Here is a 72,089-nt window from a genome sequence, read left to right on the forward strand (position 1 = left end):
GCTATTCTCCTCCATCTTTTGGCTATAGAACTTGTTAGATACTTCATATCCCTCAACTCGGGTATTTGCTTGAAATATTAACTTCAACTTGTTATGAACATCTCATATGGTCCATGACGTTTGAAACGTCTTTGAAGTCCCGATTCTAAGCCGTTAAGCATGGTGCACTAAACTATCAAGTAGTCATAATATTGACCTAGCCAAATGTTCATAACGTCTGCATCTGCTCTTGCAATAGGTCTGTCACCTAGCGACGCATCAAGGACATAATTCTTCTGTGCAGCAATGAGGATAAACCTCAGATCACGAACCCAGTCCGTATCATTGCTACTATCATCTTTCAACTTAGTTTTCTCTAGGAACACATATAAAACATAGGGAAGCAATAACGCGAGCTATTGATGTACAACATTATTTGCAAAATACTATCAGGACTAAGTTCATGATAAATTAAAGTTCAATTAATCATATTACTTAAGAACTCCCACTTAGATAGACCTCCCTCTAATCATCTAAGTGATCACGTGATCCAAATCAACTAAACCATGTCCGATCATCACGTTATTGAGTAGTTTCAATGGTGAACATCACTATGTTGATCATATATACTATATGATTCACGCTCGACCTTTCGGTCTCCAGTGTTCCAAGGCCATATCTGCATATGCTAGGCTTGTCAAGTTTAACCCGAGTATTCTGCGTGTGCAAAACTGGCTTGCACCCTTTGTAGATGAACGTAGAGCTTATCACACTCGATCATCACGTGGTGTCTCGGCATGACGAACTTTTGCAATGGTGCATACTCAGGGAGAACACTTTTACCTTGAAATTTAGTGAGAGATCATGTTATAATGCTACTGTCAATCAAAGCAAAATAAGATGCATAAAGAATAAACATCACATGCAATCAATATAAGTGATATGATATGGCCATCATCATCTTGTGCTTGTGATCTCCATCTCCGAAGCACCGTCATGATCACCATCATCACCGGCGCGACACCTTGATCTCCATCGTAGCATCGTTGTCGTCTCGCCAACTATTGCTTCTACGATAATCGCTGTCGTTTCATGATAAAGTAAAGCAATTACAGGGCGATTGCATTGCATACAATAAAGCGACAACCATATGGCTCCTGCCAGTTGCCGATAAATCTATTACAAAACATGATCATCTCATACAATAAACTTAAGCATCATGTCTTGACCATATCACATCACAACATCCCTGCAAAGACAAGTTAGACATCCTCTACTTTGCTGTTGCAAGTTTTACATGTCTGCTACGGGCTGATCAAGAAGCGTTCTTACCTACACATCAAAACCACAACGATAGTTCGTCAAGTTAGTGTTGTTTTAACCTTCTCAAGGACCGGGCGTAGTCACACTCGGTTCAACTAAAGTTGGAGAAACTGACACCCGCCAGCCACCTGTGTGCAAAGCACATCGGTAGAACCAGTCTCGCGTAAGCATACGCGTAATGTCGGTCCGGGCCGCTTCATCCAACAATACCGCCAAACCATAGTATGACATGCTGGTAAGCAGTATGACTTGTATCGCCCACAACTCACTTGTGTTCTACTCGTGCATATAACATCTACTCATAAACCTGGCTCGGATGCCACTGTTTGGGAACGTAGTAATTTCAAAAATTTCCTGCGCACATGCAAGATCATGGTGATGCATAGCAACGAGAGGGGAGAGTGTCGTCCACGTACCCACGTAGACCGTAAGCGGAAGCATTAGCACAACAACATGGTTGATGTAGTCGTACGTGTTCACAATCCGACGGATCCAATTACCGAACGTACGGCACCTCCGAGTTCAGCACACATTCAACTCGATGACGTCCCGCGAACTCCGATCCAGCAGAGCTTCACGGGAGAGTTCCGTCAGCACGACGGCGTGATGACGGTGATGATGTTGCTACCGATGCAGGGCTTCTCCTAAGCACCACTACAATATGACCGAGGTGGAATATGGTGGAGGGGGGCACCGCACACAGCTGGGAGAGATCAACAGATCAACTTGTGTCTAGAGGTGGCCCCTACCCCCGTATATAAAGGAGTGGAGGAGGGGGAGGGCCGGCCCTCCTATGGCGCGCCTTGGAGGAGTCCTACTCCCACCGGGAGTAGGATTCCCCCCTTCCAAGTAGTAGGAGTAGGAGTCAAGGAAAGGGAAAAGGGAAGAGAAGGAAGGAGGGGGCGCAGCCCCTCCCCCTAGTCCAATTCGGACTAGGCCTTGGTGGGGCGTGCAACCTCTCCTCTCTCTTTCCGTTAAATCCCAATAAGGCCCTTATACTCCCCGGCGAATTCCCGTAACTCTCTGGTACTCCGATAAATACCCGAATCACTCGGAACCTTTCCGATGTTCGAATATAGTCGTCCAATATATCAATCTTTATGTCTCAACCATTTAGAGACTCCTCATCATGTCCCTGATCTCATCCGCGACTCGAAACTACCTTTGGTACATTAAAACACATAACTCATAATATAAATCGTCACCGAACGTTAAGCGTGTGGACCCTACGGGTTCGAGAACTATGTAGACATGACCGAGACACATCTCCGGTCAATAACCAATAGCGGAACCTGGATGCTCATATTGGCTCCCACATATTCTACGAAGATCTTTATCAGTCAAACCGCATAACAACATACGTTGTTCCCTTTGTCATCGGTATGTTACTTGCCCGAGATTCGATCGTCGGTATCTCAATACCTAGTTCAATCTCGTTACCGGCAAGTCTCTTTACTCGTTATGTAAGGCATCATCCCGTAACTAACTCATTAGTCACATTGCTTGCAAGGCTTATAGTGATGTGCATTACCGACAGGGCCCAGAGATACCTCTCTGACAATTGGAGTGACAAATCCTAATCTCGAAATACGCCAACTCAACAAGTACCTTCGGAGACACCTGTAGAAAACCTTTATAATCACCCAGTTACGTAGTGACGTTTGATAGCACACAAAGTGTTCCTCCGGTAAACGGGAGTTACATAATCTCATAGTCATAGGAGCATGTATAAGTCATGAATAAAGCAATAGTAACATACTAAACTATCAAGTGCTAAGCTAACGGAATGGGTCAAGTCAATCACATCATTCTCCTAATGATGTGATCCGGTTATTCAAATGACAACTCATGTCTATGGTTAGGAAACTTAACCATCTTTAATTAACGCGCTAGTCAAGTAGAGGCATACTAGTGACACTATGTTTGTCTATGTATTCACACATGTATTATGTTTCCGGTTAATACAATTCTAGCATAAATAATAAACATTTATCATGAAATAAGGAAATAAATAATAACTTTATTATTGCATCTAGGGCATATTTCTTCAATCTCCCACTTGCACTAGAGTCAATAATCTAGTTCACATAACCATGTGATTTAACAGTAATATTCAGATCTGCATGTGATTAACACCCGTAGTTCACATCGTCATGTGACCAACGCCCAAAAGGTTTACTAGAGTCAATAATCTGGTTCACATCGATATGTGATTAACACCCAAAGAGTACTAAGGTGTGATCATGTTTTGCTTGTGAGAGAAGTTTAGTCAACGGGTCTGTCACATTCAGAGTCGTATGTATTTTGCAAATATTCTATGTCTGCAATGCTCTGCACGGAGCTACTTTAGCTAATTGCTCCCACTTCAAATATGTATCCAGATTGAGACTTAGAGTCATCTGGATTGGTGTAAAAGCTTGCACCACTGTAACTCTTTACAATGAACTCTTTTATCACCTCCATAATCGAGAAACATTTTCTTAGTCCTTTCTCAGGATATTCTTGACCGCTATCCAGTGATCTACTCCTAGATCAAAATTGTACTCCTTGCCAAATTCAGAGCAAGGCATACAATAGGTCTGGTACATAGCATAGCATACTTTATAGAACCTATGACTATGGCATAGGGGATGACTTTCATTCTCTTTCTATTTTCTGCCGTGGTCGGACTTTGAGTCTTACTCAACTTCACACCTTACAACACAGGCAAGAACTCCTTCTTTGACTGTTCCATTTTGAACTACTTCAAAATCTTATCAAGGTATGTACTCATTGAAAAATCTTATCAACTGTCTTGATCTATCTCTATAGATCTTGATGCTCAATGTGTAAGTAGCTTTACCGAGGTCTTTCTTTGAAAAACTCCTTTCAAACACTCCTTTATGCTTTCCAGAAAATTCTACATTATTTCTGATCAACAATATGTTATTCACATATACTTATCAGAAAGGTTGTAGTGCTCCCACTCACTTTCCTGTAAATATAGGCTTCACCGCAAGTCTGTATAAAACTATATGCTTTGATCAACTCATCAAAGCGTATATTCCAACTCCGAGATGCTTGCACCAGTCCATGGATGGATCACTAGAGCTTGCACACTTTGTTAGCACCTTTAGGATTGACAAAACCTTCAGGTTGCATCATATACAGCTCTTCATTAATAAATCCATTAAGGAATGCAGTTTTTGACATCCATTTACCAAATTTCATAAAATGTGGCAATTCCTAACATGATTATGACAGACTTAAGCATCGCTACGAGTGAGAAAATCTCATCGTATTCAACACCTTGAACTTGTCGAAAAACTTTTTGAGAAAAGTCGAGCTTTGTAGATAATAACACTAATATCAGTGTCTGTCTTCCTCTTGAAGACCCATTTATACAATATGGCTTGCCGATCATCGGGAAACTCCACCAAAGTCCACACTTTGTTCTCATACATGGATCACATCTCAGATTTCACGGCCTCAAGCTATTTCGCGGAATCTGGGCTCATCATCGCTTCCTCATAGTTCGTAGGTTCATCATGGTCTAGTAACATGACTTCCAGAATAGGATTACCGTACCACGAGCATCAACACTCATTGGACCGCATACATCGGTATGTATTATTTCCATCAAGTCAGTAGCTCGTTCCATTGTTCCGGAGAACAGAGTTTTAGTCATCTTGCCCAAAAGGCACGGTTTGCAAGCATCAAATGATTCATAATCAAGTGATTCCAAAAGTCCATCTTTATGGACTTTCTTCATGCGCTTTACACCGATATGACCCAAACGGCAGTGCCACAAATATGTTGCACTATCATTATCAACTTTGCATCTTTTGGCATCAATATTATGAATATGTGTATCACCATGATCAAGATTCAATAAACCATCAACATTGGGTGTATGACCATAGAAGGTTTTATTCATGTAAACAGAATAACAATTTATTCTCTATCTTAGATGAATAATCGTATCGCAATAAACATGATCTAATCATATTTATGCTCAACGCAAGCACCAAATAACAATTATTTAGGTTCAGCACTAATCTCGAAAATATAGGGAGTGTGCGATGATGATCATATCAATCTTGGAACCACTTCCAACACACATCATCACTTCACCCTCAACTAGTCTCTATTTATTCTGTAACTCTTATTTCGAGTTACTAATCTTAGCAACCGAACAAGTATCAAATACCCAGGGGTTACTATAAACACTAGTAAGGTACACGTCAATAACCTGTATATCAAATATACCCTTGTTCACTTTGCCATCCTTCTTATCTACCAAATATGCAGGGCATTTCCACTTCCAGTGACCATTTCCTTTGCAGTAGAAGCACTTAGTTTCAGGCTTTGGTCCAGCTTTGGGCTTCTTCGTGGAAGTGAAAACTTGCTTGCCATTCTACTTGAAGTTCCCTTTCTTTCCCTTTGCCCTTTTCTTGAAACTAGTGATCTTGTCAATCATCAACACTTGATGCTCTTTATTGATTTCTACCTTCGTTGATTTCAGCATCACGAAGAGCTCGGGAATCATTTTCGGCATCCCTTGCATACTATAGTTCATCATGAAGTTCCATGATGTTCAAAACGTCTTTGAAGTCCCGATTCTAAGCCGTTAAGCATGGTGCACTAAACTATCAAGTAGTCATCATATTGAGCTAGCCAAACATTCATAACGTCTGCATCTGCTCTTGCAATAGGTCTGTCACCTAGCGATGCATCAAGGACATAATTCTTCTGTGCAGCAATGAGGATAAACCTCAGATCACGGACCCAGTCCGTATCATTGCTACTATCATCTTTCAACTTAGTTTTCTCTAGGAACACATATAAAACATAGGGAAGCAATAACGCGAGCTATTGATCTACAACATTATTTGCAAAATACTATCAGGACTAAGTTCATGATAAATTAAAGTTCAATTAATCATATTACTTAAGAACTCCCACTTAGATAGACATCCATCTAATCATCTAAGTGATCACGTGATCCAAATCAACTAAACCATGTCCGATCATCACGTGAGATGGAGTAGTTTTCAATGGTTAACATCACTATGTTGATCATATATACTATATGATTCACGCTCGACCTTTCGGTCTCTAGTGTTCCAAGGCCATACCTGCATATGCTAGGCTCATCAAGTTTAACCCGAGTATTCTGCGTGTGCAAAACTGGCTTGCACCCGTTGTAGATGAACGTAGAGCTTATCACACTCGATCATCACATGGTGTCTTGGCACGACAAACTTTGGCAACGGTGCATACTTAGGGAGAACACTTTTACCTTGAAATTTAGTGAGAGATCATGTTATAATGCTACTGTCAGTCAAAGCAAATAAGATGCATAAAGAATAAACATCACATGCAATCAATATAAGTGATATGATATGGCCATCATCATCTTGTGCTTGTGATCTCCATCTCCAAAGCACCGTCATGATCACCATCGTCACCGGCGCGACACCTTGATCTCCATCGTAGCATCATTGTCGTCTCGCCAACTATTGCTTCTACGACTATCGCTACCGTTTAGTGATAAAGTAAAGCAATTACAGGGCGATTGCATTGCATACAATAAAGCGACAACCATATAGCTCCTGCCAGTTGCCGATAAATCTGTTACAAAACATGATCATCTCATACAAGAAAATTTAGCATCATGTCTGACCATATCACATCACAACATGCCCTGCAAAAACAAGTTAGACGTCCTCTACTTTGTTGTTGCAAGTTTTACGTGGCTGCTACGGGCTGAGCAAGAAGCGTTCTTACCTACACATCAAAACCACAACGATAGTTCGTCAAGTTAGTGCTATTTTAACCTTCTCAAGGACCGGGCGTAGTCACACTCGGTTCAACTAAAGTTGGAGAAACTGACACCCGCCAGCCACTTGTGTGCAAAGCATGTCGATAGAACCAGTCTCGTGTAAGCATACATATAATGTCGGTCCGGGCCGCTTCATCCAACAATACCGCCGAACCAAAGTATGACATGCTGGTAAGCAGTATGACTTGTATCGCCCACCACTCACTTGTGTTCTACTCGTGCATATAACATCTACGCATAAACCTGGCTCGGATGCCACTGTTTGGGAACGTAGTAATTTCAAAAATTTCTTGCGCACATGCAAGATCATGGTGATGCATAGCAATGAGAGGGGAGAGTGTCGTCCACGTACCCTCGTAGACCGTAAGCGGAAGCGTTAGCACAACAACGCGGTTGTTGTAGTCGTACGTTGATGTCTACTACACAACCTTCTTCTTATAGACGTTGTTGGGCCTGCAAATGCACAGGTTTGTAGGACAGTAGCAAATTTACCTCAAGTGAATGACCTAAAGTTTATCAATCCGTGGGAGGCGTAGGATGAAGATGGTCTCTCTCAAGCAACCCTACAACCAAATAACAAAGAGTATCTTGTGTCCCCAACACACCCAATACAATGGTAAATTGTATAGGTGCACTAGTTCGGCGAAGAGATGGTGATACAAGTGCAATATGGATGGTAGATAAAGGTTTTTGTAATCTGAAATTCTAAAAACAGCAAAGTAACTAATGATAAAAGTGAGCACAAACGGTATTTCAATGATAGGAAACAAGGCGTAGAGTTCATACTTTCACTAGTGCAAGTTCTCTCAACAATAATAACATAGATAGATCATATAACAATCCCTCAACATGCAACAAAGAGTCACTCCAGAGCCACTAATAGCGGAGAACAAACAAAGAGATTATGGTAGGGTACGAAACCACCTCAAACTTATCCTTTCTGTTCTATCTATTCAAGAGTTCGTAGCAAAATAACATGAAGCTATTCTTTCCGCTCAATCCATCATAGAGTTCATACTAGAATAACACCTTAAGACACAAATCAACCAAAACCCTAATGTCACCTAGATACTCCATTGTCACCTCAAGTATCCGTGGGCATGATTATACGATATGCATCACACAATCTCAGATTCATCTATTCAACCAACACAAAGTACTTCAAAGAGTCCCCCAAAGTTTCTACCAGAGAGTCAAGACGAAATCGTGTGCCAACCCCTATGCATAGGTTCATGGGCGGAACCCACAAGTTGATCACCAAAACATACATCAAGTGGCACATGATATCCCATTGTCACCACAGATAATCACGACAAGACATACATCAAGTGTTCTCAAATCATTAAAGACTCAATCCGATAAGATAACTTCAAGAGGAAAACTCAATTCATCACAAGAGAGTAGAGGGGGAGAAACATCATAAGATCCAACTATAATAGCAAAGCTCGCGATACATCAAGATCGTGCCATAGAGAGAACACGAGAGAGAGAGAGAGATCAAACACATAGCTACTAGTACATACCCTCAGCCCCGAGGGTGAACTACTCCCTCCTCGTCATGGATAGCGCCGGGATGATGAAGATGGCCACCGGTGAGGGACAATTGCATTTTTGCCCCTAGTTGGTTCCTACCCACGGGTTTTGCCCTTACTTTTCGAGCTTGCTCAGTTTTGCCCTTACTTTTTCCGTCGAGGTCCCTCGAATGCCCTTTGACTGTTTGACCAAAACTTTGAAAATTCATAACTAATTCATATGAACTCAGAAAAATGCAAATAAGATATCAAAATGTCCAGATAAACATTACCTTGATGTGCATATCATTTGCATTCAGGAGAAAAGCACCCTTTAAACTACCTGAGGTAATTAATGTTATTAACATTATTAAAATTAAAAAGGTATAAACAATATTTTTTTTCATGAATAAAAATTACATGCAAATGTAGGTGATGTTTTCTGAACATCCTAATATCTTATATGCATTTTTCAGAGTTTGTATCAATTTGTTATGAAGTTTCCAAATAATGATCAAACTCGTTAGAACATTCATAACAAGATGATATGAACTCGGAAAAATGCAAATAAGATATCTCGATGTTCAGAAAACATCACCTACATTTGCATGTAATTTTTATTCATGAAAAAAATACAGTTTATACCTTTTTATTTTTAATAATGTTAATAGCATTAATTACCTCAGGTAGTTTAAAGGGTGTTTTTCTCCTGAATGCAAATGATATGCACATAAAGGTAGTGTTTATCTGAACATTTTGATATCTTATTTGCATTTTTCTGAGTTCATATGAATTAGTTATGAACTTTCAAAGTTTTGGTCAAACGGTCAAAGGGCATTCAAGGGACCACGACGGAAAAAGTAAGGGCAAAACTGAGCAAGCTCGAAAAGTAAGGGCAAAACCCGTGGATAGGAACCAACTAGGGGTAAAACTTTAATTGTCCCCCACCGGTGATGGGTTCCCCCCTCCGACAGGGTGCCGGAACGGGCACCCAAGAGGTTTTTGGTGCCTACAGAGGCTTGCAGCGGCGGAACTCCCGATCTATCTTGATATTCGATGTTTTTAGGGTACGTAGGCTTATATAGGTGAATAAGTCGGTCGGGGGAGCATCGAGGGGCCCACAGAGGGTAGGGCGCGCCCCCTATCTCGTGGCCTCCTCGAGGATCTTCTGACATGAACTCCAAGTCTCCCGGATCATATTCTTCCTAAAAATCACGCTCCCGAAGGTTTCATTCCGTTTGGACTCCATTTGATATTCTTTTCCTCGAAATACTGAAACAGGCAATAAAACAGCAATATCGGTTGAGCATCCGGTTAATAGGTTAGTCCCAAAAGTAATATAAAAGTGTATAATAAAGCCCATAATCATTCAAAACAGATAATAAAATAGCATGAATGCTTCATAAATTATAGATACGTTGGAGACGTATCAGCATCCCCAAGCTTAATTCCTACTCGTCCTCGAGTAGGTAAATGATAAAATAAAGAATTTATGAAGTGTGAATGCTAGATTGTGCACAAGTTTGATCAATGATAATTTCAATCACCTTTTCTAGCATGATTATATGCCATAACAGTACTTCATCTCATAAAACTTCTCAAGATCAAGTAACAAGCTATTCACATGTTAAAGCATAGACCATAAAATTTCTTGAAAACTAGCAAACTTCATTCTTAGTCATCAAACAATTGCAATTCATCTTATTTTCAGGAATAGAAAATTCCACATACTCAACTATCATATAGTCTTCTACAATTGCTAACACTCACGCAATACTAATGGTTATGGATTTTTAATTGGACACTGAGAAAGGTAGGGGCTTATAGTGTTGCCTCCCAACATATTCACCTTTGGGTGATGTCAACAATAATAGTTCATGCTAACTTACATCCAATTGGATATATATATCAGGATCACCCCAACACAAAGTGCTTGCCAAAGGATAAAATGAAAAAGGGTAAGGTGAAGATCACCTTGACTCTTGCATAAAGTAAAAGACATAAGGTAAAAGATAGGCCCTTTGCAGAGGGAAGCAGAGGTTGTCATGCGCTTTAAGGGTTGGATACACAAAATCTTAACGCGAAAGAACGTCACTTTAGATTGCCACTTGTATATGGACCTTTATTATGCAGTTCGTCGTTTTTATTGCTTCCATAACAAGATCGTACAAAGTTTATTTTCTCCGCACTAATAAGTCATGCATGTTTAGAGAGCAATTTTTATTGCTTGCACCGATGACAACTTAATTGAAGGATCTTACTCAATCCATAGGTAGGTATGGTGGACTCTCATGGCAAAAACTGGGTTTAAGGATATTAGGAAGCACAAGTAGTATCTCTACTTGGTGCAAGGAATTTTGGCTAGCATGAGGGGGAAAGGCAAGCTCAACATGTTTGAATGATCCATGACAATATACTTTAACTGAGATGTGAGAAAACATAACCCATTACGTTGTATTCCTTGTCCAACATCAACTCTTTAGCATGCCATACTTAATGAGTGCTCACAATTATAAAAGATGTCTAGGATAGTATATTTATATGTGAAATCTCTCTTCCTTCAATATTCTTTCATGAATTGTTCAAATGACCAATACAATGCTTGCTAACCTTCAATAAATTTACAACCTATACTTCTTAGATGTGAAGTCATTACTCCCCATGGAATAAGCAAGTGAGACATATATAATTTCAGATTTATGACATTCAAATCATTCAACCATTTACTCTTAGGATATAAGTGAAGCACACGAGTAAATGACAAACTACTCCAACAAGATATAAGTGAAGATCAATGAGTAGCTAAATAATTACATAACTATGTGAAGACTCTCTCTCATTTAAGAATTTCATATCTTGGTATTGTATTCAAACAGCAAGCAAAACAAAATAAAAATACATTGCAAGGACAGCACAACTCATGTGAAGAAGCAAAAACTTAGGCTCAACCGATACTAACCGAGAGTTGTTGAAGAAGAAAGGTGGGATGCCTACCGGGGCATCCCCAAGCTTAGATGCTTGAGACTTCTTGAAATATTATCTTGGGGTGCCTTGGGCATCCCCAAGCTTGAACTTTTGTGTCTCCTTAATTCCTCTCATATCATGGTTTCTCTTTTTATCAAAAGCTTCATCCACAACAAACTCAACAAGAACTCGTGAGATAGGTTAGTATAAACCAATGCAAAACCTTATCATTTTCTACTGTAGAAAATCACAAAAATTATTATTCAACATTGCATACTAAATTTCTCTGCATATTTAATACTCCTATCCTCAAATAGAATCATTAAACAAGCAAACATATGCAAACAATGCAAACATAACAGCAATCTGCCAAAACAGTACAGTCTGTAAAGAATGCAAGATTCATCATACTTCCCTAACTCCAAAAATTATGAGAAAAATACTATGATATATAAGATTTATCAGATATCATTATGCAAAAAGTTTCAACATTATATCATGCTCTGAGTTTTCTAGGGAATTTTTGCAACAGATGTAAACTTTCTGTTTTCAAACAGCAACATGTATACTAGCAAAATAAGCATGGTAAAGGCTATCCTTGACATTTTTATTGAAAATAAAGAGGCAAACATTATTCTAAATAAAAGCAAGCAAATACTAACAAAATAAAATGACGCTCCAAGCAAAACACATATCATGTGGCGAATAAAAATATAGCTCCAAGTAAAGTTACCGGTGAACGAAGACGAAAGAGGGGATGCCTTCAGGGGCATCCCCAAGCTTAGGCTCTTGGTTGTACTTGACTATTACCTTGGGGTGCCTTGTGCATCCCCAATATTAGGCTCTTGCCACTCCTTATTCCATAGTCCATCGAATCTTTACCCGAAACTTGAAAACTTCAACCACACAAAACTTAACACAAAACTCGTAAGCTCCGTTAGTATAAGAAAATAAAACCACAACTTAAGTACTATAATGAACTCATTCTAAATTCATATTGGTGTAATATCTACTGTATTCTAACTTCTCTATGGTTCATACCCTCCGATACTACTCATAGATTCATCAAAACAAGCAAACAACACAATGAAAACAGAATCTATCAAAAACAGAACAGTCTGTAGTAATCTGTATCAAACGTATACTTCTGGGACTCAAACAATTCTGAAATAAATTTCTGGACCTGAGGAATTTGTCTATTAATCATCTTAAAAAATAATCAACCTAACATCACTCTCCAGTAAAAAATGGCAGCTATTCTAGTGAGCGCTAAAGTTTCTGTTTTTTACAGCAAGATCATATAAACTTCACCCAAGTCTTCCCAAAGGTTCTACTTGGCACTTTATTGAAACAAAATCTATAAAACATGATTACTACAGTATAATAATCATGTGGACACATAAAAACAGTAAGGGTAAATATTGTGTTGTCTCCCAACAAGCGTTTTTCTTAAATGCCTTTCTAGCTAGGCATGATGATGGCAATGATGCTCACATAAAAGATAAGAATTGAAACATAACGGGAGCATCATGAAGCATATGACTAGCACCTTTAAATATAACCCACTTCCTATGCATAGGGATTTCGTGAGCAAACGACTTATGGGAACAATAATCAACTAGCATGGGAAGGTAAAACAAGCATAGCTTCAACATTTTAAGCACGTAGAGAGGAAACTTGACATTATTGCAATTCCTACAAGCATATGTTCCTCTCTCATAATAATTTTCAGTAGCATCATGAATTAATTCAACAATATAACCAGCACCTAAAGTATTCTTTTCATGATCTACAAGCATAGAAAATTTACTACTCTCCACATAACAAAATTCTTCTCGTTCGGAATGGTGGGAGTATCATAAGAGATTTGAATACTATAAATTGTTTCCACATTAAAAGAGTAATGTTCAGAAAAAGGGTAATCATACTCATGACAAGTTTTATAAATATAATCATCACTACTTTTTATAGCATAAGTTTCATCAAAATAATCATCATAAGTAGCAACTTCGTTCTCATCATAATCAATTGAAACCTCTCCCAAGATAGTGGAATCATCATGAAATAAAGTTGACACTCTTCAAAATCCACTTTCATAAATATTATAAGATTCAACATCCTCCAAAATAGTGGGATCACTACTTCCTAAAGTTGTCACTCTTCCAAACCCACTTTCATCAATATAATCATCATAGGTACAAGGCATGCTATCATCATAACAACTTTGCATATCAAAACTTGGGAGGCTAAAAATATCATCTTCATTAAACGTAGCATCACCAAGCTTGGGACAAATATTAATTTCAGAAAATATATTCTCAAATATTTCATACTCATCAAACATAGCTTCCCCAAGCTTGGGCCTTTTCATATCATAAGCATAATCACTCTCATCATTAAAAATATGGATAGCACCAATAGTATAGAAATCATCATCACAATGAGTAGTAGGGGCAACATCATTTGGGAGGGATACCTTTCTACCTTTGTTGCTCCTTCTTTTCTTTTTCTTCTTCACATTATGTGTGGGTTCAACCTTCCTCTTTGAGCTCCTTATTGACGAGATTGGTTGAATAGAAAGCTCCTCCTCGTTAACAGATTCATCATAAAAAATAATAGGAGGATATTGGGAAGTCTCTTCCCTTTCATTAGTATTCTCATCATCTTCTATTTGCTTTCTTTTCTTTAGGTAATTGGCAATATAGGGATTTTCAATGCAGTTTACCGCACAAAACAAATAAATCTTCTCTAAATCAATTTCAAGGAAATGCTCAAGATTAAATTTTGGAATAAGCTTAGTTGCACGTTTCAATTCTTCATAACCCAAAAGAAAACTAAGTTCATTGTAATGAGCAAGGGAGATCAAATCATCACAATTTTTGGACACGATTCGATCATGAAACAATTTGCATTGGAGATGTAAATGATCACGTTCATTGCAAAGTTCACAACGGTAAAGATATCTTAAATTCTCAGCACTCTTATCTAGCCTTTCTTGCAACCCTTTAGTTTCTAAATACTTATGCCTCTTGCAATATCTATTTTCTCTATTTGGTGTGTCCATGCAAACCCAATCTACTCCACAAAAATCAACATGCTTATAAGAGACATTTTCATCATAACTAGTGCAATCATCATTAGTACTATGGATATTCAAAGAGTTCATACTAACAACATTGCAATCATGCTCATCATTCAGAGATTTGGTATCAAACATTCTATAGATTTCTTCTTCTAGAACTTGAGCACAATTTTCCTTTTCATCATACTCACAGAAGATATTAAAAAGACGAAGCGTATGAGACAAACTAAACTCCATTTTTTTGTAGTTTTCTTTTATAAACTAAACTAGTGATAAAACAAGAAACAAAAAGATTCGATTGCAAGATCTAAAGATATACCTTCAAGCACTCACCTCCCCAACAATGGCGCCAGAAAATAGCTTGATGTCTACTACACAGCCTTCTTCTTGTAGACGTTGTTGGGCCTGCAAGTGCACAGGTCTGTAGGACAGTAGCAAATTTCCCTCAAGTGGATGACCTAAGGTTTATCAATCCGTGGGAGGCGTAGGATGAAGATGGTATCTCTCAAGCAACCCCGCAACCAAATAACAAAGAGTCTCTTGTGTCCCCAACACACCCAATACAATGGTAAATTGTATAGGTGCACTAGTTCGGCGAAGAGATGGTGATACAAGTGCAATATGGATGATAGATAAAGGTTTTTGTAATCTGAAACTATAAAAACAGCAAGGTAACTAATGATAAAAATGAGCACAAACGGTATTGCAATGATAGTAAACAAGGCCTAGAGTTCATACTCACTAGTGCAAGTTCTCTCAACAATAATAACATAGATAGATCATATAACAATCCCTCAACATGCAACCAAGAGTCACTCCAAAGCCACTAATAGCGGAGAACAAACGAAGAGATTATGGTAGGGTACGAAACCACCTCAAAGTTATCCTTTCTGTTCTATCTATTCAAGAGTTTGTAGTAAAATAACATGAAGCTATTCTTTCCGCTCAATCCATCATAGAGTTCATACTAGAATAACACCTTAAGACACAAATCAACCAAAACCCTAATGTCACCTAGATACTCCATTGTCACCTCAAGTATCCATGGGCATGATTATATGATATGCATCACACAATCTCAAATTCATCTATTCAACCAACACAAAGTACTTCAAAGAGTGCCCCAAAGTTTCTACCGAAGAGTCAACACAAAAACGTGTGCCAACCCCTATGCATAGGTTCATGGGCGGAACCTGCAAGTTAATCACCAAAACATACATCAAGTGGCACATGATATCCCATTGTCACCACAGTTAATCATGGCAAGACATACATCAAGTGTTCTCAAATCACTGAAGACTCAATCCGATAAGATAACTTCAAGAGGAAAACTCAATTCATCACAAGAGAGTAGAGGGGGAGAAACATCATAAGATCCAACTATAATAGCAAAGCTCGTGATACATCAAGATCTTGCCATAGAGAGAACACGAGAGAGAGAGATCAAACACATAGCTACTGGTACATATCCTCATCCCCGAGGGTGAACTACTCCCTCCTTGTCATGGATAGCGCCGAGATGATGAAGATGGCCACCGGTGATAGGTTCCCCCCTTCGGTAGGGTGCCGGAACGGGCTCCCGAGAGGTCTTTGGTGGCTACAGAGGCTTGCGGCGGCAAAACTCCCGATCTATCTTTTAGGGTACATAGGCTTATATAGGCGAAAGAAGTCAGTCGGGGGAGCCTCGAGGGGCCCATGAGAGGGTAGGGCGCGCCTAGGGGGGTGGGCACGCACCCCTCTCTCGTGGCCTCCTCGAGGAACTTCTGACGTGAACTCCAAGTTTCCCGGATCATATTCTTCCTAAAAATCATGCTCCCGAAGGTTTCATTCCGTTTGGACTCCGGTTGATATTCCTTTTCCTCGAAATACTGAAACAGGCAATAGAACAGCAATATGGGCTGGGCCTCCAGTTAATTGGTTTGTCCCAAAAGTATTATAAAAGTGTATAATAAAGCCCATAATCATTTAAAACAGATAATAAAATAGCATGAATGCTTCATAAATTATAGATACGTTGGAGACGTATCAACATCCCCAAGCTTAATTCCTACTCGTCCTCGAGTAGGTAAATGATAAAAGAAAGAATTTATGAAGTGTGAATACTAGAAGGTGCACAAGTTTGATCAATGATAATTTCAATCACCTTTTCTAGCATGATTATATGCCATAACAGTAGTTCATCTCATAAAACTTCTCAAGATCAAGTAACAATCTATTCACATGTTAAAGCATAGACCATAAACTTTCTTGAAAACTAGCAAACTTCATTCTTAGTCATCAAACAATTGCAATTCATCTTATTTTCAGGAATAGAAAACTCCACATACTCAACTATCATATAGTCTTCTACAATTGCTAACACTCACGCAATACTAATGGTTATGGAGTTTTAATCGGACACTGAGAAAGATAGGGGCCTATAGTGTTGCCTCCCAACGTATTCACCTTTGTGTGATGTCAGCAATAATAATTCATGCTAACTTACATCCAATTGGATATATATATCAGGATCACCCCAACACAAAGTGCTTGCCAAAGGATAAAATGAAAAAGGGAAAGGTGAAGATCACCTTGACTCTTGCATAAAGTAAAAGACATAAGGTAAAAGATAGGACCTTCGTAGAGGGAAGCAGAGGTTGTCATGCGCTTTTAGGGTTGTATACACAAAATCTTAATGCGAAAGAACGTCACTTTATATTTCCACTTGTATATGGACCTTTATTATGCAGTCCATCGCCAACTCAACAAGTACCTTCGGAGACACCTGAGCACCTTTATAATCACCCAGTTATGTTGTGATGTTTGGTAGCACACAAAGTGTTCCTCCGGTAAACGGGAGTTGCATAATCTCATAGTAATAGGAACATGTATAAGTCACGAAGAAAGCAATAGCAATATACTAAATGATCAAGTGCTAAGCTACCGGAATGGGTCAAGTCAATCACATCATTCTCCTAATGATGTGATCCCGTTAATCAAATGACAACTCATGTCTATGGTTAGGAAACTTAACCATCTTTGATTAAAGAGCTAGTCAAGTAGAGGCATACTAGTGACACTATGTTTGTCTATGTATTCACACATGTATTATGTTTCCGGTTAATACAATTCTAGCATAAATAATAAACATTTATCATGAAATAAGGAAATAAATAATAACTTTATTATTGCCTCTAGGGCATATTTACTTCAGTCACCCATTTGCACCAGAGTCAATAATCTAGTTCACATCACCATGTGATTTAACACTAATATTCACATCTGCATGTGATTAACACCCATAGTTCACATCGTCATGTGGCCAACGCCCAAAGGGTTTACTAGAGTCAATAATATAGTTCACATCGATATGTGATTAACACCCAAAGAGTACTAAGGTGTGATCATGTTTTGCTTGTGAGAGAAGTTTAGTCAACGGGTCTGTCACATTCAGAGTCGTATGTATTTTGCAAATATTCTATGTCTGCAATGCTCTGCATGGAGCTACTTTAGCTAATTGCTCCCACTTTAAATATGTACCTAGATTGAGACTTAGAGTCATCTGGATTGGTGTAAAAGCTTGCACCACTGTAACTCTTTATGATGAACTCTTTTATCACCTCCATAATTGAGAAACATTTTATTAGTCCTTTCTAAGGATATTCTTGACCGCTGTCCAGTGATCTACTCCTAGATCAAAATTGTTCTCCTTGCCAAATTCAGAGAAAGGTATACAATAGGTCTGGTACATAGCATAGCATACTTTATAGAACCTATGACTATGGCATAGGGAATGACTTTCATTCTCTTTCTATTTTCTGCCGCGGTCGGGCTTTGAGTCTTACTCAACTTCACACCTTGCAAACACAGGCAAGAACTCCTTCTTTGACTGTTCCATTTTGAACTACTTCAAAATCTTATCAAGGTATGTACTCATTGAAAAATCTTATCAAGCGTCTTGATCTATCTCTATAGATCTTGATGCTCAATGTGTAAGTAGCTTTACCGAGGCCTTTCTTTGAAAAACTCCTTTCAAACACTCCTTTATGCTTTCTAGAAAATTCTACATTATTTCTGATCAACAATATGTCATTCACATATACTTATCAGAAAGGCTATAGTGCTCCCACTCACTTTCCTGTAAATACAGACTTCACCGCAAGTCTGTATAAAACTATATGCTTTGATCAACTCATCAAAGCGTATATTCCAACTCCGAGATGCTTGCACCAGTCCATGGATGGATCACTGGAGCTTGCACACTTTGTTAGCACCTTTAGGATTGACAAAACCTTCTGGTTGCATCATATACAACTCTTCTTTAATAAATCCATTAAGGAATGCAGTTTTTGACATCCATTTGCCAAATTTCATAAAATGTGGCAATTGGTAACCTGATTCGGACAGACTTAAGCATCGATACGAGTGAGAAAATCTCATCGTATTAAACACCTTGAACTTGTCGAAAACTTTTTGCGACAAGTCGATCTTTGTAGATAGTAACACTACTATCAGCGTATGTCTTCCTTTTGAAGATCCATTTATACAATATGGCTTGCCGATCATCGGGCAACTCCACCAAAGTCCACACTTTGTTCTCATACATGGATCACATCTCAAATTTCACGGCCTCAAGCCATTTAGCGTTACCTGGGCTCATCATCACTTCCTCATAGTTCGTAGGTTCATCATGGTCTAGTAACATGACTTCCAGAACAGGATTACCATACCACTCTGGTGTGGACTATACTTTGGAAGACCTACGAGGTTCTGTAGTAACTTAATCTGAAGTTTCATGATCATTATCTTTAGCTTTCTCACTAATTGGTGTAGGAATCACTGGAACTGATTTCTGTGATGAACTACTTTCCAATTCGGGAGAAGGTACAATTACCTTATCAAGCTTTACGTTCCTTCCACTCACTTCTTTCGAGAGAAACTCCTTCTCTAGAAAGGATCCATCTTAGCAACAAATATCTTGCCTTCGGATCTCTGATAGAAGGTGTACCCAACAGTTTCCTTTGGGTATTCTATGAAGACGCACTTCTCCAATTTGGGTTCGAGCTTATCAGGTTGAAACTTTTTCACATAAGCATCACAGCCCCAAACTTTAAGAAACGACAACTTTGGTTTCTTGCCAAACCATAGTTCATAAGGCGTCGTCTCAACAGATTTTGATGGTGCCCTATTTAAAGTGAATGCGGCTGTCTCTAATGCATAACCCCAAAACAATAGTGGTAAATCGGTAAGATACATCATAGATCACACCATATCCAATAAAGTGCGGTTACGACATTCAGACACACCATTACGCTGTGGTGTTCCATGTGGCTTGAGCTGTGAAACTATTCCACATTGTTTTTTTAAATGAAGGCCAAACTCGTAACTCAAATATTCTCTTCTACGATCAGATTGTAGAAACTTTATTTTCTTGTTACGATGATTCTCCACTTCACTCTGAAATTCTTTGAACTTTTCAAATGTTTTAGACTTATGCTTCATGAAGTAGACATAATCATATCTGCTCAAATCATCTGTGAAGGTCAGAAAAATAACGAAACCCGCCACGAGCATCAACACTCATTGGACCGCATACATCGGTATGTATTATTTCCAACAAGTCAGTAGCTCGTTCCATTGTTCCGGAGAATGGAGTTTTAGTCATCTTGCCTAAAAGGCACGGTTCCCAAGCATCAAATGATTCATAATCATGTGATTCCAAAAGTCCATCTTTATGGACTTTCTTCATGCGCTTTAAACCGATATGACCCAAACGGCAGTGCCACAAATATGTTGCACTATCATTATCAACTTTGCATCTTTTGGCATCAATATTATGAATATGTGTATCACCCTGATCACGATTCAATAAACCATCAACATTGGGTGTATGACCATAGAAGGTTTTATTCATGTAAACAGAATAACAATTTATTCTCTGTCTTAGATGAATAATCGTATCGCAATAAACACGATCTAATCATATTTATGCTCAACGCAAAGACCAAATAACATTTATTTAGGTTCAACACTAATCTCGGAAATATAGGGAGTGTGCGATGATGATCATATCAATCTTGGAACCACTTCCAACACACATCATCACTTCACCCTCAACTAGTCTCTGTTTATTCTGTAACTCCTGTTTCGAGTTACTAATCTTAGCAACCGAACAAGTATCAAATACCCAGGGGTTACTATAAACACTAGTAAGGTACACATCAATAACCTGTATATCAAATATACCCTTGTTCACTTTGCCATCCTTCTTATCTACCAAATATGAAGGGCATTTCCACTTCAACTGACCATTTCCTTTGCAGTAGAAGCACTTAGTTTCAGGCTTTGGCCCAGCTTTGGGCTTCTTCGCGGGAGTGACAACTTGCTTGCCATTCTACTTGAAGTTCCCTTTCTTTCCCTTTGCCCTTTTCTTGAAACTAGTGGTCTTGTCAATCATCAACACTTGATGCTCTTTCTTGATTTCTACCTTCGTTGATTTCAGCATCACGAAGAGCTCGGGAATCATTTTCTTCATCCCTTGCATACTATAGTTCATCACGAAGTTCCAGTAACTAGGTGATGGTGACTAGAGAACTCTGTCAATCACTACCTTATCTAGAAGATTAACTCCCACTTGATTTAAGCGATTGTAGTACCCAGACAATCTGAGCACATGCTCATTGCTTGAGCTATTCTCCTCCATCTTTTAGCTATAGAACTTGTTAGAGACTTCATATCTCTCAACTCGGGTATTTGCTTCAAATATTAACTTCAACTCCTGGAACATCCCATATGGTCCATGACATCCAAAACGTCTTTGAAGTCCCGATTCTAAGCCGTTAAGCATGGTGCACTAAACTATCAAGTAGTCATCATATTAAGCTAGCCAAACATTCATAACGTCTGCATCTTCTCTTGCAATAGGTTTGTCACCTAGCGATGCATCAAGGACATAATTCTTTTGTGCAGCAATGAGGATAAACCTCAGATCACGGACCCAATCCGTATCATCGCTACTATCATCTTTCAACTTAGTTTTCTCTAGGAACACATATAAAACATAGGGAAGCAACAACGCGAGCTATTAATCTAAAACATTATTTGGAAAATTCTATCAGGACTAAGTTCATGATAAATTAAAGTTCAATTAATCATATCACCTAAGAACTCCCACTTAGACATCCCTCTAATCATCTAAGTGATCACGTGATCCAAATCAACTAAACCATGTCCGATCATCACGTGAGATGGAGTAGTTTTCAATGGTGAACATCACTATGTTGATCATATATACTATATGATTCACGCTCGACCTTTCAGTCTCAAGTGTTCCAAGGTCATATCTGCATATGCTAGGCTCGCCAAGTTTAACCCGAGTATTCTGTGTGTGCAAAACTGGCTTGCACCCGTTGTAGATGAACGTAGAGCTTATCACACTCGATCATCATGTGGTGTCTCGGCACGACAAACTTTGGCAACGGTGCATACTCAGGGAGAACACTTTTACCTTGAAATTTAGTGAGAGATCATGTTATAATGCTACTATCAATCAAAGCAAAATAAGATGCATAAAGAATAAACATCATATGCAATCAATATAAGTGATATGATATGGCCATCATCATCCTGTGCTTGTGGTCTCCATCTCCGAAGCACCATCATGATCACCATCGTCACCGACGCGACACCTTGATCTCCATCGTAGCATCGTTATCGTCTCGCCAACTATTGCTTCTATGACTATTGCTACCGTTTAGTGATAAAGTAAAGCAATTACAAGGCGATTGCATTGCATACAGTAAAGCGACAACCATATGGCTCCTGCCAGTTGCCGATAACTCTGTTACAAAACATGATCATCTCATACAATAAAATTTAGCATCATGTCTTGACCATATCACATCACAACATGCCCTGCAAAAACAAGTTAGACGCCATCTACTTTGTTGTTGCAAGTTTTACGTGGCTGCTACGGGCTGAGCAAGAAGCGTTCTTACCTACGCATCAAAACCACAATGATAGTTCGTCAAGTTAGTGATGTTTTAACCTTCTCAAGGACCGGGCGTAATCACACTCAGTTCAACTAAAGTTGGAGAAACTGACACCCGCCAGCCACCTGTGTGCAAAGCACGTCGGTAGAACCAGTCTCGCGTAAGCGTACACGTAATGTCGGTCCGGGCCGCTTCATCCAACAATACCGCCGAACCAAAGTATGACATGCTGGTAAGCAGTATGACTTGTATCGCCCACAACTCACTTGTGTTCTACTCGTGCATATAACATCTACGCATAAACCTGGCTCAGATGCCACTGTTTGGGAACATAGTAATTTCAAAAATTTCCTGCACACACGCAAGATCATGGTGATGCATAGCAACGAGAGGGGAGAGTGTCGTCCACGTACCCTCGTAGACCGTAAGCGGAAGCGTTAGCACAACAACGCGGTTGATGTAGTCGTACGTCTTCATGATTCGACCGATATCCAAGTACCAAACGTACGACACCTCCGAGTTCAGCACACGTTCAGCTCGATGACGTCCCACGAACTCCGATCCAGAAGAGCTTCACAGGATAGTTCCGTCAGCACGACGGCGTGATGATGGTGATGATGTTGCTACCGATGCAGGGCTTCTAATAAGCACCGCTACGATATGACCAAGGTGGAATATGGTGGAGGGGGCACCGCACACGGCTGGGAGAGATCAATAGATCAACTTGTGTCTAGAGGTGTCCCCCTGCCCCCGTATATAAAGGAGTGGAGGAGGGAGGAGGGAGGAGGGCCGAACCTCCTATGGCGCGCCCTGGAGGAGTCCTACTCCCACTAGGATTGGGATTCCCCCCTTCCAAGTAGTAGGAGTAGGAGTTAAGGAAAGGGAAAAGAGAAGAGAAGGAAGGAGGCGGCGCAACCCCTCCCCCTAGTCCAATTCGGACTAGGCCTTGGGGGGCGCGCAGCCTCTCCTCTCTCTTTCCCCTAAAGCCCAATAAGGCCCTTATACTCCCCGGCGAATTCTAGTAACTCTCCGGTACTCCGATAAATACCCGAATCACTCGGAACCTTTCCGATGTCCGAATATAGTCGTCCAATATATTGATCTTTACGTCTCAACCATTTTGAGACTCCTCGTCATGTCCCCGATCTTTACATGGATCACATCTCAGATTTCACGGCCTCAAGCCATTTCGCGGAATCTGGGCTCATCATCGCTTCCTCATAGTTCGTAGGTTCATCATGGTCTAGTAACATGACTTCCAGAACAGGATTACCATACCACTCTGGTGCGGACTGTACTTTGGAAGACCTACGAGGTTCTGTAGTAACTTAATCTGAAGTTTCATGATCATCATCATTAGCTTCCTCACTAATTGGTGTAGGATTCACTGGAACTGATTTCTGTGATGAACTACTTTCCAATTAGGGAGAAGGTACAATTACCTTATCAAACTCTACTTTCCTCCCACTCACTTCTTTCGAGAGAAACTCCTTCTGTAGAAAGGATCCATCTTAGCAACGAATATCTTGCCTTCGGATCTGTGATAGAAGGTGTACCCAACGGTTTCCTTTGGGTATTCTATGAAGATGCACTTCTCTGATTTGGGTTCGAGCTTATCAGGTTGAAACTTTTTCACATAAGCATCACAGCCCCAAACTTTAAGAAATGACAACTTTGGTTTCTTGCCAAACCACAGTTCATAAGGCGTCATCTCAACAGATTTTGATGGTGCCCTATTTAAAGTGAATGCAGCTGTCTCTAATGCATAACCCCAAAACAATAGTGGTAAATCGGTAAGATACATCATAGATCGCACCATATCCAATAAACTGCGGTTACCACGTTCGGACACACCATTACGCTATGGTGTTCTATGGGGCTTGAGCTGCGAAACTATTCTACATTGTTTTTTTTAAATGAAGACCAAACTCGTAACTCAAATATTCTCTTCTACGATCAGATTGTAGAAGCTTTATTTTCTTGTTACGATGATTCTCCACTTCACTCTGAAATTCTTTGAACTTTTCAAATGTTTCAGACTTATGCTTCATTAAGTAGACATAATCATATCTGCTCAAATCATCTATGAAGGTCAAAAAAAACAACACCCACCACGAGCATCAACACTCGTTGGACCGCATACATCGGTATGTATTATTTCCAACAAGTCAGTAGCTCGTTCCATTGTTCCGGAGAACGGAGTTTTAGTCATCTTGCCCAAAAGGCACGGTTCCCAAGCATCAAATGATTCATAATCAAGTGATTCCAAAAGTCCATCTTTATGGACTTTCTTCATGCACTTTACACCGATATGACCCAAACGGCAGTGCCACAAATATGTTGCACTATCATTATCAACTTTGCATCTTTTGGCATCAATATTATGAATATGTGTATCACCCTGATCAAGATTCAATAAACCATCAACATTGGGTGTATGACCATAGAAGGTTTTATTCATGTAAACAGAATAACAATTTATTCTCTGTCTTAGATGAATAATCGTATCGCAATAAACATGATCTAATCATATTTATGCTCAACGCAAGCACCAAATAACAATTATTTAGGTTCAACACTAATCTCGAAAATATAGGGAGTGTGCGATGATGATCATATCAATCTTGGAACCACTTCCAACACACATCGTCACTTCACCCTCAACTAGTCTCTGTTTATTCTGTAACTCCTGTTTCGAGTTACTAATCTTAGCAACTGAACAAGTATCAAATACCGAGGGGTTACTATAAACACTAGTAAGGTACACATCAATAACCTGTATATCAAATATACCCTTGTTCACTTTGCCATCCTTCTTATCTACCAAATATTCAGGGCATTTCCACTTCCAGTGACCATTTCCTTTGCAGTAGAAGCACTTAGTTTCAGGCTTTGGTCCAGCTTTGCGCTTCTTCGCGGGAGTGACAACTTGCTTGCCATTCTACTTGAAGTTCCCTTTCTTTCCCTTTGCCCTTTTCTTGAAACTAGTGGTTTTGTCAATCATCAACACTTGATGCACTTTCTTGATTTCTACCTCGTTGATTTCAGCATCACGAAGAGCTCGGGAATCATTTTCATCATCCCTTGCATACTATAGTTCATCATGAAGTTCCAGTAACTTGGTGATGGTGACTAGAGAACTCTGTCAATCACTATCTTATCTGGAAGATTAACTCCCACTTGATTTAAGAGATTGTAGTACCCAGACAATATGAGCACATGATCATTGCTTGAGCTATTCTCCTCCATCTTTTGGCTATAGAACTTGTTAGATACTTCATGTCTCTCAACTCGGGTATTTTCTTGAAATATTAACTTCAACTTGTTATGAACATCTCATATGGTCCATGACGTTCAAAACGTCTTTGAAGTCCCGATTCTAAGTCGTTAAGCATGGTGAACTAAACTATCAAGTAGTCATCATATTGAGCTAGCCAAATGTTCATAACGTCTGCATCTGCTCTTGCAATAGGTCTGTCACCTAGCGATGCATCAAGGACATAATTCTTCTGTGCAGCAATGAGGATAAACCTCAGATCACGGACCCAGTCCGTATCATTGCTACTATCATCTTTCAACTTAGTTTTCTCTAGGAACACATATAAAACATAGGAAAGCAATAACGCGAGCTATTGATGTACAACATTATTTGCAAAATACTATCAGGACTAAGTTCATGATAAATTAAAGTTCAATTAATCATATTACTTAAGAACTCCCACTTAGATAGACCTCCCTCTAATCATCTAAGTGATCACGTGATCCAAATCAACTAAACCATGTCCGATCATCACGTGATATTGAGTAGTTTTCAATGGTGAACATCACTATGTTGATCATATATACTATATGATTCATGCTCGACCTTTCGGTCTGCAGTGTTCCAAGGCCATATCTGCATATGTTAGGCTCGTCAAGTTTAACCCGAGTATTCTACGTGTGCAAAACTGGCTTGCACCCTTTGTAGATGAACGTAGAGCTTATCACACTCGATCATCACGTGGTGTCTCGGCATGACGAACTTTGGCAACAGTGCATACTCAGGGAGAACACTTTTACCTTGAAATTTAGTGAGAGATCATGTTATAATGCTACTGTCAATCAAAGCAAAATAAGATGCATAAAGAATAAACATCACATGCAATCAATATAAGTGATATGATATGGCCATCATCATCTTGTGCTTGTGATCTCCATCTCCGAAGCACCGTCATGATCACCATCGTCACCGGCGCCACACCTTGATCTCCATCGTAGCATCGTTGTCGTCTCGCCAACTATTGCTTCTACGACTATCGCTACCGTTTCGTGATAAAGTAAAGCAATTACAGGGCGATTGCATTGCATACAATAAAGCGACAACCATATGGCTCATGTCAGTTGTAGATAACTCTGTTACAAAACATGATCATCTCATACAATAAAATTTAGCATCATGTCTTGACCATACACTACAAGAAATATGTCAACTTATGACCTTCTGTCAGTGACCCTGGAAGAAATGGTCATAAATTTATGACCATTTTAGACCAATTGGTCAAAAGCTGTCTGGGGGGCTCCAAACCCTAAACCATTGTGACCATTTTGGTCAGAAAGTTCATAATTTCCTTACACGAAATGGTCATAAAGCAAACAGCGCTAGTCCGCTGCCTTATTTCTAGTTGTTAACGACCAATATAGATGGTCATAGCCTTGTAAATTGTGGTGGGTTGCGATGACTAGGCGCCATCTCATCAGTTTTGCCTATGTGTCATGTCCATGTGGCAGTTTTTGCCCTAGGTTGTGAAGCAACCTATATTTATGTCATTCCCAAAATTCCCAAACAAATCTCATAAATTCTTTGGGTCATATCTTCGTCAAATATGTAAAAACCTTCCTTTCCTAGTTCAAAAATAATTCAAAAATATTCATTTTCCTATTCTGTTCAGAACAACAGTTTGTGAAGGAAGTACCACTTTGGCATGTCCAAATAGTATCCATTTTCTACAGTGCTTTCCTATGCCCAAATAACCATCCTCCACCAAATGCCAGCTCAATCCATTCATTATTTTGAGCCGAGCTTCAACATTCGTATTTATGTCCAGTGTGGTGGTTTGCAAAGCAAGTACCACCTAGGCTCCTCCTTTTGAGCTGAAAATTTGTGAAGACGGTCTTCTTAGTAACTGATCATCCTCAGCCAAAACTCACGGCCATTAGCCATGTACATTTCCCGTACCGCTAATCAAACACTTGGCTGCTTATTCATGTTTAAGCATCGATCGGTCTCCTCGTGAGAATCTTATGTTGTGATTTTCTTCCTAGCACCTACCTGGGGAGTTCCCAAACCACTAGACATGCCTAGGCCGCCCAGAACACATGGCAACGCCACGGTCACGCGGTGACCACGCGGCGGGCATGCGAGCTTACGCGCTCTAGAGTTGGGGCCCTCGGCCACCGTCGAAACCTCGATGTCTCTCCATCAAACCATGTATTTCTGATTAAATAGGTACTTATGTAACTAGAAATGATTTTTGGAAAAAAATAAATAGCAAACTATGAGGCAGCTGCAGTTCAAATTTGACCCGCTTCCAACTGAATCGACGGGAATTTGTCTTTTTCACCAGAGGTGGATCAAAATTTTTGACACCCAACCATTTTGTCAATTGTGCATTAAATACGTCCTAATATTTTAGAAAATTGATTTGGTCCAATTTTGCAACAATTATTTGGTAGTTCCTTCACAAAAAAACCTCCTTTCGGGCACTCGGAAAATGAAAAATGGTTTTTTCGTCCAAAGAAAATGAAAAGTTCCTTAGGCAACATTGTTTGCCATTCCAATATGCACTCTTGTGCACAATATGAGATCATTTGAATAAACTATGCCACGAATGTGGCCATAAGATTGATCATTTGGCTTGAAAGCCATGAATCTTCAGAGATGATAGCTCATTTCTGAGAACACTTTTTTAAAATAATTGCCGTATTGCAAGTTTGTTATTTTTCGTGGGAACTTGGCCACATATAATGACACAATGCGAAGGTTTCCCAATTTTTTGATTTTTTTTGAATTTTTATGCCCGTTTCAAAATGTGGTCAAAACGACGGGAATGACCGTTCCTAGCTAGTTGTTGAATCTTGGATTTTTTTGGTGTTTCTCTGATTAAATATATACTTATGTACCTAGAAATGATTTTTTGAAAAAATAAATAGCAAACTATGAGGCAACTGCAGTTCAAATTTGACCCGCTTCCAACTGAATCGCCGGAAATTTATCTTTTTCACGAGAGGTGGATCAAAACTTTTTACACCCAACCATTTGGTCAATTGTGCATTAAATATGTCCTAGTATTTTAGAAAAATGATTTGGTCCAATTTTGCGACAATTATTTGGTAGTTCCTTCACAAAAAAACCTCCTTTCGGGCACTCGAAAAATGAAAAATGGTTTTTTCGTCCAAAGAAAATGAAAACTTCCTTAGGCAACATTGTTTGCCATTCCAATATGCACCCTTGTGCACAATATGAGATCATTTGAACAAACTATGCCACGAATGTGGCCATAAGTTTGATCATTTGCCTTGAAAGCCATGAATCTTGAGAGATGATAGCTCATTTCTGAGAACACTTTTTTAAAATAATTGCCGTATTACAAGTTTGTTATTTTTCCTGGGAACTTGGTCACATATAATGAAACAATGCGAAGGTTTCCCAATTTTTTGATTTTTTTTTAATTTTTTATGCCCGTTTCAAAACGCGGTCAAAACGGCAGGAATGACTGTTCCTACCTAGTGGTTGAATCTTGGAATTTTTTTGGTGTTTCTCTGATTAAATAGATACTTATGTACCTAGAAATGATTTTTTTAAAAAATAAAGAGGAAACTACGAGGTAGCTGCAGTTCAAATTTGACCCGCTTCCTACTGAATCGACGCAATTTGTCTTTTTCACGAGAGGTGGATAAAATCTTTTGACACCCAACCATTTGGTCAATTGTGCATTAAATATGGCCTAATATTTTAGAAAAATGATTTGGTCCAATTTTGCAACAATTATTTGGTAGTTCCTTCACACAAAAAAACCATTTTGAGCACTCAAAAAATGATTAAAAATAGCTAGAAATATGAAAAATGCATACAAATTGGTCCTAATCCATAAAATGTGGTCTAACTCTAGTGAAAATTTGTGTGGTGCCCTTTTGCAAAATATTTTTGATAGCTACTTCATAAAATCTCTTTATTTTCAGTACTTAAAAACTATTCTACATCACTGATTTTCTGAACCAATCATAACTCTGTCCACGGATCGATGACATGGCGTCCATCCATCCATCCATCTCTCCATCCCACATCCATCCGTCCATCTATCTACAGAAAAGAAAAAAAAAGAAAATAAAAAGAGATACCCACCACCCGCAACCCAAACCCTAGCTCAGATCGACCCCTCCCCCGTCGCCCCCTTCCTCCCTCGTCCCCATCTCCTCGCCACCGCCCCCTTCCCGATCTAGCTTCTCTCTCTTGCTCTCTCTTGCAGCAAACCCCTCTCAACCCTAGTGCTTGCAGCCGCCTCCCACCGCTGCTCCCCGATCCAGATCCACCGCTGCTCCCCGATCCAGATCCGCCGCCATCTCCCTGTCCCCTCGCCGCCGGTCTGCACCCTCCCATCCCCCACCTTTGCCGCCCATCCACCACCGCCGCCCCACCCATGTCGCCTCGCTGCTCCAGCCATCTTCGCCATCGGTGGCCGCCTGCCTCACCATTAACGAACACGCCAACTACTCCGTTCGCCTCGCTGCTCCAACGAAGACGCCTGCCCGCAGAGCAGATCGGGCGAGATTCATAGGCAAGCGAGAAGAGGAGCCACCCGACTACTCTACGCGTGCCGCCAGATCTTCAACGCCCAGCGCCGACGTCTTCCTCCTTGGTCCGCCCAGGCTCCCCCTCGGTCCGCGTCCCTGAGATGGTAAGCTGGTGCTGCGGGCTGGTTCGATGATTCGATTCATGTTGGTACGAGCGTCCCGTTGATGATGTGCTGTTTGTTTGTTTTTTTACTCAGGCAGGGCGCAAGGAGACGGCGCTCGACCTGGCAAGTTCGTCGACAAGGGCGTCCAGGTCAAGCTCACCGGCGGCCTTCAAGGTTGATCCGATTCGCACAGCCCAAATCCCCTCATTTTTCTTCTGTCCCTTCCCAGTGTTATGATAGATACATCGTCAGATCCACTAGAGGGCTCCCTATTTGTTTTACAAAATATGGTTATTTCTGGGTACATGTGCACTAGATAGGTTATGTTTCTTAGTACTCTGGACCTTGAAGATATGTCATGTTATAGAATGCAAGTCTGTATATCATGGTCGTCTCCTTAGTCTGCAAACAAATAAATCATTTCAAGTTTTTTGTCCATGTGTAGTCCATAAATATTAACAAAATTCAAATGATCAATTAATGAAAAGGATTAATCCCTAGATTCACTATATAGTCCATCAAGATTATATGTTTTTCCTATAACAGAAGTATTTCATATCATAGGATAATTGTAGCTCGGAGACCACGGTCATGGTAGCTCATTTCATATCATTTGAATTTTTCCTATAAATATTACAATGACGCTGGATTGGAATGGATGCAGGTGGGTGGCCGAGGAGGACCACTAGCTGTCTGTCAATCGGACCACCGTCCTTGATCAACTTCCCGCGGCAGTCAAGCCAGCCATGCATATACATGATGCTGCTGCTACAAGTATGGTATCTTCCATAGCAAGGTTGAAAGGATCCTTAAAACAAGCTAGCTAGGCAACATCTGATCTGAGAGTACATAGTTATGGGCATGCATGTATAAGTGCTGTAGGGAAGGGTTAATTAGCCATGGAGTAGTTGCCAGTAACCTCTTTCTGTTTATGGAGTGTAAACAAAATAAGAGCCCACATACACTTGCATCTTTTCTGAACATTCAGCCCGTCCTGTTTAGTCGAACGAAGAAAAAATGCAAGGACACCAAAAGGTGTGTAGATACACAGATAACAAATATGTGGTTCCATACTAGTTGGAACACTTTTCGCTTAAATGATGTGCATGACAGATTTATCCAGCCGCTGCACTTTACTGAACAGTTGTTTCCTAGACATGTTGGGTTTTTCAAACCTTTTCTTGGGAGTAATTATACTTGTTAACTGCTGTCCTTTTGCAAGAAAAAGAAAAGCTGCTGTCCTGAATGAATGTAAAAATACTTTAACAAGCCCTTCTTTGTTGCATTTAGGGGCATTGCAAGGCACTGCAATTACCTCGGAGATCTACTCTTGGCGCTGATTAGCTACAGAAGCAGAAGGCCATGCTGTATTGTTATTGTAGACCGTGATGATCATGCAGAACTAAATGGCAAGTTCTTCTGTACATTGCTCTTTGATATCTAATTTTGAATTGAAGTTGCATCGATCTCTAGCTTTGACGCCGCGCTGTGATCTAATCTGGTGCGTGCAGGCGCTGCGGGCCAAGGACCTGAACGAGATGTTCCCGGTGGTGGACGCAGAGGCGGCGCCCATGGAGGACGCCCCTCCACCACTGCTCCGACGCCATCCAGGTCTTCTTACCTTCAGTTTCTTCTTCTTCCCTTACCCTCCATTCCTTTGACTGAGATGTGATGTGGTTTCCTGCCATGAATGAGCAGTTGTCGCCGGATGGATGTAGGACGACCGACCATGGATGAGCAGCAGCAGCACCCCCATGGTGAGCCCCTCCACCCCTTTGTTCCCCTCTGTTTTCTGTGATGCTATAGTTTGGCCTCGGTTCCATGGCTTATTACTTGTTGTACGCCACGTCGAGGACCGAGTGTTTGAGCTGATTTGTGTTGTTGGTGGTCATCTAGCTACTGATTTTCTGCTGCAAGTTAGAATGCCTATTGTTCTGTGCTGTAGATGACTACTAAATTATCTAGTTTGCATCCCTTTGATGTCATGTATGCTACTGATTAGTTGCAGGTAATTAGAATGTTGTAGGTTCAGTACTAACATGGCCTAATCCATTGGAATAAATTAGATGGGAATATATCTAGTTTGTTAATATAAATCTGATTAGTATGTTTGCTGCCATTTTGTATAAATTAGATGGGAATAAATTAGATGGGCATAATCTATAACAAGCCCTAATTGAACGAATCAATCTGATTAGTATGTTTGCTGCCATTTTGTTAGTCTGCAGAAGCATATCTAGTTTGTTAGTCAGCCACTTTTTTGCTAGAACCATAAATCCTGATGCATGCTGATTATGGTCTGGTCTGTTAGATCTGTTCTCCTGTTGCTTAAAATTTGACTGGATTCTGAATGTGTATCTGCTGGTGTGTATCTGCTGTTGCCTGGATTCTGAATGAACATGTCAGTATACTATATACCCAAAAAAACATGCTTACAGTTCTTTTCATTTCTATGATCAATTTAGTTAGAGTTGCACATGTCAGTATACTATATACCAAAAAAAATCCTAGCTAGTGAGAACATTTGTCACTCCATGAACACGTACTGGTTAGTGTTAGTCATACTATTTATCTACATGGCATTTGATGTCAATTCTTGCTTATAAGTTATTGGATCACTCCATGAACACATTCTTATTCTTATATTTTCATTCTTATTCTTTGCACAGGTGAAGTGTGAATCCAAGGCCGAAGCTGTGAATCATATCAACAAAGAGGAGCATATTATGTGTTGTAATTGTACGCATATCTGGGTTGTAGTATACTGAATTGTAATAGACTAATGTAGTCTTGTTTTGGACGAATTTCATTTGCTCTCTAGTATGTTCAAAACAATGATTGTGTATGTGATTTGAATACCCGTGAAATGGAAACATGACAAGAGGGTCCAAGTTATAATGGTTGTTTGACAAATTTCGAAATTTCTGACATGTGGGACATATTTTGAGATAAGCATGACATGTGGGGCTGGCTTACTAGTGGTACCCCAATGTATAATGGCTGAAACTATAAAAATCAGTGGACTAAAAAGGCTATGGCCCAAAAATAAAATGGCTTAAATGTTGGGCCTGGCCCATGTAGTTGACCAAAATTAATCAAGAAAAAATATATAAAAAGGCCGAATTGTTGGGCTAGGCCCATGTAGAAAACCGAATTGGACCGGGTTGAATCTTGTGCCACATCAGCTTGCCACGCTGGATGCCTACGTGGCCTGGGGAGGTTGCTAGTGACCAAAACGAAACAATACACGTATTTTGGTTGTAAACATCTTCGACCATTCCAGAAGAAAGGTCGCTATAGTCAGTTTATGACGGCCAGCTTTTGACCTTCTGTTTTTGGTCATAAAAAGGTCGCAAATGGAAATTTGTGACCTTTCAGTGACCAATAGTGGTGGTCACAAGTTGACATATTTCTTGTAGTGATATCACATCACAACATCCCTACAAAAACAAGTTAGACATCCTCTACTTTGCTGTTGCAAGTTTTACGTGGCTGCTACGGGCTGAGGAAGAAGCGTTCTTACCTACGCAACAAAACCACAACGATAGTTCGTCAAGGTAGTGTTATTTTAACCTTCTCAAGCACCGGGCGTAGTCACAGTCGGTTCAACTAAAGTTGGAGAAACTAACACCCACCAGCCACCTGTGTGCAAAGCACGTCGGTAGAACCAGTCTCGCGTAAGCGTACGCGTAATGTCGGTCCGAGCCGCTTCATCCAACAATACCGTTGAACCATAGTATGACATGCTGGTAAGTAGTATGACTTGTATCGCCCACAACTCACTTGTGTTCTACTCGTGCATATAACATCTACGCATAAACCTGGCTCGGATGCCACTGTTTGGGAACGTAGTAATTTCAAAAATTTCCTGCGCACATGCAAGATCATGGTGATGCATAGAAACGAGAGGGGAGAGTGTCGTCCACGTACCCTCATAGACCGTAAGCGGAAGCATTAGCACTACAACGCGGTTGATGTAGTCGTACGTGTTCACGATCCGACCGATCCAAGTACCGAACGTATGGCACCTCCGAGTTCAGCACACGTTCAACTCGATGACGTCCCGCGAACTCCGATCCAGCAGAGCTTCACGGGAGAGTTCCGTCAGCACGACGGTGTGATGAGGGTGACGATGTTGCTACCGATGCAGGGCTTCTCCTAAGCACCGCTACGATATGAACGAGGTGGAATATGGTGGATGGGGGCACCGCACACGGCTGGGAGAGATCAACAGATCAACTTGTGTCTAGAGGTTCCCCCTGCCCCCGTATATAAAGGAGTGGAGGAGGAGGGAGGGCCGGCCCTCCTATGGCGCGCCCTAGAGGAGTCCTACTCCTACCGGGAGTAGGATCCCCCCCCCCCTTCCAGGTAGTAGGAGTAGGAGTCAAGGAAAGAGAAAAGAGAAGAGAAGGAAGGAGGGGGCGCAGCCCCTCCCCCTAGTCCAATTCGGACTAGGCCTTGGTGGGGCGTGCAACCTCTCCTCTCTCTTTCCGTTAAAGCCCAATAAGGCCCTTATACTCCCCGGCGAATTCCCATAACTCTCCGGTACTCCGATAAATACTCGAATCACTCGGAACCTTTCCGATGTTCGAATATAGTCATCCAATATATCGATCTTTACGTCTCGGCCATTTGGAGACTCCTCATCATGTCCCTGATCTCATCCGGGACTCTAAACTACCTTTGGTACATCAAAACACATAACTCATAATATAAATCATCACTGAACGTTAAGCGTGCGGACCCTACGGGTTCGAGAACTATGTAGACATAAACGAGACACATCTTCGGTCAATAACCAATAGCGGAACCTGGATGCTCATATTGGCTCCCACATATTCTATGAAGATCTTTATTGGTCAAACCGCATAACAGCATACGTTGTTCCCTTTGTCATCGGTATGTTACTTGCCCGAGATTCGATCGTCGGTATCTCAATACCTAGTTCAATCTCGTTACCGGCAAGTCTCTTTACTCGTTATGTAATGCATCATCCCACAACTAACTCATTAGTCATATTGCTTGCAAGGATTATAGTGATGTGCATTATCGAGAGGGCCCAGAGATACCTCTCCGACAATTGGAGTGACAAATCCTAATCTCGAAATACGCCAACTCAACAAGTACCTTCGGGGACACCTGTAGAGCACCTTTATAATCACCCAGTTACGTTGTGACGTTTGGTAGCACACAAAGTGTTCCTCCGGTAAGCGGGAGTTGCATAATATCATAGTCATAGGAACATGTATAAGTCATGAAGAAAGCAATAGCAACATACTAAACGATCAAGTGCTAAGCTAACGGAATGGGTCAAGTCAATCACATCATTCTCCTAATGATGTGATCCCGTTAATCAAATGACAACTCATGTCTATGGTTAGGAAACTTAACCATCTTTGATTAACGAGCTAGTCAAGTAGAGGCATACTAGTGACACTATGTTTGTCTATGTATTCACACATGTATTATGTTTCCGGTTAATACAATTCTAGCATAAATAATAAACATTTATCATGAAATAAGGAAATAAATAATAACTTTATTATTGCGTCTAGGGCATATTTCTTCAATCTCCCACTTGCACTAGAGTCAATAATCTAGTTCACATCACCATGTGATTTAACACTAATATTCACGTCTGCATGTGATTAACACCCATAGTTCACATCATCATGTGACCAACGCGCAAAGGGTTCACTAGAGGTAATAATCTAGTTCACATCGATATGTGATTAAAACCCAAAGAGTACTAAGGTGTCATCATGTTTTGCTTGTGAGAGAAGTTTAGCCAACAGGTCTGTCACATTCAGAGCCGTATGTATTTTGCAAATATTCTATGTGTGCAATGCTCTGCACGGAGCTACTTTAGCTAATTGCTCCCACTTTAAATATGTATCCAGATTGAGACTTAGAGTCATCTGGATTGGTGTAAAAGCTTGCACCACTGTAACTCCTTACGATGAACTCTTTTATCACCTCCATAATCGAGAAACATTTTCTTAGTCCTCTCTAAGGATATTCTTGACCGCTGTCCAGTGATCTACTCCTAGATCAAAATTGTACTCCTTGCCAAATTCAGAGCAAGGCATACAATAGGTCTGGTACATAGCATAGCATACGTTATAGAACCAATGACTATGGCATAGGGAATGACTTTCATTCTCTTTCTATTTTTTGCCGTGGTCGGGCTTTGAGTCTTACTCAACTTCACACCTTGCAACACAGGCAAGAACTCCTTCTTTGACTGTTCCATTTTGATCTACTTCAAAATCTTATCAAGGTATGTACTCATTGAAAAATCTCATCAAGCGTCTTGATCTATCTCTATAGATCTTGATGCTCAATGTGTAAGTAGCTTTACCGAGGTCTTTCTTTGAAAAACTCCTTTCAAACACTCCTTTATGCTTTCCAGAAAATTCTACATTATTTCTGATCAACAATATGTCATTCACATATACTTATCAGAAAGGCTGTAGTGCTCCCACTTACTTTCCTGTAAATATAGGCTTCACCACAAGTCTGTATAAAACTATATGCTTTGATCAACTCATCAAAGCATATATTCCAACTCCAAGATGCTTGCACCAGTCCATGGATGGATTACTGGAGCTTGCAAACTTTGTTAGCACCTTTAGGATTGACAAAACCTTCTGGTTGCATCATATACAACTCTTCTTTAATAAATCCATTAAGGAATGCAGTTTTTGGCATCCATTTGCCAAATTTCATAAAATGTGGCAATTCCTAACATGATTCTGACAGACGTAAGCATCGGTACGAGTGAGAAAATCTCATCGTATTCAGCACCTTGAACTTGTCAAAAAATGTTTTGCGAAAAGTCGAGCTTTGTAGATAGTAACACTACTATCAGTGTCTGTCTTCCTCTTGAAGATCCATTTATACAATATGGCTTGCCGATCATCGGGAAACTCCACCAAAGTCCACACTTTGTTCTCATACATGGATCACATCTTAGATTTCACGGCCTCAAGCCATTTCGCGGAATCTGGGCTCATCATCGCTTCCTCATAGTTCGTAGGTTCATCATGGTCTAGTAACATGACTTCCAGAACAGGATTACCATACCACTCTGGTGCGGACTGTACTTTGGAAGACCTACGAGGTTCTGTAGTAACTTAATCTGAAGTTTCATGATCATCATCATTAGCTTCCTCACTAATTGGTGTAGGAATCACTGGAACTGATTTCTGTGATGAACTACTTTCCAATTCGGGAGAAGGTACAATTACCTTATCAAGCTCTACTTTCCTCCCACTCACTTCTTTCGAGAGAAACTCCTTCTCTAGAAAGGATCCATCTTAGCAACGAATATCTTGCCTTCGGATCTGTGATAGAAGGTGTACCCAACAGTTTCCTTTGGGTATTCTATGAAGATGCACTTCTCTGATTTGGGTTCGAGCTTATCAGGTTGAAACTTTTTCACATAAGCATCGCAGCCCCAAACTTTAAGAAATGACAACTTTGGTTTCTTGCCAAACCACAGTTCATAAGGCGTCATCTCAACAGATTTTGATGGTGCCCTATTTAAAGTGAATGCAGCTGTCTCTAATGCATAACCCCAAAACAATAGTGGTAAATCGGTAAGATACATCATAGATCGCACCATATCCAATAAACTGCGGTTATGACGTTCGGACACACCATTACGCTATGGTGTTCTATGGGGCCTGAGCTGCGAAACTATTCTACATTGTTTTTTTTAAATGAAGACCAAACTCGTAACTCAAATATTCTCTTCTACGATCAAATTGTAGAAGCTTTATTTTCTTGTTACGATGATTCTCCACTTCACTCTGAAATTCTTTGAACTTTTCAAATGTTTCAGACTTATGCTTCATTAAGTAGACATAATCATATCTGCTCAAATCATCTATGAAGGTCAAAAAAAACAACACCCACCACGAGCATCAACACTCGTTGGACCGCATACATCGGTATGTATTATTTCCAACAAGTCAGTAGCTCGTTCCATTGTTTCGGAGAACGGAGTTTTAGTCATCTTGCCCAAAAGGCACGGTTCGCAAGCATCAAATGATTTATTATCAAGTGATTCCAAAAGTCCATCTTTATGGAGTTTCTTCATGCGCTTTACACCGATATGACCCAAACGGCAGTGCCACAAATATGTTGCACTATCATTATCAACTTTGCATCTTTTGGCATCAATATTATGAATATGTGTATCACCATGATCAAGATTCAATAAACCATCAACATTGGGTGTATGACCATAGAAGGTTTTATTCATTAAACAGAATAACAATTTATTCTCTGTCTTAGATGAATTATCGTATCGCAATAAATATGATCTAATCATATTTATGCTCAACGCAAACACCAAATAACATTTATTTAGGTTCAACACTAATCTCGAAAATATAGGGAGTGTGCGATGATGATCATATCAATCTTGGAACCACTTCCAACACACATCGTCACTTCACCCTCAACTAGTCTCTGTTTATTCTGTAACTCCTGTTTCGAGTTACTAATCTTAGCAACCGAACAAGTATCAAATACCCAGGGGCTACTATAAACACTAGTAAGGTACACATCAATAACCTGTATATCAAATATACCCTTGTTCACTTTGCCATCCTTCTTATCTACCAAATATTCAGGGCATTTCCACTTCCAGTGACCATTTCCTTTGCAGTAGAAGCACTCAGTTTCAGGCTTTGGTCCAGCTTTGGGCTTCTTCGCGGGAGTGACAACTTGCTTGCCATTCTACTTGAAGTTCCCTTTCTTTCCCTTTGCCCTTTTCTTGAAACTAGTGGTCTTGTCAATCATCAACACTTGATGCTCTTTCTTGATTTCTACCTTCGTTGATTTCAGCATCACGAAGAGCTCGGGAATCATTTTCGTCATCCCTTGCATACTATAGTTCATCACGAAGTTCCAGTAACTTGGTGATGGTGACTAGAGAACTCTGTCAATCACTATCTTATCTAGAAGATTAACTCCCACTTGATTCAAGCGATTGTAGTACCCAGACAATCTGAGCACATGCTCACTGCTTGAGCTATTCTCCTCCATCTTTTAGCTATAGAACTTGTTAGAGACTTCATATCTCTCAACTCGGGTATTTGCTTCAAATATTAACTTCAACTCCTGGAACATCCCATATGGTTCATGACGTCCAAAACGTCTTTGAAGTCCCGATTCTAAGCCGTTAAGCATGGTGCACTAAACTATCAAGTAGTCATCAAATTAAGCTAGCCAAACATTCATAACGTCTGCATCTGCTCTTGCAATAGGTCTGTCACCTAGCGATGCATCAAGGACATAATTCTTTTGTGCAGCAATGAGGATAAAACTCAGATCACGGACCCAATCCGTATCATCGCTACTATCATCTTTCAACTTAGTTTTCTCTAGGAACACATATAAAACATAGGGAAGCAACAACGCGAGCTATTAATCTACAACATTATTTGCAAAATTCTATCAGGACTAAGTTCATGATAAATTAAAGTTCAATTAATCATATCACCTAAGAACTCCCACTTAGATAGACATCCCTCTAATCATCTAAGTGATCACGTGATCCAAATCAACTAAACCATGTCCGATCATCACGTGAGATGGAGTAGTTTTCAATGGTGAACATCACTATGTTGATCATATCTACTATATGATTCACGCTCGACCTTTCAGTCTCAGTGTTCCGAGGCCATATCTGCATATGCTAGGCTCGCCAAGTTTAACCCGAGTATTCTGCGTGTGCAAAACTGGCTTGCACCCGTTGTAGATGAACGTAGAGCTTATCACACTCGATCATCACGTGGTGTCTCGGCACGACAAACTTTGGCAACGGTGCATACTCAGGGAGAACACTTTTACCTTGAAATTTAGTGAGAGATCATCTTATAATGCTACTATCAATCAAAGCAAAATAAGATGCATAAAGGAATAAACATCACATGCAATCAATATAAGTGATATGATATGGCCATCATCATCTTGTGCTTGTGATCTCCATCTCCGAAGCACCGTCATGATCACCATCATCACCGGCGCGACACCTTGATCTCCATCGTAGCATCGTTGTCGTCTCGCCAACTATTGCTTCTACGACTATCGCTACCGTTTAGTGATAAAGTAAAGCAATTACAAGGGCGATTGCATTGCATACAATAAAGCGACAACCATATGGCTCCTGCCAGTTGCCGATAACTCTGTTACAAAACATGATCATCTCATACAATAAAATTTAGCATCATGTCTTGACCATATCACATCACAACATGCCCTGCAAAAACAAGTTAGACGTCCTCTACTTTGTTGTTGCAAGTTTTACGTGGCTGCTACGGGCTGAGCAAGAACCGTTCTTACCTACGCATCAAAACCACAATGATAGTTCGTCAAGTTAGCGATGTTTTAACCTTCTCAAGGACCGGGCGTAATCACACTCGGTTCAACTAAAGTTGGAGAAACTGACACCCGCCAGCCACCTGTGTGCAAAGCACGTCGGTAGAACCAGTCTCGCGTAAGCGTACACGTAATGTCGGTCCGGGCCGCTTCATCCAACAATACCGCCGAACCAAAGTATGACATGCTGGTAAGCAGTATGACTTGTATCGCCCACAACTCACTTGTGTTCTACTCGTGCATATAACATCTACGCATAAACCTGGCTCGGATGCCACTGTTTGGGAACATAGTAATTTCAAAAATTTCCTGCGCACACGCAAGATCATGGTGATGCATAGCAACGAGAGGGGAGAGTGTCGTCCACGTATCCTCGTAGACCGTAAGCGGAAGCGTTAGCACAACAACGCGGTTGATGTAGTCGTACGTCTTCATGATCCGACCGATATCCAAGTACCGAACGTACGACACCTCCGAGTTCAGCACACGTTCAGCTCGATGACGTCCCACGAACTCCGATCCAGAAGAGCTTCACAGGATAGTTCCGTCAGCACGACGGCGTGATGACGGTGATGATGTTGCTACCGATGCAGGGCTTCTAATAAGCACCGCTACGATATGACCAAGGTGGAATATGGTGGAGGGGGCACCGCACACGACTGGGAGAGATCAATAGATCAACTTGTGTCTAGAGGTGTCCCCCTGCCCCCGTATATAAAGGAGTGGAGGAGGGAGGAGGGAGGAGGGCCGAACCTCCTATGGCGCGCCCTGGAGGAGTCCTACTCCCACTAGGATTGGGATTCCCCCCTTCCAAGTAGTAGGAGTAGGAGTCAAGGAAAGGGAAAAGAGAAGAGAAGGAAGGAGGCGGCGCAACCCCTCCCCCTAGTCCAATTCGGACTAGGCCTTGGGGGGGGGCGCGCAGCCTCTCCTCTCTCTTTCCCCTAAAGCCCAATAAGGCCCTTATACTCCCCGGCGAATTCCAGTAACTCTCCGGTACTCCGATAAATACCCGAATCACTCGGAACCTTTCCGATGTCCGAATATAGTCGTCCAATATATTGATCTTTACGTCTCAACCATTTTGAGACTCCTCGTCATGTCCCCGATCTCATCCGGGACTCCGAACTACCTTTGGTACATCAAAACACATAACTCATAATATAAATCATCACCAAACGTTAAGCGTGCGGACCCTACGGGTTCGAGAACTATGCAGACATGAACGAGACACATCTTCGGTCAATAACCAATAGCGGAACCTGGATGCTCATATTGGCTCCCACATATTCTACGAAGATCTTTATCGGTCAAACCGCATAACAACATACGTTGTTCCCTTTGTCATCGGTATGTACTTGCCCGAGATTCGATCGTCGGTATCTCAATACCTAGTTCAATCTCGTTACCGGCAAGTCTCTTTACTCATTATGTAATGCATCATCCCGCAACTAACTTATTAATCACATTGCTTGCAAGGCTTATAGTGATGTGCATTACCGAGAGGGCCCAGAGATACCTCTCCGACAATTGGAGTGACAAATCCTAATCTCGAAATACGCCAACTCAACAAGTACCTTCGGAGACACCTGTAGAGCACCTTTATAATCACCCAATTACGTTGTGACGTTTGGTAGCACACAAAGTGTTCGTCCGATAAACGGGAGTTGCATAATCTCATAGTCATAGGAACATGTATAAGTCATGAAGAAAGCAATAGCAATATACTAAACGATCAAATGCTAAGCTAACGGAATGGGTCAAGTCAATCACATCATTCTCCTAATGATGTGATCTCATTAATCAAATGACAACTCATGTCTATGGTTAGGAAACTTAACCATCTTTGATTAACGAGCTAGTCAAGTAGAGGCATACTAGTGACACTATGTTTGTCTATGTATTCACACATGTATTATGTTTCCAGTTAATACAATTCTAGCATAAATAATAAACATTTATCATTAAATAAGGAAATAAATAATAACTTTATTATTGCCTCTAGGGCATATTTCCTTCACCGATGAGGATTGGTGAATTGCTCCACACCGGCACGATGGGGAGCATGGCGGCATGGGCTTCATCGCTGCCGTTGACAACGCCGAGCTGTACGCGTCGTTCGTGCCTGTGACGGTGCCATGCAGGCAGAGAAGAAGCTGGGTGCGCGAAGAGAGACGAGTCGGTGGTTGTCGCCGTCGCCTCCGCATCAGCCGCCATCATAAAGGAGAAGTAGAACACAGGAGTCCACTGCCGCTTGGGTCCCATGAAGGCCACCGCCTAGGCAAGGCCGGCTTACACAATCGGTGTCTTGCCGGGTTCTCTCTTGTGAGGACCTCCGTCGATCCCACATGGGCTCAACGAAAGCGGAGCGGCCGCGCTTCCCCTCCCGCTGAAGCATCAGCCGGGGGTTTCACTCTGATGAGTGGTGGGGAAGCGAACCGTATTTTTGCGCTGAAGCATATACCTCCGGGGCTCCGCCAGTCCGTTGATCGGGCTGCGGGCCATGAGGAAGACAAAGGGATCCGCGAGCAGCGATTTAGATTAGGTATTATTATACCTCTAGAGCCGACTAGCACCACTTATTGATGTAAATATAATAAAATCCCTCATGTTTATATGAAAATCCGGCATTTTTATATGAAATTTATCATGTTTATATGAAATTATGGCCGTGTTTTCACGAATTTTGTCCGGTTGGTTCGAGTTGTTAAATGTATGCGGCTATTTTTTTTTTGAATCAAAGGAGTTTTACTCCAAATTTAAAGAGTACATGGTGGTCCTTGACGCATCCACACAGTCATGGTACACTCAGTACGACTATACTTTGCCAGACAGTCGGTACCTCTATTTGATCCCTCATTAACTTTTGTGGGATAAACTCCCTGACTTTTATCAACTTCTTAATTTCAGCCACGAGATGACCATAGGCAGGACAATCTAACCCATCCACTGTTAAACTGGACAACGCCTCACTCGAGCCAGACTAGACAATAACGGGAAAGTTAGTCTGTTGAATAGCAAGTGTCATTCCTTGCATGATTGCATGTATCTCCGTCTCCATTCCATCATTGCAATTGAGATAAATCGATAAGCAACAAAAATAACATATCTGTTGTGCCGCCCGAGAACCATCCCACTGCCGCCTCGCCAGACTCCACTGAAAAGGTTCCAACTACTGACAGAGCAACAAAATCAGGCGTTGGAGGTGGCCAAGGCCTAGACCCTGAAGAAGCTCGCGTTTGAGGCAAAGCCCAATCAACAATCGGCATTTTCCCCTTAATGATTTCCTCTGTACTCAACTTTATAGTATCTCCAACAGACTTCATATAGCTATCCAAAAAGTCCACCGTAGACTCCACAGGGGGAACCTCTTTATCATGAGCGGGATCATTCCTTAATTGCCAAATACGCCAAATGAGCATAATAACACGATCACGCTGAAGTACGTCACAGTTAAGCAGCAAATTCAACAACCACTCCTTACCGCTGTTAACAAGTAACTGGTCTTGTGGAAGCGACCAGACTCTCCTCATGGCCTCCCAAATGCTGCGTGCATGGCTGCATGCAACCAGAGCATGATAGCAATCTTCGTCTACAGTGCCACAGATGGGACACGTCCCACGCAACACCAAATGTTTGTACTGCATGCAAGTCAGTACCCAATTCACCGGTCGCCGCTCGCCAAGCCGTATGCTTCATACGCAAAGGAACAGAGGAACACCAAATAAGATTCCAAACCGAACGATTTTCTTTAGGATTAGCACTCGACACCCCACCAGCAAATAGTTCATCATGCATGGCCGTCGGCGGGTGGTACGCACTTTTCACAGAGAACCAACCATTCTTCTCCGGGTGCCAGGCAAAGAAGTCTTGACATTGTATCGGCGAAGTACGGATTTTCAGAATTTTAGGGACGTCCATTGGCCAGAAGTGGTCATTCAAGCATTGCACCATCCAAGCACCATTAACATCAAGGAAATCAGATACCCGGTTGAAGCGACAGTTCCCTTTAGGTGTGATCGGCCGGAAATTATGGCATCGAGGGATCCATGGATCCCTCCAAGTATCAATGAACCATCTCCAACCAGCCAAATAATCCCTTTTTTAATCAGCTCTCGTCCATGTTCAATCCCCTTCCACAGTGCTGAAAAGTTTCCTATAATATTGTATTCAATAGATTTCCATTCGGGTAGTACTTCGCTCGTAACAGACGGAGACACAAACTGTCCGAAGTATCAAGAAGTCGCCAAGCCTGCTTTGCGAGCAATGCTTGGTTAAAAGCACACATGTCACGGAAACCCATACCACCCTTAGACTTAGGTAATCTGATTGTATCCCAACTCAATCATGCCATCTTCCGCTTTTTATTCTCCACACCCCACCAGTATTGCCGCATTAATCGTGTAAGATCATCCAACATAGATACCGACAGTCGAAACACACTCACACATAGGTGGGTATGGCTTGCGCAACTGATTTAATTAACAGTTCCTTACTAGAAGAGGCCATATACTGTTCTCTCCAATCAACAAGTCTCCTATTCCGTCGGGCTTGCAATGTTTCAAATCTCCCTTTATGCACTCTTCCCTCAGGAACATGCAAACCAAGATACTTATGATCAAAAACCTCTTGAGTCACCTCCAAAATTGACTTAACTCCCGCCGCCTCTGACAGCAAACAATTATCCAAGAATAGGATGGAGCACTTCGAAGGGCTGATGAGTTGCCCTGTCGCCGAAGCATAAGTGTTCAACAAACCTTTCACCAACATTGTCTGCTGACTAGAAGCATGAAAAAATAACAAAGAATGATCCGCAAAAAGGAGGTGTGAAATAACCGGGGCTCTCCGACAAATTTTAATCCCTTCTAATCCATCCTCCTCCATTGAATTACTAAATAACCGGGGCTATGGTTGGATGGCTGCCTGCCGCATCTGTATCCACAGACTGGTCCCCCTGTTTGCAGACGGATATGCGGGAGGTTTTCTGTGGGTTGCCGTTGAAGATGCCTTGAGTGTACATAGATGAATAGTCCATGAAAAACTTCTTTAACCAAAGGATGTCAATTCGCCAAAAATAGTAAGGAAACATGAACATATTCAGTCTGTTAAGTCAATAATTAGAAGACAGGGTGTAGAATTCGTTCAAAATATTGCCGGAGGATAGATTGAAACCCTAGTAGAAAACTCAAGGGGAAAACCACAATAAGCGTAGTTGTCTTCAGCGCAATGATACGTTCTAATTTTTTTAGGGGTTTGATACGCTTGATACGTTCTAAATCAGTTATTCTTCTTTTTTTTTCTACAAAATTTCTTACAGCACGTCGTGGGCTTTCAGTCCAGCCCAGTGTCGGGCTCCCGAGCTCTTCACTTTACGGCCTGCACTACAGTTGGCTCCATTCCCTCAAAAAAAAAAGTTGGCTCCACTCCATCGCCGCGAGATGACGGCCAGCCTCCGCCGCCGCTCCTAATTGGCCGCGGCGGCGCCGTTGGACGACGACGACCTGCCCTCGGAGATCCTCCTCCGCCTCCCGCCGCAGCATTCATCCCTCCCCCTCCCGCGCCTCGCTAGCGCAATTGTGCAGTTAGAAACCGACGGCGTCACAGGGAGCGATGAATACTGGCAAGTCCTTCCCAGTTTGATTCAAACAAACCAAATCCCACTTAGCATTCTCCGAGTTATAAATTCTGCTACTATTTCAGTTACTCTGAGTAGATAATTATAAGATGCTAGTGTATTGATAATTTGTCACAAATTCTGAGATAGCAGTTTTATATGGCCAGACGTGGGGATTTCAGGAGCAGGCAACAATAGTACTAGTAGCTAATAGTAGCTATTGATAATTTTTTTGAGGATATTACTCCCTCCGTCCCATAATGTAAAACATTTCTTTAACACTAGCGTAGTGTCAAAAACCGTCTTACATTATGTGACCGAGGGAGTACATCTGAGCAGTGGATTAGTCTCTACTTCCTTCGTGACCATTGACTCTTTCGGTCCCCTCATCTCTGAATCCTGGCTCCACCCCTGACATGTTTTGCAAATGTTGCTATGAAGAATGTTCATTCACAACTGAGACTGCACGAGGAAAAATATAGTCTGGTCTCCTGTAGGAGGACATTCAGATAAAAATTGCAGTTGCAATACAATCATTTGAGTAGAAATAAATGTCTCATGGCATACATACACCATAGACTATTTGAATAGCATACATGTTTTTGTCCTCACTTATTTAGGGCATCTCCAAAACGGACCCTCAAACCGCCTGCAACGGTCTGGATTTGCTTGCCAGCCATGCATCTGTGCTTGGAGTCACAACCGTCCGGCCATGCATCTGTGCTTGGAGTCACAACCCCCAACAACATACATGCTGACGTGATGCCCCTCTCGGATCTCCTGACATTGCAAAGCACACCAAGATCACAACCACCTGATACACATACAGATAACCTGCAAAAAATTAGAATATTTTCCTTGTAAGAAGCAACATTATTACTGAAAAGCAGGCCCCACAAAAACTAGATGGTGCAGAAGTCACAGCTAATCATAATCAAGTCAACACACATGATACTAGTTTCAGTCAGTATGATGTGCAGCATTTCATATTGGTTTGCCGGCATACTTTCACGAAGTCACTTAACGATCTTGTTAATCCATTTAAGCCCAATATCCGTTGCAGGTTAGAGCACATAGTCCCAAAAAATAGACCTCTTAAGAAATAAGGGGGCGCGGGTATTCATTTCAAGCAATTCAGATATAAATTACATCTAACATGTCCAGATTCAGACCTAGCACTACATGCAATGCTTATAAACATTTTGATAAATAACAGAGAGGATGTAAGCACATACCCCTCCGTTCCAAATTACTCGTCGTGGTTTTAGTTCAAATTTGAACTAAAACCACGACGAGTAATTTGGAACGGAGGGAGTATATATCATACCCTAAGCTCGATGCGTTTTTCTGCGAGTAATCATTTGGGAAATATGAAGTCCCTTGCTGAAAGCTTCATTAAACAGGATCCTCGTCTGCAATTCCCGGAGTCCAGGCAACCATGACAGCACAACTATGGGTGCCATAACGATTAATCCCAATGTTATGTCATAAAAACGTGCCACAACAACCACAGTTTTCCAAACAGTGTCAGACTTCTTCAGGTACTGCCTGAACACCAGAGCAATGGATATGATTCCCCAGCCAGTTGGTAGAAAAGCCAAGAGACTAGTAAAAGTGTCAATGAACTGGAACTTTGTGAGTGTAAGCAGCACAATGATAGCAGCCAAAGAGGCACAAACAATAACAGACTGGACAAGCCGGTAGCGAATGTGCTTCTTTGCTGAATATTTGTCTCTGAAATAGGTAACCGTGACAAGAGCCAGAAAAGGCAACGGTATGCATGCCCAGGATAGAACATAGACAAGGATGCTTCTACTCCCACCGGCCATGTGAAGCCGATACACAATTGCATACTGGAAGAAGAAATACCGGAGGTCCAGTATGATCTCAATGATGCTCCCCCACAGACCAGTGGTCCGAAGATGGTCGGTTTCCTCTTCCCACCACTTCTCCCAGCTCTGATCAGACTTGACCGAAATTCCGCCCTGGAACCAAATCCAACTGAAGAAATCCTCAAAATCATTAGAATTCTTCTGCCAGTCCAAACCTGATGGATTGAAAATGAAGGGGGCAAGAATCCAGGAGCATACTAGGAACCAACTGGAAAGTGTCAGCAGGATGTACACCAATGTATCCCCTGCGATGTTGCTATAAGATGAATAAAGACACAATATCACACCAAGCTCTATTGCTTTCGTGAAATGGCTACGGGCGTACAGCCTATAGTTCTCAGCAAATTTCTTGTGCTCCACCACGAAGCCACGGCCAGTAGGACGGTACTTTGCGCCTCCATGAAGGAGTGTCCGCCCATAATAGTGTGTCTTGGTCCCCATGCAGAAGGTGTAGAAAACAGATGCACACTGCAATTGCATTACTATGAAATCCCACACCGCAATGAGGAAACCATGCTCTAGGGAGTTCTCAATAATCATGGGCAATGCTGTGAAGAGGCCAAACTGTATGAAAAATTGCTGGTTCAGGACAGCCCACAGGGCTGCATTATCAGTAGAGCTAGTGTTGTTTGTGATGTAGTCCTCGAGCCCACTGAGTGCAAGATAAAAGCGCCCCCACACAAATGCATAGACAGTTAGCACAACCATCATGGTGTTGAGATAAAATCCAATGGTTGTATAAAAGAATGAGAGCATCCGGAAGAAATCCAATCCGTGGCCTAGTCTGTAGACATCTCTGCTTAGAGTTTGCTCCCCGTTGCCACCAGCAACCTTGGCTTCAAACATGGAAATCTGATTGAGCCCAACGTCCCTTCCTTTACCAACCTGGATATATTCATGGTGTGTAACATTGCCCCCACGGAGAGTACAGTTAAATCCAGCAAATATATCCTCACTGATGTTGATTGCTTTCGATGCTTTACTGATGCCACCTCGGCCCAAGAACCAGAGGCGGTCAAACACATCCGGGTGGCCATAATGCATTCTAACCTTGAGTAGATTAGCAAGAACGCGCTGGCTCAGAGTGACGAAACATGTTTCTTGAGCAGACATAAACCAAGCTAGAGAAGACACAGAACCGGTGAACACATGCTCCCGAACTCCAAGGATATTTGGCTTGCTATAGCGATTGAACTCTTCAAGCAGGTTTCTCATCTTAAGAGCTTCTTCAAAGTAGTTGTCTTGGTTCATGTCGATGGTCTGAACGGCATCACCCCTCGTGAAGATGAGTGCATGGTTCTGGTTCTCTGGCTTGCCTTCACCAAGCTTCATGGGTCCAGGCAGCTTAACCCGGTAGATCTCGACCTCCCGCTGAAACAGTTGGTCGTATTTCACAAGGACAGAGAAGTACTCTGTTTCACCACCGCTGGATTGCTTTTCATCGACATAAGCGACGCGCAGTGCCTCGTGCTTCTTCATTAGCTCCAATATCTCAACGGCATGGGGGTCATTTCGAGATTTCTGTTGGCCATAAAGTTGGCATGCAACCACATAAGTGTATTTCATAAGGGCAGTCCGATACTCGCTACCTTTAAACAAGGAGCTCACACCAACCCCACTACTTGCTCTGCTCAGTCTCAGTGGTGCTGCACGTGAAGAAGATGCGCTGCTTGAAGAAGCCCAACCTGGTCTTGAAGAGATCTTCCTCGATCCAGTAATCAATCGACGCTCAGATGCGGATTCAAGAAAAGTCAGCATCTTGAGAGCTTCATAGTAATACATCATCCCCCTCACGGTACGTGAGAGCGTCTGTCCCCTGTACGAGACCCACTGCCGGAGGTCTCTTAACCTTTGCTTCTCGATGTACAGCTCCTTGTTATCACACATCCCCTCCCGCTCCATCCGCTCGATAAAGAACTCCCACTCATCCGGGTAGATCTGTTGCAGATAGTATAATATCGAGATACCATCTTCATTCTCCTTATAGAGCTGGTCCTTGGTGTACAAGACCTCTTCATCATAGTATGGTGTCAAGACACTCAAGGCCATCATCTTGTCTACCTTGGTTGCTCGTGGCATGTCCATGAACAATGAGTTGCTGAAGAAGGCAATCCTTCGGCGAGCTCCAAGATTCTTTGGGACATGGATCATATGGTCCCTTGAGGTAAGGATGGTGTGAATGCGGCGCACCTGCTTATAGAAGCTGCCATTCTCCTCATGAGGCAGCACGATATTGCCTACGAAAAGAAGGTTGGTAGGCCTTGAGTTCCTCAGCTGTTCCGTGCTTCTTATCCCAGTCCTGAAGTCACGAACCACAACATCATAGAGGGTCTGAAGCGCATTGACAATCTTGCTGGTAGTGGTATCCTTGTTGGGCTCGAGAAGCAGGCTTAATAAAGCTACGAGCTCTGCATGGATATTTTGCAGCACGGACATGTTATGCTTGACTGTGAACAGCTCCTTCTCCATGGATTCGTCGAAGTCACGGAACAACCTTGTCACGATGGCATGTTCCTCGGTTCTGTTCTTGATGATCTTTAGCAGCAAGTATTTTGTGCTATCATATGCCTCAATAACAGCACAACGGCGATAATCGTTCTTGCAGATCTTGCTCCAGAGCCTGCGATCAGATCCCTGAGACTCCTTTGCCTGACCAAGTGCAAGAGACAGCTCGTTGAAGAGCAAGAAGCACGGCCAGCGGATCACACGCACATTGGGTTGCGCGGGTAGCAGCGTAAGAAGCTCAACCTCACGATCGCTCACAATGTCCTCTTCCCGGAACTTGGCGATTATCTCATTCCAGACGAGCGCAAATCTTCGCTCCTCTACCTTGTTTGACTCGAGAGAGATCCTCCTGAAGGATCGGCCTTGGAATAGGCCGTGCCGTAGCCGCAACCGATGGCAGCAATTCCGAAACTTCCTGAGAATGCTGTTGGGCCCATTCTCATGCTGCTCCTCCGGCATGATGTTGAATGACATGGCACTTGCAAAGAACTGGAACCGGAGTCGCAGCTGCTCCATGTCCCGGATCTCCCCAAGGTGCAAGAAAAGCCCCATCCAGGCGCCAGCCAGAGAAGAGAAGATGCCATACCAGATCTGTATATCCATGAGGTAGATCAAAACCACCGGGAACCACAGTAAGAGCACAGCAAATGGGTTCCTCTGGCTAAAGAACTCATGCCAAGAAGCATATGCGGCCGTACTCAGGCCGTATATCTCTTTGGTGGGTGCCACCAGTGGCCTGATCTGGAGGAAATAACTGAAGGAGAACTTGACAGCAAGCACAAGTATCCAGAAGGCTGAGTATCTCACACTGTCAAAGGTGCTCTCCCTGAGCCCACGGCCAACGTAGATGCGGCTGTGGAACCACCAGGTGAGAGCGTAACAGATTTTCCAGTTTGTCTTCTCCAATGCCTTCCGCAGACAGGGGAAAACCAAGAGCACCATGGCAAGGGCCGCAGGGAGCACGAACACTGCAGCTGCATATAGAAACCTCATAATTCGTGCGTCAGTCGCCGGCGACCAGCTCTGATCCCTGTCCCTCTGGCTCCAGATTCCCTTGTACAGGAGGGAAAATGTGAGGACCCACCCGGCTGCCACGATGGCCTTGAGCCCCATGCGCACGGCAAGGATGCGGCCGTCCCTGTCCCTGTCCCTCGAGGCACGGCGAAACTGCGTCGCAATCTCCAGCAGCGCCTGCAGGAAGCGTAGCCCAGCCCAGGTGATGAAAATGGTTAGCGCGTGCACCTGGACCCCACGGTGCGACCTCAGACTTTGCCACGGCCACGTCGCACTCGCACCGTCCCATGCCACGATCACCGCGGCCTGCAGGTAGAGCACCAGCATCACCCACAGCCTGTCGAAGCTCCGGAAGATGCTCCAGAACGAGCGGACCTCGACGAAGCCCGTCTTGCGGTCCGTGTCCGGCTGCGTGCGGAACAAGTGCTGCGACCGATCCATGGGCCAGCCTAGGCGGTCGAACACGTCGCGGCGCCAGAAGTACTCGTTGATGTCGTCGTAGTTGCGCCAGTCAGCGTGCGCCGCGGTGCCGTTGCGGCTGGACTCGACCTCGGCGCGGATGACACCGTAGATGGGCGCGACGACGCGGGCGAGGAAGGCGTTCTCGCCGTGCACGGCGGGGTTGGCAGGACGGCCCTTGTCGTCGACGTAGCCCTCCAGGATTCGATGCAGCTCCAGCGCCATGTGGTGGTAGATGTAGCAGAGGCACTCCGGCATGAAGCGGAGGTTGGCGGCCTCGCCCCATACCAGGAGGTGCAGCCCCGTGAAGAGCAGGTCGGTGCGGGGGTCCTCAGCCGCGTCGGGAACGAAGACGTTGGGCCGGCGGCCGAGGAAGCGGCACCACGAGGTGTAGTTGCGGAGGAGCTTCAGGCGCAGGGAGCGCGCGACGCGGGGCTCGAGTGCGTCCGCGGAGGAGGAGACCCGCATTTGCGCGTTGGCCAGGAGGAGCAGCAGGTGCTCCCGCTGGTTCCGCACGTTGTCCCGCTGGAAGCCGAAGAAGGCGCCGAGCCAGTCCATGAGGTCCTTGTCCGCGCCCCACCGAGAGCGAGAGTAGGGCGGCGGGCGGAGGCCACCCACCGCCGCCTGGAGCGCCGCGGCGGCAGCCCGCACCTCCGGGAAGCGGAGCGACGGGTGCTCGGCGTGGTGGTCGTCGGTGGGCAGGATGTTGTAGGGTGTGCTGCCCGCCGCCGAGGCGGCCGCCCGCACGCGCCGTCGGGTGGTGCGCGGCATCGTTACAGCTAGTTTTTGGGTTGCTTTGGGCTTAAGGATTAGATCTCGTGCACCAGTGGTGGCCTAAGTGTTGCCCGGGACGGGCAAGGAGACTTTGGTTGCTTGGGTCGCGGGATAGGAGCTATTCAAATCTACTTGTGCGACTGCGACGGCTGGCGACGTGGTGGACCAAAGTGACCAATATTATTGGAAATGACTCGGCGTCAGTCAAGTCATTGCCTAGAGTACGTTGAGGAGTGTGTGTGTGTGTGTGTGTGAGGAGAAGAGCATATAAGGATCAAAAGTTCTTGCAGACAACTGAAAAGAAAATAACCAATACTGATGCGGACTCGCACCAGCAGTCTATCGATAGGGCATCAGCAGTGTATAGAGGCAACCCAGCCTCTAAGCTGGGTTCCATATATGAGCCTCTAATCTTAGCGTCTGAAGCTGCAGTGTGTTTACAAGCCTGTTGCCTTTAACATGGAGCCCACCTTTCAATTAAAAACAATAATTTTTACTTGTTTGGATGATGAGCAGCACATGCAGCACCAGCTGACCGGTGGGTCTGGACCATTGCTTTTGAGCTTGGAGGCAGCCTCTTACGCTAGCGTCGATGCTAGTGTTTTTAGCTTAGAGGCAGCAACGTGCAGTGTATAGAGGCAGCTGCTACACGCTTGGAGGCGGGCTTAGAGGCGGAAATATCACACACTGTGGATGCTCTAAGAAGAAAAAAAAAGAAAAAAAAACTCGCATCGATCTTGATCTGATTATGACTTTGTGGACGGGAGTGAACCTATTGCCGCACACGCGGTCGTCTTTCTTCTTCCACATCGCCGAAACTACAAGGACACAACTATCTAGCTTTTTCATGTTGTTGTCGCTTTGCTAAAGACGCGATGTTTCTTAGCTTCAGATCAAATGAGCTTGATAAACAGTAAAGCTAAGATGTTTATGGCGATTTTGTCAATCTCAAAATGATATATTGACTAAGTCTTTCGGAGGTGTTCATTCATATAGATTAGTGTATGTGCGTATGTATGAGTGTGTGCGCTTATACTGTGTTAAAAAACAGTAAAAAAATTCAAAACAAATTCAAAAAATCTGATTTCTTTGGCAAACCATTGACAAATATTTTGAGTTATTGCAAAGTTTTATCATGGAATTACATTCGTTGAGTTCATGGCAAGAAAGCAAAATTGATCCTCCAAAATTGTTATTCTTGAAAGCATTTTGGAATGCTAATTTTGTTTTTTTACCACGACTTCCATCAGTGTCATTTCATGATAAAATTTTGCAAGCACTCAAAACATTTTGCCAAAGTTTGTTACCAAATGAAAACAAAATTGTTATCGATTTTTTTTATTTTACTGTTTATGCGAGCTCATTTGAGCTCGGGAGCAGAAGAGTAATTTTGTTTTGTAAATCTCTTCTAGCCTAGCTCATCAAGTGGCCTTACACATGTCTATGACAGGGACCACAAGAAGATTATAGCCTACTGGTAAGATGCACCTGCTACGCTACAGAACCACATGAAAGTAGAGCCAAAATTAATTTTGTTGCATTCTGTTATTCAAAACATTCAGTCATGACCTTCTAAAGTCAGAAAAGAAGCAATGGGTTATTCCTTTTCTTATCACATGTATTAATGGACATTTCTTCAAATGCTATTGTACACAACATTATTCTACTTTGTAAGGTAGGCCAAAACACTAATGATATGTTTACTTGTTGGATCTCACATCATCCTTTTTATCTTTGTCCTGTATTTCTAATGCGGAAGTTTAGAGTTATAGTCAGTTCAATTCAACATTTGATATCTCCCTACATGTTATTGTACCCCATTTAAAATGCTACGCCACATTGACAACATTCTTGAAAAATCCATGATGATGTCTAAATGTAGTTGAAAAAACTTGACGATGGGTTGATGTGATAATAAGTGGGGATTTGAAAACATATAAAAGTTACAGTGTGTTGCATAATATTTCACAGCATTTGCCACCCTAGGCTGCATGGGAAGGTTGATAATATATTCAAAGAGAAAAAGAAAGAGACATAGAGCACGCTAGTGCAAGGCGTCAGATGATAAGTTTCCATGGAGAGTGTTAATCGGCATTATGATGATTGCAAATATTATTAGTTTTGAAGGGGGCCCATTTGCATCTATTTAACATCTGATTTATCGAGTGTGGTAATGCTCAAGGCCTCCGTGGTGGTCCTCATGTCCTCTGTCGTCATGGCCATAACCACCGTGAATAGCATATAATACTTGTTGAGGAGCAGTGAAAGGCTATATGGCTCTAGAGGGAGCTTGAGTGTGACCTCCATGCAATGCTTGTATCGACGACAATGGTCAAGGTCAATGTGCAGGAAGCCCAACACCGGGTGCTCGTGCTCGATGCTGCCTACCCACCGCCTTTGCTCCCCAATGTTGTTGAGCCTACACACCGGTGGTCCTGCTCCTCGATGTCGTAGATCCTACATCGAGACAAAACTGCTTCCCAAGTTGTCCCTCTCAAGAATGCACTTGTCATTATTGCCTAGAATGGTGATGCTCCCTCTGCACTTTTTATTGTTATTGCCTCTGGATAAGGATAAACGGTCGGACTAGGCTTCCTCTAGCTTGGCCCAAAAGGATAATAGGCCTAGCCTAGCCAACAAAGTAGGCCTGAAGAACAACAGTTGAGTCAGTTTTGGCCCAGTTCATCTCCAATGCTCTTGTGAACCGAACCAATCTATTGTTATTAGGAAAGAGCCATCCCCATCTAAGTGGGATCCCCTATTCCGCGCATGGATCGGTAAATAAACACCAATCGCTCACCCCCGGCGCCCCTGCGCATTTCGGCCTTATCCATGTGGGGTTGGTGCTCCTGTTTTCTTCTTCTTTCATTTTTCTTTTCTTTTACTTTGAGGATTGTCCACAAATATGACATTCTAAAAAAATTGGTCGGGATTCAAAAAATGTTCTGAATATACAAAACTGCTCACAATTTGTTCATGATATTTTTAAAGAAAAATCAGGATTTTGTAAAATTTTCATGATTCAAAAAAATGTTCACACATTCCGACATGTCATGATTTTCAAAAATTGTACCAAAATTTCAAAAATAAATCCATCTATTCAAAAAAAGTTCTTTGATTCAAAAGATGTTCACGAATTCATAAAATGTTCATGCATTTCAATTTTTTTGTTAATTTAATTTTTTTTGTGAATTTCAAAAATTATTTTCAATTTTCAAAAATGTTTGTGATTCATAAAATATTCGTGAATTTGAAAATGGTTCCTGGTATCAAAAAGTGTTGCCAAATTGGAAGAAACTCATGAATTTGAAAAAGTTCATGAGTTTGAGAAAACGTTCGCGGATTTGAAAAATAAACAGAATAAAAAGGAATAAATTTCAAGAATAAGGATAAATAGTAAAGAAAAGGAAAAGGAAAAAAAGCAGAAGAGCACGATCCCGGCATTGACGAGCTCCACGGCTGCACCTAAACTGCATGGTATCTCGTTGTGTCTCCTGCACGCACGGGCGACCGCTCCTGCACCACCACCAAAGCACTTCATGCACCGGCGAACGAGCCACTCGGTCCAGCCCGGGCCAGAGTGTTGTCGGTCGGTCAGTCTCAAAATATGGGACCATTTAGCCGCCGGTCCGGTCCCTAGCCGTCTCACTCGCGGCGGGTGAGGGAGTCCTGGATTCGGGGGTCCTCAGGTGTCCGGCCTAGGAGTATGGGCCGGGTTGGATGGGCTGTACAAGATCAAGCTAAAGATTATCCTCCGTGTTCGGATAGGACTTCTCAATACGTAGACGGCAAGATTAGAGTCCGGAAGTTTCCTCCCCTGATGAACCGACCTTGTACAAACCCTACGCCCCTCCGGTGTGTATATAAACTGGAGGGGTTAGTTCGTAGAGACTATCTTCTTTACCATTATTGTAATACTCATAGGCTAGACATCTAGGGTTTAGCCATTACAATCTCGAGGTAGATTAACTCTTGTAATCTTCATACTCGTCGAATATAATCAAGCAGGAGTAGGGTTTTACCTCCCTTAAGAGGGCCCGAACCTGGGTAAACACCGTGTCCCCTGGTCCCCTGTTACCATTGATCCTTAGACGCACAACTTGGGCCCCCCTACTCGAGATCTGCCGGTTTTGACACCGACATTGTGCTTTCATTGAGAGCTCTGCCATGCTGTCTACAAAAAGCGATCTATGGCCTAGTCATCAACAATAATATCACTTCTAGAGGGTGCCTAGCTTCTGGGCAGACCCTCCAGTTCAGCGGTTTCACCAGAAGGGCTTGCGTGGGCGTCGAGCTCGCAACTCCCCCCATGGCTGCCGGACACCGTCTTCGCATCGGCCCTAAGTACTCTGAAAAGTTGGATCCGGTGGATGTTTCATCTTTAAACGAACTGCTAGACCGCATCGCCACCCTGGGGGTCTTAACGGACTACGACCGGATCGAACTCAAGCCCGACCAGAGGAAAATTAATCACCCACCGATCACCCACCTCGTAGCGGTCGCTGAGGAATTGGCCAAAGACACTTCCCTCCCTATATTGAAAACCAAGTATGTTCGGGTCTCCAAATCCCCTTAGCTGGATACTCTCCCTTCGTACGGGACCTCACGCCCACCGGACTCTGGCTCAAGTTTAGGATTGCAGGAGCCCTTGTGCCTCCCCGGACCCGAACCGGTCGCCTCAGAGACCATTCAAGCTCCGAACACAGATGTGGGACAGGATCTAAAATTTAAGCCACCCACCCACCACAATCTATATTCTCCAACCAACTCAGGTCCTCCAGATATATACGACCTGATGTACGTGCGGCAGCAGCCTTAGGAAACGGTCCACCACTTTTGGGCCAGATTCCTGCTTGTTAAAAACAGGATCAAAGACTGCTCGGACGACGACGTAGCTTCAGTTTTCCATCGTAACTGCATCGACGAGGGAATATTGAATGCCCTCGACCGTCACCACATACAGAGCTTCACGGAGTTATCACAAGTAGTGAAAAAGTACTGCGCGATGGAAAGCACATGGAGAGCCCAAAAAACTCAACTGGAGCCCACTGCCTTGAAGCAGCGTGCGACCCGGGCTAAACGGATACATCCTGGCGGGTCACCCGACCACCAGTTTATGGGCAGGAAAATAAACCCTTCACGGGACACAGGTCCGTTGTTGACGAACTGGTGGACAAGCCATGCCTGATTCATGCCACTCTGTGCATAGTACCAACCCATAGCCTCCGAGCATGCTGGGTACTTCGACAAGTAGCAAAAAGTGGATAGGCCATCCTCACCACAACTCCGGAGACATACTCTCCAGAGAGGAACAACTTTAACGTTCTCATGGTCTTCGATACCTTCTCTTCGAACAATTGGCGCAAACGAGCACTCCGCGACCTCGCCGAAGTCCACCAAGTTACCGCACTGAGCCCATGGAACGACACGGTAATAGCCTTTATGGCCGAAGACGAACCAAAGGCTCGGTCAATCCGAGCACCCGCCGCCTTAGTACTAAACCCCATCGTTGATGGTTTTCGGCTTACTGAAGTACTCATGGATGGCGGCAGCGGGCTTAACCTTATCTATGAGGACACGCTCAATAAAATGCAGATGGATAGATCAGGCATCGAGCAGGGCAATACCACCTTTCGAGGTATTATCCCCAGTCAAGAAGCACTATGCTCGGGGAAAATTAAACTGGATGTGGTATTCAGCACGCCCGAAAACTACAGATCCGAAGAGTTGCTCTTTCATGTGGTGCCCTTCAAAATTGGGTATCACGCCATCCTTGGTCGGGACGCTTTCAAGATATACCCCATTACGGGTATATGAAACTCAAAATGCACGAACCTAATGGAATCATCACAATTTCGAGCGACCCGGACAAAGCCCTTCGTGCCAAAAACAAAACCGCGTCCTTGGCCCTCGAGGCACTATTCGAAGCCCTAGCGGCGGAGGAATTAACCACCCTACGGTCCACGGTGGATAGGGACGATGTGATTCTCAATAAGAGATCCAAATCCACCTCTTTCAAGCCAGCCGAGGAAATAGTAAAATTCCAAGTGCACCCGACGGACCCTAACAAAACAACATCTATCGGAGCACAGCTAGATCCGACAGTGGACGTCGCCCTATGCACATACCTGCGAGAGAATCGGGATATCTTTGCCTGGCACCCTTCAGACATGCCCGACATCCCACGAAGACTGGCCGAACACAGTCTCAATGTAATTAAGGGATTCAAACCCGTGAAGCAGACACTACGGCGATTCTCCGAACCCAAGCGTCAAGCCATGGGAGAAGAGCTAGCCAAGTTGTTAGAGGCTGGGTTTATTAGGGAAATCAAACATCCGGATTGGTTAGCCAACTTGGTTATGGTACCAAAGAAGGACAAGTCCTGGCGCATGTGTGTCAATTTCAAGGACCTCAACAAGGCTTGCCCTAAAGACCCCTTCCCATTGCCTCGCATCAACCAAATTATTGACGCAACAACAGGGCACAACTCTTTGTGTTTCCTCGACGCCTATTACGAAATGCCATTAGATTAAGATGAAGGAATCGGACCAGGCTGCAACCGCGTTCGTTACCCCTTGCAGTCCCTTCCGCTTCAACACTATGCCCTTCGGACTCAAAAACACTGGGTTACCTACCAGCGTATGATTCAAACTTTCCTGGAAAAACAAATAGGCAAAATGGTCGAAGCATATGTGGATGACGTGGTCATCAAGACAAAACACGTCGAGACACTGGTGGACGATCTTCGCCTCACCTTCGACAACCTCCGAACATACGACATACGGCTTAATCCGGACAAATGTGTCATCGGAGTTCCGGCTGGAAAATTGCTCGAGTTTATTATTTCCCATAGAGGAATTGAAGCAAACCCAACTAAGATTCGAGTGTTGTCACAATTGTCCATAACAACTGTTGGGGAACATAGTAATTTCAAAAAAATTCCTACGCACACGCAAGATCATGGTGATGCATAGCAAGGAGAGGGGAGAGTGTCATCCACGTACCCTCGTAGACCGTAAGCGGAAGCATTATGACAACGCAGTTGATGTAGTCATACGTCTTCACGATCGACCGATCCTAGTACCAAACGTATGGCACCTCCGCGATCTGCACACGTTCAGCTCGGTGACGTCCCACGAACTCAGATCCAGTAGAGCTTCGAGGGAGAGTTCCGTCAGCACGACGGCGTGATGACGGTGTTGATGAAGCTACCGACACAGGGCTTAGCCTAAGCACCATGGATTATGGTGGAGGGGGGCACCGCACACGGCTAAAGATCAATCATCAACTTGTGTCCCTTGGTGTGCCCCCCCCCCCCCGCCCGCGTAAATAAAGGAGCTAGGGGGGGAGGCGGCCGGCCAGGAGGAGGGCGCGCCAAGGGGGAGTCCTACTCCCACCGGGAGTAGGACTTCTCTTTCCTAGTAGGAGTAGGAGAAGGGGGGAGGAAAGGGGGGCGTCGCTCCCCCTCCTTGTCCAATTCGGACTAGAGGGGAGGGGGCGCACGGCCCTGTCTTGGCTGCCCCTCCTCTTCTCCACTAAGGCCCAATAGGCCCATTACACTCCCCGGGGGGTTCCGGTAACCCCCCGATACTCCGGTATATGTCCGAACTTGCCCGGAACATTTCCGAAGTCCAAACATAGTCATCCAATATATCGATCTTTATGTCTCAACCATTTAGAGACTCCTCGTCATGTCTTTGATCATATCCGGGACTCCGAACTACCTTCGGTACATCAAAACACATAAACTCATAATACTGATCGTCACCGAACGTTAAGCATGCGGACCCTACGGGTTCGAGAACTATGTAGACATGACCGAGACACGTCTCCGGTCAATAACCAATACCGGAACCTAGATGCTCATATTGGCTCCTACATATTCTACGAAGATCTTTATCGGTCAAACCGCATAACAACATACATTGTTCCCTTTGTCATTGGTATGTTACTTGCCCGAGATTCGATCATCGATATCTCAATACCTAGCTCAATCTCGTTACCGACAAGTCTATTTACTCGTTCCGTAATGCATCATCCCGCAAATAACTCATTAGTTACATTGCTTGCAAGGCTTATAGTGATGTGCATTACCGAGAGGGCCCAGAGATACCTCTCCGACAATGGGAGTGACAAATCCTAATCTTGATCTATGCCAACTCAACAAGTACCATCAGAGACACCTGTAGAGCACCTTTATAATCACCTAGTTATGTTGTGACGTTTGGTAGCACACAAAGTGTTCCTCCAGTAATCGGGAGTTGCATAATCTCATGTATAAGTCATGAAGAAAGCAATAGCAGTAACTAAAACGATCAAGTGCTAAGCTAACAGAATGGGTCAAGTCAATCACATCATTCTCCCAATGATGTGATCCCGTTTATCAAATGACAACTCATGTCTATGGTTAGGAAACCTTAACCATCTTTGATCAACGAGCTAGTCTAGTAGAGGCATACTAGTGACACTATGTTTGTCTATGTATTCACACATGTATTATGTTTCCGGTTAATACAATTCTAGCATGAATAATAAACATTTATCATGAAATAAGGAAATAAATAATAACTTTAGTATTGCCTCTAGGGCATATTTCATTCAGTCTCCCACTTGCACTAGAGTCAATAATCTAGATTTCACAGTAATGATTCTAACACCCATGGAGTCTTGGTGCTGATCATGTTTTGCTCATGAGAGAGGCTTAGTCAACAGGTCTGCAACAGTCAGATCCGTATGTATCTTGCAAATCTCTATGTCTCCCACCTGGACTTTGTCACGGATGGAATTGAAGCATCTCTTGATGTGCTTGGTTCTCTTGTGAAATCTGGATTCCTTTGCCAAGGCAATTGCACCAGTATTGTCACAAAAGATTTTCATTGGGCCTGATGCACTAGGTATGACACCTAGATAGGATATGAACTCCTTCATCCAGAATCCTTCATTTGCTGCTTCTGAAGCAGCTATGTACTCCGCTTGACAAGTAGATCCCACCACGACGCTTTGTTTAGTACTGCACCAACTGACAGCTCCATCGTTCAATATAAACATGTATCCGGTCTGTGATTTAGAATCGTCTGGATCAGTGTCAAAGCTTGCATCGACGTAACCATTTACGACGAGCTCTTTGTCACCTCCATAAACGAGAAACATATCCTTAGTCCTTTTCAGGTATTTAAGGATGTTCTTGACCGCTGTCCAGTGATCCACTCCTGGATTACTTTGGTACCTTCCTACTAAACTAATAGAAAGGCACACATCAGGTCTGGTACACAGCATTGCATACATGATAGAGGCTATGGCTGAAGCATAGGGAACATTTTTCATTTTCTCTCTATCTTCTGAAGTGGTCGGGCATTGAGTCTGACTCAACTTCACACCTTGTAACACAGGCAAGAACCCTTTCTTTGCTTGATCCATTTTGAACTTTTTCAAAACTTTATCAAGGTATGTGCTTTGTGAAATTCCAATTAAGCGTCTTGATATATCTCTATAGATCTTGATGCCCAATATATAAGCAGCTTCACCGAGGCCTTTCATTGAAAAACTCTTATTCAAGTATCCTTTTATGCTATCCAGAAATTCTATATCATTTCCAATCAATAATATGTCGTCCACATATAGTATTAGAAATGCTACAGAGCTCCCACTCACTTTCTTGTAAATACAAACTTCTCCAAAAGTCTATATAAAACCATATGCTTTGATCACACTATCAAAACATTTATTCCAACTCCGAGAGGCTTGCACTAGTCCATAAATGGATCGCTGGAGCTTTCACACTTTGTTAGCACCTTTTGGATCGACAAAACCTTCTGGTTGCATCATATACAACTCTTCTTCCAGAAATCCATTCAGGAATGCAGTTTTGACATCCATTTGCCAAATTTCATAATCATAAAATGCAGCAATTGCTAACATGATTCGGACAGACTTAAGCATCACTACGGGTGAGAAAGTCTCATCATAGTCAACTCCTTGAACTCGTCAAAAACCTTTCGCAACAAGTCGAGCTTTGTAGACAGTAACATTACCATCAGCGCCAGTCTTCTTCCTTAAGATCCATTTATTCTCGATGGCTTGCTGATCATCGGGCAAGTCAACCAAAGACCACACTTTGTTCTCATACATGGATCCCATCTCAGATTTCATGGCCTCAAGCCATTTTGCGGAATAATGGCTCATCATCGCTTCCTCATAGTTCGTGGGTTCACCATGGTCAAGTAACATGACTTCCAGAACAGGATTACCATACCACTCTGGTGCGGATCTTACTCTGTTTGACCTACGAGGTTTGGTAGTAACTTGATCTGAAGTTTCTTGATCAATATCATTAGCTTCCTCACTAATTGGTGTAGGTATCACTGGAACCGGTTTCTGTGATGAACTACTTTCCAATAAGGGAGCAAGTACATTTAGCTCATCAACTTCTACTTTCCTCCCACTCACTTCTTTCGAGAGAAACTCCTTCTCTAGAAAGGATCCATTTTTAGCAAAAAATGTCTTGCCTTCGGATCTGTGATAGAAGGTGTACCCAACAATCTCCTTTGGGTATCATATGAAGACACATTTCTCCGATTTGGAATCAAGCTTATCAGGTTGAAGCTTTTTCACATAAGCATCGCAGCCCCAGACTTTAAGAAACAACAACTTTGTTTCATGCCAAACCACACTTCATAAGGCGTCGTCTCAACGGATTTAGATGGTGCCCTATTTAATGTGAATGCAGCCATCTCTAAAGCATAACCCCAAAATGATAGCGGTAAATCAGTAAGAGACATCATAGATCGCACCATATCTAATAAAGTGTGGTTACGACGTTCGGACACACCATTACGTTGTGGTGTTTCGGGTGCCGTGAGTTGCGAAACTATTCCACATTGTTTCAAATGAAGACCAAACTCATAACTCAAATATTCTCCTCCACGATCAGATCGTAGAAACTTTATTTTCTTGTTACGATGATTTTCCACTTCACTCTGAAATTCTTTGAACTTTTCAAATGTTTCAGACTTATGTTTCATTAAGTAGATATACCCATATCTGCTCAAATCATCTGTGAAGGTGAGAAAATAACGATACCCACCGCGAGCCTCAATATTCATCGGACCACATACATCAGTATGTATGATTTCCAACAAATCTGTTGTTCGCTCCATTGTTTCGAAGAACGGCGTTTTAGTCATCTTGCCCTTGAGGCATGGTTCGCAAGTACCAAGTGATTCATAATCAAGTGATTCCAAAAGTCCATCAGTATGGAGTTTCTTCATGCACTTTACACCAATATGAACTAAACGGCAGTGCCACAAATAAGTTACACTATCATTATCAACTCTGCATCTTTTGGCTTCAACATTATGAATATGTGTATCACTACAATCGAGATTCAACAAAAATAGACCACTCTTCAAGGGTGCATGACCATAAAAGATATTACTCATATAAATAGAACAACCATTATTCTCAGATTTAAATGAATAACCGTCTCGCATCAAACAAGATCTAGATATAATGTTCATGCTTAACGCTGGCACCAAATAACAATTATTCAGGTCTAAAACTAATCCCAAAGGTAGATGTAGAGGTAGCGTGCCGACCGCAATCACATCGACTTTGGAACCATTTCCCACGCGCATCGTCACCTCGTCCTTAGCCAATCTTCGCTTAATCCGTAGTCCCTGTTTCGAGTTGCAAATGTTAGCAACAGAACCAGTATCAAATACCTAGGTGCTACTGCGAGCTTTAGTAAGGTACACATCAATAACATGTATATCACATATACCTTTGTTCACCTTGCCATCCTTCTTATCCGCCAAATACTTGGGGCAGTTCCGCTTCTAGTGATCAGTCCCTTTGTAGTAGAAGCACTCAGTCTCAGGCTTAGGTCCAGACTTGGGTTTCTTCTCCTGAGCAGCAACTTGTTTGCCGTTCTTCTTGAAGTTCCCCTTCTTCTTCCCTTTACCCTTTTTCTTGAAACTGGTGGTCTTGTTGACCATCAACACTTGATGCTCCTTCTTGATTTCTACCTCCGCAGCCTTTAGCATCGCGAAGAGCTCGGGAATTGTCTTTTCCATCCCTTGCATATTATAGTTCATCACGAAGCTCTTGTAGCTTGGTGGCAGTGATTGAAGAATTCTGTCAATGACACTATCATCAGGAAGATTAACTCCCAGTTGAATCAAGTGATTATTATACACATTTTGAGTATATGTTCACTGACAGAACTATTCTCCTCCATCTTGCAGCTATAGAACTTATAGGAGACTTCATATCTCTCAATCTGGGCATTTGCTTGAAATATTAACTTCAACTCCTGAAACATCTCATATGCTCCATGATGTTCAAAACGTCGTTGAAGTCCCGGTTCTAAGCCGTTAAGCATGGCAGACTGAACTATCGAGTAGTCATCAGCTTTGCTCTGCCAGACATTCACAGCATCCGGTGTTGCTCCTGCAGCGGGTCTTCTACCTAGCGGTGCTTCCAGGACATAATTCTTTTGTGCAGCAATGAGGATAATCCTCAAGTTACCGACCCAGTCCGTGTAATTGCTACCATCATCTTTCAACTTAGCTTTCTCAAGGAATGCATTAAAATTCAACGGAACAGCAACACGGGCCATCTATCAGTAACAACATAGACAAGCAAAATACTATCAGGTACTAAGTTCATGATAAATTAAAGTTCAATTAATCAAATTAGTTAAGAACTCCCACTTAGACAGACATCCCTCTAATCATCTAAGTGATCACGTGATCCAAATTAACTAAACCAGTTCCGATCATCACGTGAAATGGAGTAGTTTTCAATGGTGAACATCACTATGTTGATCATATCTACTATATGATTCACGCTCGAACTTTTGGCCTCAGTGTTCCGAGGCCATATCTGCATATGCTAGGCTCATGAAGTTTAACCCGAGTATTTTTGCGTGTGCTAAACTGGCTTGCACCTGTAGTATGTGAACATAGAGATTATCACACCCGATCATCACGTGGTGTCTCGGCACGACAAACTTTCGCAATGGTGCATACACAGGGAGAACACTTATACCTTGAAATTTAGTGAGAGATCATCTTATAATGCTACCGTCAATCAAAGCAAAATAAGAAGCATAAAAGATAAATATCACATGCAATCAATATAAGTGATATGATATGGCCATCATCATCTTGTGCCTTTGATCTCCATCTCCAAAGCACCGTCATGATTACCATCGTCACCGGCGCGACACCTTGATCTCCATCGTAGCATCGTTATCGTCTCGCCAAATATTGCTTCTACGACTATCGCTACTGCTTAGTGATAAAGTAAAGCAATTACAGGCGATTGCATTGCATACAATAAAGTGACAACCATATGGCTCCTGCCAGTTGCCGATAACTCTATTACAAAACATGATCATCTCATACAATAAAATTTAGCATCATGTCTTGACCATATCACATCACTACATGCCCTGCAAAAACAAGTTAGACGTCCTATACTTTGTTGTTGCAAGTTTTACGTGGCTGCTACAGGCTGAGCAAGAACTGTTCTTACCTACGCATCAAAACCACAACAATATTTCGTCAAGTTAGTGATGTTTTAACCTTCAACAAGGACTAGGCATAGCCACACTTGATTCAACTAAAGTTGGAGAAACTGACACACGCCGGCCACCTATGTGCAAAGCACATCGGTAGAACTAGTCTCGCGTAAGCATACGCGTAATGTAAGTCCGGGCCGCTTCATCCAACAATACCACCGAATCAAAGTATGACATGATGGTAAGCAGTATGACTTGTATCGCCCACAACTCACTTGTGTTCTACTCGTGAATATAACATCTATGCATAAACCTGGCTCGGATGCCATTGTTGGGGAACGTAGTAATTTCAAAAATATTCCTATGCACACGCAAGATCATGGTGATGCATAACAACGAGAGGGGAGAGTGTCGTCCATGTACCCTCATAGACCGTAGGTGGAAGCGTTATGACAACGCAGTTGATGTAGTCGTACGTCTTCACGATCGACCGATCCTAGTACTGAACGTACGACACCTCCGTGATCTCCACACATTTAGCTCGGTGACGTCCCACGAACTCACGATCTAGTAGAGCTTCACGGTAGAGTTCCGTCAGCACGACGGCGTGATGATGGTGTTGATGAAGCTACCAACGCAGGGCTTCACCTAAGCACCACTACGATATGACCGGGGTGGATTATGGTGGAGGGGGCACCGCACACGGCTAAAGATCAATCCTCAACTTGTGTCCCTTGGGGTGCCCCCCGCCCTCGTATATAAAGGAGTTAGGGGGGAGGCGGCCGGCCAGGAGGAGGGCACGCCAAGGGGGAGTCCTACTACCACCGGGAGTAGGACTCCTCCTTTCCTAGTAGGAGTAGGAGAAGGGGGAAAGAGGAGAGAGGGGGGAAGGAAAGGGGGGCGCCGCCCCCTCCTTGTCCAATTCGGACTAGAGGGGAGGGGGCGCGCAGCCCTGTCTTGGCTGCCCCTCCTCTTCTCCACTAAGGCCCAATAGGCTCATTACACTCCTCGGGGGGTTCCGGTAACCCCCCGGTACTCCGGTATATGTCCGAACTTGCCCGGAACACTTCTGAAGTCCAAACATAGTCATCCAATATATCGATCTTTATGTCTCGACCATTTCGAGACTCCTCATCATGTCTATGTTCATATCGGGGACTCTGAACTACCTTCGGTACATCAAAACACATAAACTCATAATACCGATCGTCACCGAACGTTAAGCGTGCGGGCCCTATGAGTTCGAGAACTATATAGACATGACCGAGACACATCTCCGGTCAATAACCAATAGCGGAACCTAGATGCTCATATTGGCTCCTACATATTCTACGAAGATCTTTATCGGTCAATCCGCATAATAACATACGTTGTTCCCTTTGTCATCGGTATGTTACTTGCCCGAGATTCGATCATCGGTATCTCAATACCTAGCTCAATCTTGTTACTGGCAAGTCTCTTTACTCGTTGCATAATGCATCATCATGCAACTAACTCATTAGTCATGTTGCTTGCAAGGCTTATAGTGATGTGCATTATCGAGAGGGCCCAGAGATATCTCTCCGACAATCGGAGTGACAAATCCTAATCTCGATCTATGCCAACTCAACAAGTACCATCGGAGACACACGTAGAACACCTTTATAATCACCCAGTTACGTTGTGGCATTTGGTAGCACACAAAGTGTTCCTTCGGTAATTGGGAGTTGCATAATCTCATAGTCATAGGAACATGTATAAGTCATGAAGAAAGGAATAGCAGTAACTAAAATGATCAAGTGCTAAGCTAACAGAATGGGTCAAGTCAATCACATCATTCTCCCAATGATGTGATCTCGTTTATCAAATGACAACTCATGTCTATGGTTAGGAAACCTTAACCATCTTTGATCAACGAGCTAGTCTAGTAGAGGCATACTAGTGACACTATATGTATTCACACATGTATTATGTTTCCGGTTAATACAATTCTAGCATGAATAATAAACATTTATCATGAAATAAGGAAATAAATAATAACTTTATTATTGCTTCTAGGGCATATTTCCTTCACAAACAGACCTAAAGCAAGTCTCGAAACTAGTTGGGTGCATCGCGGCCTTAAGCCGCTTTATCTCCAAATTGGGAGAGAAAGCGCTACCACTCTACAAACTATTACGGTGCACAGACAACTTAAAATGGACGGACGCTGCCACAGCTGGACCAGGTGTTGGAGAGCACATGTTATTATATATTTCGGCAACTAACCAAGTGGTTAGTGCTGTGCTCATCGTCAAACGAGGGGAAGAGGGACATAAATTCCCCACCCAAAAACCAGTCTATTATGTATCGGAGGTCCTCACACCATGCAAATCCCTATACCCCCACTATTAGAAGATAGCCTACACAGTCTTCATGGCATCCCATAAACTGCGATGCTACTTTCAAGAGTGTTTGATCACAGTGGCATCTGAAGTACCACTCAATGACATTATCAATAATAGGGACGCCACTGGCCGCATAGCCAAATGGGCCATCGAGCTTTTACCATTTGAAATCGTCTACAAGACACGCCGGACTATTAAATCCCAGGTATTGGCCGACTTTGTCGCTGAATGGACAGAAGCCGAACCCCCTAAAGAGTATAGATCATACTCCAATTGGATTATGTACTTAGACGACTCTAAAATGCTGGCCGGACTAGGGGCTGGAGTCATCCTAACATCCCCTACTGGGGACACAGTCCTCTATGTACTACAACTTATGTATATGTACTCCAAAAATATCAGCTCGGTTTGAAGGACTGGAGTTTCATCATGTTGCTTGGGAGAATAACCAGGCAGCTGACATCCTCGCTCGTATGGGCGCTAAGCGCGACCCTGTGCCACCTAACACCTTTGTGGAGGATCTTTAAGCCATCCGTAGTGTGGCAGGGTGAGAGCGGAGAAGGCAGTACGAACCTGATCACACCCCCAGCTGCCGAACACAACGCAGACACCGTCGGGGGTCCGGATATCGAGATAACACCCTCTTCTCATGAGATCATGGTGGTCATCGCCCCCTGGACCGAACCATTCCTGGCCTACCTTAACAAGCAGGAGCTTCCCGACGATCAAAACGAAGCTCAGTGCATAGTTCGGCACTCTAAAGCCTTTAAAGTGCATGAGGGTGAACTGTACAAAAGAAGTACTACCGGAGTCCTTCAAAGGTGTATCTCCAAAGAGGAGGGAAGGCAACTCTTGGCAGAAATACATGCCGGTCTCGGCGGTCATCACGTCGCAGCTCTAGCCCTCGTAAGCAAGGCGTTCCGGACAGGGGTTTATCTGGCCCACGGCTCAAGAAGACGCTCAAGCCCTTGTCCAACATTGCGTGGGTTGTCAGCTATTTGCCAATCAAATCCACATGCCTCCCACTGCATTAAGAACAGTCCCCATTACTTGGCCCTTTGCGGTCTGGGGTCTTGATATGGTTGGACCCCTTAAAGGGGGAAGCCACAAAAAGAAATACTTGTTGGTAATGGTAGATAAATTCACTAAATGGATAGAGGCCAAACCAGTAAAAACAGCTGAGGCCGGACCCATGATTGACTTTATATCTGGCGTAGTCCTCCGTTATGGTGTCCCGCACAATATCATCACTGATAATGTCTCCAACTTCACAACTGATGAGGTGAAAACTTGGTGCGCTAAGTTGGGCATTAAACTCGACTACACATCCGTATACCACCCTCAAACAAACGGCTAAGTAGAAAGGGCCAATGGTCTGATCATGAGTGGTATTAAGCCCAGAGTAGTGCGCTCTTTACGAGAATCGAACAAGCACTGGGTTGAGGAACTTGATTTCGTACTTTGGGGACTTCAGACAACACCCAATCGAACGACCGGATACACACCCTTCTTTATGGTGTACAACACAGAGGCTGTATTGCCCTGCAACATTATTCATGACTCACCTAGAGTGCACATGTATGAAGAGAGAGAAGCCAAACTAGATCGGCAGGATTACCTAGACAAAATCGAAGAGGAGCGCGATGTTGCTAAAGCCCGTTCCGCATTCTATCAATAACATGCCAGGCGTTACCAAAGCAGAGAAGTGCGGTTAAGACATACAATGTCAGAGAACTTGTTTTACACCTCCCGGAAAAGAAAAAGGACAAGCTCAAACCCAAATGGGAGGGGCCCTTTGTCATAGATGAAGTCCTTACTGGAGGAGCCTATCGCCTTTGCAATGTAGAGGATAACCGCCTTGAGTCGAACCCATGGAACGCTGCCCGGCTCCAAAGATTTTACGCATAGTTCAACATCCTTAGGTTTCATTCTAAACTAGGTTTTGTCCTTTTTTTCTCTCTTCCTTTTTAATTTTTTTCCTTTTCTTCACATATGTATGTTCGGATCAACTGCATTGTTCGGGGTACACATGTTTAAATGTATAAACCCCACCATACATGGGGGCTTCTTTTAAAGAAGCATTTTATTGAAAAGCTTATAAGCTTCTTTCGTCCATAACGGTTGTTGCTTCTGCCATTTTATGCACGTCCATGACTTAAGTTTTTGCCAACCTGGGTTGCCTTGCTCCTGTGTTTATACCTACGTTCCTGATTGTTTGGCTAGGGTGTAAAGGGAGTACCTCTGCGATTGCTACAACCGGGTTATCCGGACCTGTACCTCAGACGGGTGAAGCCAGATGCTAGCGTTCTTAAGGAAATAATTGGTCGGCACATATACAACAGATTGCTTTTGGAAAAACTATGAAATTGGCTGCCTGTACTTCAGATACGAGCCTAGGCATACATCATTTGGCATGCTAGCCCAAGGAAAGGATTCCTAACGGGACTATTTTTCTTGGAAGATGTTTCTTATGTTAAATAGTAATATAACATAACTCCCGAACACATTTTGTCTGTTCGAGCAATATGACCAGATTGCATGGTTTCCAAAGATACTAAATGTTTCTTAGTTAAACACAGTATACAGAAGCACTCCAACTTCTTGGTTCAGAGGTGGAAGCTAAAGGTCTGCGATGACAAAAAAATTATAAGTTTGGTAGGAGATAAGTTCGGTCATAAAGTACATTGATACATAGAATCGAACGACTACTCTCTTTCTACGCCATCTAGTAGGCTATCTAGTTTACAATCTTGTAGCGAATGTTTCGCCGCTGTCATTACTTGGTCATATACAAAGCTTACAAGAATTTCCTTCCCATCAGGTACTCGAGGTCCAACTCGGGCCATATGATTCGGATCAAGCCCGGTGTAGCGTGTCTTCACCATGGCCCATGCCTCTCGTGCACCTTCATGGCATGTAGACGTCTTCCACAGCTCGAACCGACGCCAAGCACCCTTGAACAGATCT

The 72,089-nt window shown here is 42.8% G+C and overlaps 1 protein-coding gene and 1 non-coding gene across 3 annotated transcripts; both read right to left on the minus strand.

Annotated features, from left to right (window-relative positions):
• Positions 1–47,059: 47,059 nt before the first annotated feature.
• On the minus strand, positions 47,060–53,318 carry LOC123046969 (callose synthase 12). 2 transcript variants are annotated; one of them, XM_044470431.1, is made up of 2 exons: positions 47,918–53,318; positions 47,060–47,404 (listed from the first exon to the last, which is right to left on the minus strand). In XM_044470431.1, the coding sequence occupies exon 1, from the start codon at positions 53,229–53,231 to the stop codon at positions 47,919–47,921; it is 5,313 nt and encodes a 1,770-aa protein (XP_044326366.1). In that variant the 5' UTR covers positions 53,232–53,318; the 3' UTR covers positions 47,060–47,404; position 47,918. The 2 variants fall into 2 exon arrangements, with proteins under 2 accessions (XP_044326366.1, XP_044326365.1); XM_044470430.1 differs by having other exon boundaries at positions 47,060–47,424.
• On the minus strand, positions 50,195–50,278 carry LOC123047826 (small nucleolar RNA J33). The gene has a single exon (XR_006423177.1). It is a non-coding gene; the product is annotated as a small nucleolar RNA J33 (small nucleolar RNA).
• Positions 53,319–72,089: the final 18,771 nt, after the last annotated feature.

The sequence above is a fragment of the Triticum aestivum genome, chromosome 2B, assembly GCF_018294505.1.
Source record: "Triticum aestivum cultivar Chinese Spring chromosome 2B, IWGSC CS RefSeq v2.1, whole genome shotgun sequence".
Taxonomy (NCBI): domain Eukaryota; kingdom Viridiplantae; phylum Streptophyta; class Magnoliopsida; order Poales; family Poaceae; genus Triticum; species Triticum aestivum.

Excerpts from the sequence above, each read along its gene's own strand:
- LOC123046969 (XM_044470431.1), bottom strand. The coding sequence starts at position 53,231 with ATGCCGCGCACCACCCGACGGCGCGTGCGGGCGGCCGCCTCGGCGGCG.